Source organism: Phyllobates terribilis, unplaced genomic scaffold, assembly GCF_046119375.1.
Source record: "Phyllobates terribilis strain yellow unplaced genomic scaffold, ASM4611937v1 Scaffold_3__8_contigs__length_932513732, whole genome shotgun sequence".
In the NCBI taxonomy this organism is placed as follows: domain Eukaryota; kingdom Metazoa; phylum Chordata; class Amphibia; order Anura; family Dendrobatidae; genus Phyllobates; species Phyllobates terribilis.
This window is the reverse complement of record NW_027362763.1, coordinates 150017535-150089623: the sequence shown is the minus strand read 5'-3', so window position 1 is coordinate 150089623 and position 72089 is coordinate 150017535.

Here is a 72089-nt window from a genome sequence, read left to right as displayed (position 1 = left end):
TATACGTTTTCATAAAATACTGCCATTTCTGACCTCACATGGAGTACATATAAGTTTCCTTCAAATTCAGTCATTTGTTGTGAGCGTGGAAGATATTGTCCTCCATTTAAAATGGGCAAGGCACGTGGCAAGGGACGGGGAAGCGGACGTGATTGTGATTATGGTGCATGCCTAGGCCGAGGCCGTGGGCAAGTTGAAATTGTGCCACAACAAACACCCACATCTTTTTGCTCGACCTTCCTGTCCCAATTAATAGGGGACCGCAGAACACCACTACTGAACACAGAGCAGTGTCAACAGGTTATTGGTTGGATAGCAAATAATGCTTCCAGTCACTTAGTCACCACCACCACCACCTTGTCTTCCACACAGTCAAATCTCACTAGCCGTGAGTCTGGACCGCATATTCCTCACCCTGAATCTCTTTCCTCCCACCATGCCGAGTGCCCAGAGACAACTGATCGCACTCTTGGACATTCCGATGAGCTGTTCACTTTCCCATTTATTGATTCGGGCCTCTAGCCCAGTCCACTTGAAGCAGGGCAAGAGGAGATCGCATGTAGCGATGCCCAAATATTTGAGCAGCCACATTCATATTAAGGCGACGGTGGGAAAGTGTCCCAAGAGGTGGACGATGATGAGACACAATTGCCAGAAAGTCAGGAGGAGGATCAGAGTGCGGAAGTGGAAGACGAGGTGGTGGATGATATAGTAACTGACCAAACCTGGAAAAAGGACATGCAGAGCGAGGACAGCAGCACACAGGGGGAGGGAGGCAGAGCACCCTAACAGGCAGGAAGAAGCAGTGTGGTGGCCGCAGAAAGAAGGCAGCCAACCGTTCCCCGTAACACGAAGGAAGTTGCCAGTACAACTGTTAGGTCTTCCCGAGTCTGGTTGTTTTTGAAAGACTCTGTCAAGAACCCCAAAAAGGCCATTTGCACCACCTGCCAGGCCAGCAACAGCAGGGGTGGCAAAATGACCAGTCTGACTACCACCAGCATGATCAGGCACATGGCAGCAAACCACCTGACATTGTGGGCCAAACCCCAGGCTCCAGGAACAGTGTCTGTGGGTGGCACCATTGCTTCTTCCGCTGTTGTCCATGGTGCATGCAAAGATGCCTCCTGCCCTGCACCTGTCGTTGCACATTCTCAAGTAGCAGCATCAGGAAACACGCCCACGTCCTTGTGCCAGCACAGCGTTCAGTTGTCCATACCCCAGTCCTTGGAACGCAAGCACAAATCCGCAGCCAACGCCCTGCAGGCCACAGTATTAAATTCCCACATTTCAAGACTGCTTGCACTCGAAATGTTGCCTTTTAGGCTCATGGAGATGGAAGCATTCTGATAAGGGCGGCCGTCCCTCGGTACATGGTCCCCAGCTGCCACTATTTCTCCCAGTGTGCCGTCCCTGCATTATACAGCACGTGTCCCAAAACATTAGCCGTGCCCTCAACAACGCAGTTATCGGGAAAGTCCACCTAACCATGGACACGTGGACAAGTGCTTGTGGGCAGGGACGGTACATCTCGCTAAAGGCACACTGGATTAACATAGTGGAAGCCGGGACCCAGTCAGACCTTGGGACGGAACATGTCCTCCCGACGCCAAGGATTGCGGGCCCTAGGTCAATCAGGGTTGCCCACACAGTCTACAGCTCCTGCACCTAATCCTCCTCAGCCTCCTCCTCATCTTCAGCCTCCATCTCCGAAATGACCACATCAGTTACATGCTGGAAGCACTGCAGCACTGCCTTGGCCAAGCGGCAACAGGCTGTGCTGAAGCTAATATGCTTAGGTGAGAAACTGCACAATGCTGAACAGTTGTGGACAGCTCTGAAAGAGCAGGCAGGTCTGTGGCTCACATCGCTGAACCTACAGCCAGGCATGGTCGTGTGTGACAATGGCCGGAACCTGGTGGTGGCTCCGTGGCGAGGTGAGCTCACAGATGTACCATGCCTGGCCCATGTGTTTAACCTCGTGGTTCAGCTGTTTCTCAAATCCTACCCGGAGCTGCCGGATCTGCTTGTTAAAGTACGCCACCTGTGTGCCAATTTTAGAAAGTCACCTACAGCTTCCGCCGCCCTTGCCATGTTTCAGCAGCGTTTGCAGCTTCTAGCTCACAGACTGGTATAAGATCTCCCAACGCGTTGGAACTCTACACTGCAAATGTTGGGAAGGATTTGTGAGCACAAAAGGGCAGTTGTTGAGCACCAGCATCAACAGGGGCGTCGGTATTCAGTTCAGACTCCCCACATAAGACCTCAGGAGTGGACATGGATGTCAGACATATGTACCATCCTCCAAAACTTTGAGGACTCCACCAAGATGGTGAGCGGTGATGACGCCATAATTAGCGTCACCATCCCGCTTCTCTGTCTTCTGAAATACTCTCTGCTCACAATCAAAGAGGATGCATAGCACGATGAGATGGAGCAAGGAATCATACAGGGTGATTACACACAGCCCAGCCTCATCTCATCCCAATGTGGAGTGGATGACAATGAGGAAGAGGAGGAGGAAGAGGATGAACATGAGCTAGTTTCATGCGCTATAGATGATACTACTTGCACAACTGTCATACCGTCTGTTCAGCGTGGATGGCCAGAGGACAGAGAGGAGGAGGAGGAGAGCATGGACAGTCATCCTATTGGTGAGGACACGGAAGTCTTGCCTGTTAGCAGTCTGACACACATGGCTGAGTTTATGTTACTTTGCCTTTCCCATGACCCTCGCGTTCTCAAAATTTTGGGTGATAGTCATTGCTGGTTGGCGACACTTCTAGACCCACGCTACAAGGAGAACTTTAGATCTCTTATTCCTGAGGTGGACAGGTCTACAAAAATGGGGCAGTAAAAAGACGGCCCTTGTTGTGAAATTATTAAAAAAATTCCCATCTGAAAACACTGGCGGCATAGGTCACAGTTCGTTGGACAACCAAGGAGTACAGCCAAGACAAAATGCAATCCAGCAAAGGCAGGGGAACACTGTCAAAGTTCGGGGACAGTTTTCTCAGACTCTCCCATCGCACAGGCCCTGAGATGCGGGGTACTCTCACAAGGAGTGCAAAGTTTGGGAAGATGCTGAGAGAGTACCTTGCCGACCATACCAACATCCTCCGTGATTCCTCTGTGCCTTTTAATTATTGGGTATCCAAGCTCGATACGTGGAATGAACTGGATCTGTACACCTTGGAGGTCCTGGGCTGCCCTGCCGCTGGTGGAGCCGCTGGTGGAATTATAACTGAAAATGCTGACAGGCTGACTCTTATAAAAATGAACAAGGGCTGGATTGGGCCAGACTTCTCAACACCACTGAATGATAGCAGCGTAACATAAGCGTAACATAAACTCAAATCCAGTATCTTTTTTTGAGAGGTGTATTCCCATGCACCCCTTCACACCCACATATGGGTATACGCTTCCTGATTTTGGCTATTTGCTCTTCTCCTCCTCCTTCTCCTCATCCTCATCCTCCACCACCATATCACCAGTGTGACCGTGGTCCAGGATGCAACACCCACATAATTTTTTTAAAGGGCGTTTATGATGCCCATAAAATATAAATAAATTATACTGTATGTTTATGATGCGCCCCCTGGGCGGTGGGGATACCTGGTGCCGGGCCTTGTAGATGCTGGGGGTTGTAGTCACCGTGGCGGCGACCCGGTCCGTGACCCAGGGCGGTCAAACCAGGGTAGTCTATGAGTATCTGGTTTAAATAGTCCGACTACGCCACCTGTGGAATGCGGTTATTGGGAACCGCGGCTGCGGAGCAGTCCACTGAAGCTGGTGATATGCGCAGCAAGGTAGTGTAACTCCCCACAGGAAGAGTGTAGCTTCAGGGCAGCGTGAGTGGATGATGGTGGTGATAGTGCCTGGATCAGTAATAATGACACGGAGTCTTTGCAGAGCAGTCCTAGGGTCTTTACTGGTGGCAATTATATAGGCCCCAATGGGAGTACTTGCTAGGGATGAGGGCCTGGTCAGTCTGGGAGCAATCCTAGAATTCCCCTGGCCAGGTGGATTTGTAGGCCTGCCATTCTGACTGTACTCTTTTGGCTATCCCGCTTATAGTCGTGTTGTAGCCCACGTCCCTGAGTGTAACGTGCTGCTCACCCGTATGACTGGCGACTCGGATCCCGTGTATTCCTCGCTCCTCTGTGGCGGTACTGGTCCTTTCGTGTGGCTGAGCCTCCGGGCTTCTGTTGGCCAGGAGACCTACAATCTCCTGCCGTGCGGTTTCTGCTGCTGGGCTTGAAGGGTCCCACAGTCTCGGACTCCGGTGTCCGGTTCTCTGCATGTACTGCGGCTAGGACGAGCTCTGGCAGCTCCAGTCCTCAGCTCCATGCTCCTTAGTCCTGCTTGACTCCTGACACTGAACTTGACTGACTAACCCCACCTCCAGACCCAGTTATAAAGGGCAGGATCCTCCCCTTTTCTGGTCTGGAGCAGGAGGTGTTGCCTGTAGTGTGTCCCCTGACCAGGAAACTACTGTTTTGCTCCCAAACATGGTATTACTACCACTGTGGCAACCAGACCCCCTGGGGTGCCACATTCCCCCCTAGTGAATTTCAGTACTCCGGGACTGAACATATTTTGCAAAAATATAACAGATAACAATACATTAACATATTTACAATCATTAGAGTCTTTTTAGGTCACAGTATCATCCGCAACCAGGTGTCCATTTCACCGAAGATGTAGTTTGAGGGACTCGTCCCAAACCCTCCACGGAGGCCCTGGGGTGGCTACAGGGCATTGATGATCCGGTGTTGGACCACGTCTTCAGCCACCTCCACGGGTTTTAGTTCTGTGGTCTGGCTCAAAAGGAGCACTTCCCAGGTGCAACTATTTACAGGCAAAGTTTTTGGTTATCCATTGTCCATAACCTAAAAAGTCTCTGAAACCTGTCGGGTAACTGGAAAAACAGGTTAAATGCACACATAAAACAATTCAACATTACAGTTATTCATTACATTTTAAATTCTCCAACGAGCAGGAATTTGACCTCTGGTGCTTCTGGTAGACCTGCGTAACACACTGTCTGTCTGTGTTCCACTCTGGTCCCCTTTTCCTACCCCTGGTGTGGTGGGCACTGTGTGACCTGCACTACTGGTATTTTGAGGTGTCACTGGTAGGTTGGGCAGCTTCCTACGAATCCTTTGACTTACCGTGGGTATGACAGGCACGCTACTAGCAGAGGGTAGATTCTCCTGGGCTGCTGATAAGTAATCTTCTGTCTCCGAGGCCAATGGTTCTTCCAACTCTACTGGGACTTCTACAGCTTCCTGAGGGGCTGGTTGGAGAAAAGTAAGGACCGGCACAACTATTGCATTATTTACTTGTGTCCATGACCGGGGAAATTCTCCGAGTACTGTGCTGACCATTTCTTCCACTTCCTCTGCGGGTTGAGGGATATCTTGGCATTCTTCAGCATGCTGTAGCTGCTCGGGACATTTCTTCAGGTGGTCTCTGGAAACTGTTGCTGTTGTCTCACCTCCGTCCTTACTTATGAGGCACACCTTGGTATTATCATGACTTGATGGTAGAATGGTGTACGGCTCTTCCTCCCACTGGTTATCCAACTTGTGGAGTGGCCTTTTTCTCTTGAGGACTTGCTCTCCAGGTGACAAGGGGGCAGCAGGTGCATGTTGATTGTAAGTCCTCTCTCGCCTTTCTCTTGCTTGGGACAGACTTCTTTCAACACTTTCCTATACCTTACGGTATCGCTGTTGCCGCTCAGTGTCCCAATCCCCATCTGGTGAGGCGTCCTCTGGCGTCAGAATCCATGTTGATGGGCAGCTTACCAGGTCTCGCTCCCATCAGGTACGCTGGTGTGCAGTTGGTGGAATTCACTGGGATATGATTGTAGAGGTCCACCAGGTCTGGCAACTTTTCTGGCCACAGACTGCGTTCCTCCAGGGGCAATGTCTTCAGAAGGTCTGTCACCATCTGGTTCAACTTTTCACACATCCCATTGGTCTAGGGGTGATAAGGCGTTGTCCTGATCTTCTTGCAGCCGTACAGGTTGCAGAACTCCTGGAATACCTCCACTTCGAAGGCCCGACCTTGGTCAGTTAGCACGCGTTCTGGGTAACCGTGCGGGCGTCAGAAGTGCTGTTGGAAAGCTCTGGCCACTGTCTGAGCCGTTTGGTCCTTGACTGGCACTACTACCAGGAACCAGGAGTAGTGGTCTACGATGGTGAGAGCGTAGACATAGCCTGACCTGCTTGGGGACAGGTTCACATGGTCCAGGGCTACCAGTTCGAGTGGCTGCTTGGTGATGATGGGCTGCAGGGGAGCCCTCTGACTGGCACGGTCTTTCCTTCTCAGGTTGCAGTCTCGGCACCACCTCTCGATTGCTCCTCTCATGCCAACCCAATAGAACCGTTCCCGCAGCAGGACTTCCAACTTTTTCCATCCGAAGTGTCCTGCTCTGTCATGGTTCGCTTCCGAGACCATAGACGCATCCCGCCTTGGGACTACCACCTGCCAGACCAGCTTGTGCGTCCGGGAGTTGACAGTTCTTCGACACAGCTTCCCTTCATAGATGAACAGCTTACTCTTCTCTTTCCACAGCTGTTTGGTCTCCTCTGGAGCATCTGGGTCAGGGTATGAGTCGGCTCATGTCAGCAACTCTTTGACTAGGTGGATGGCCGGGTCACTGTCTTGTGTTTCTGCCCAGCCGTGGTGGGGCAATAGATTGAATGTGGCCTCTTTGGTGGCAGAGTACCTGCCTTTCACACAGTGGGAGCACTGAGTTATCCCATGATGTTGGAAAGCGGGGATTTCTATCTCTTCCAGTTCTTCTGGGTCTTCTCCCCCATCTGGCAAGTTAGGCATCCTGGATAATGCATCTGCATTGGCATTCTTGCGCCCAGCCCGGTGCTTGATGGTGAATTCATTATTGGAAAGTCGGGCCATCCATCTCTGTTCCAGGGCACCAAGTTTCGCAGTGTCCAGGTGTGTCAGCGGGTTGTTGTCTGTGAATACGGTGAACTTGGAAGAGGCGAGGTAATGCTTAAAGTGCTCTGTCACTGCCCATACCACTGTGAGGAACTCTAGCTTGAAGGAGCTGTAATTTTCAGGGTTCCTTTCTGTGGGCCGGAGCTTCCTGCTGGCATAAGCGATTACCCTCTCTCTGCCCTGCTGGATCTGGGACAGCACCGCTCCCAGTCCCACGTTGCTCGCGTCCATGTGGAGGATGAAGGGCTGGCCATAATCAGGGTAAGCCAGGATCTCGTCCCCCGTGATGGCCATTTTCAGCTGATGGAAAGACTCATCTTCTAGCTTGTCCCATTTGAACGGTGGCTTGTGGTTTTTGGCCTTCCTGGACTGGCCTATCGGTAGGTCCTGCATGGGTGCCGCCATCTTAGTGAAGCCTGGAATAAATCTTCGATAGTAGCCTACCAACCCGAGGAACTGTCGCATTTCCTTTACGGTGGAGGGTCTTAGCCAGTCTTGATTACTGTGATTTTATCGGGGTCTGGAGCTACACCATCAGCGCTCACCACGTGCCCCAGGTACTGTACCTTGGGCTTCAGCAGATGACATTTTGAGGGCTTCACCTTTAAACCAAAGCCAGCCAGGGCATCAAACACTTCCGCCAGGTGCTTCAGATGGTCCTCATATGTCTGGGAGTATACAATGACGTCATCCAGGTACAGCAGGACCGTCTCAAAATTCTTATGTCCCAGACAGCACTCCATCAACCGCTGGAAGGTTCCTGGTGCGTTGCAGAGCCCGAATGCATGCAGTTGAACTCGCTGAGGCCCATCGGGGTGGTGAATGCGGTCTTCTCCTTATCCGCCTCTGCTACAGGAACCTGCCAATACCCACTAGTAAGATCGAAAGTCGAGAAATAGTTAGCAGATTTTAATGCAGCTAGTGACTCCTCTATCCTGGGTAGCGGGTATGCATCTTTGTGTGTTATGCGGTTGATTTTCCTGTAGTCTACACACATTCTCATATTGCCATCCTTTTACTTTACAAGAACTAATGGAGCTGCCCAGGGGCTACAACTGTCTCTTATTACCCCAGCCTCCTTCATTTCTCGCAACATCCCTTTGGCATTTTGGTAGTGTGCAGGGGGTACAGGCCGATACCTTTATTTAATGGGTGGATGGTCTCCCGTGGGGATTTGGTGTTGAAGCCCTTTTACCTGCCCGAAGTCAAGTGGATGTTTACTGAAGACCCTTTTGTATTCCTGTACCACCCGGTACACTTCTTGTTTTTGGTGTGGAGGGGTGGAGTCAGTGCCCACATGCAGCTTGTAACACCAGTCCTCCATTTGTCCCTTGGAGCCGTTATCCTCCGCCTTTTGTGATGGAGGCAAGGGTTCCACTGTCTTTATAGAATTCTGGTTGACAGTGAACAGTTTGGCTAGGGTGGCATACTGGGGCAAATGGACTTCTCTCTCCCCAATGTTTAGGATGCGGAAGGGTATCCTCCCATGGCGGACATCAACCACCCCCGTGCTGTCAAAATGGTGGGCCTACTGTCAGTTATGCATGCCCCGCAGGGGTAAATGTTTGTCAGCCCATACACTTAGAGCATGGGCATTCCAGGTATAGGAGACCCGCTCCTTTCTAATGGGAACATTTTTTTATGAGGCCCTCTAAGTCTCTTCCAAGGGGCATTGGAGTGCCTCCCAATTTTTGACAGCCCTTGCATTCACTGCATAGGCCAACACTATGGGAGACCCTCTCCTTTCTAATGAGAATTTGTCGTTACTGTGGCCCTGCTCTATGTGTCTTTAAATTCTTAGTGGGGTTTTTCCTAAAATTGGTCAGCCGTTGAACTCACTGCATACCGTATAACTGTAATGCAGACTCTCTCCTCTTTAATTGGAACATGTCGTACTTGTTACTGTGGGCCTGCTCTATGTGTCTTTAAATTCTTAGTGGGTTTTTTCCTAAAATTGGTCAGCCGTCGGACTCACTGCATACCCTATCACTGTATAGCAGACCCTCTCCTTTCTAATGGGAATTAGTTATTATTGTGGCCCTGCTCTATGTGTTTTTAAATTCTTAGTGGGGTTTTTCTCAAATATTGTCAGCCCTTGCAGTCACAGCATGGGCATTACCACTATAGGAGACCCGCTCCTTTATAATGGGAACATTTTTTTTTACTGAGACCCTCCTCTATGTCTCTTCAAAGTGGTATTGGGTTGTGTCCAAATATTTGGCAGCCCTTGCAGTCACTGCACATGCAATAACAGTATAGGAGACCCACTTGTTAATAATGGGAACAACAAAGCATTGCCAGCTGATGGCTCTCTAGCAATAGCGAGGGCCGACTGCTGGCTTCTTAAGAATAGTAAGGTCCGTCTGATGGCCCTATAAAAATAGGCTGTATGACTTTCAGAGTCCCTCCTTCATAAATAAAACAGGATGTATCAGATGATGTGTCACACACCACATTGCCTGATAAGGTTGTAAAATTTTAAAATGACATTTCCGGTGAATGCATTTGTCTTAAAAAATAACGTAAAAAACCCCAAAACAGTAGGATCTTTCTTTAGTATAAAAAACAGCGTCACCAATTTAACCTCAATGTAATCACATTGTTAAGCTCCTGCACCTCCTCCTCCATCTCTGAAATGACCGCATCAGTCACAAGCTGACAGCACTGCAGCATTGCCTTGGACAAGCGGCAACAGACTGTGCTGAAGATAACATGCTTAATGTTAAGTGACAAACCGCCCAGCGCTGCAGAGTTGTTGAAAGCTGTAACACAGCAGCCTTATCTGTGGCTCTCACTGCTGAACATACAGCCAGGCATGGTCATGTGTGACAATGGGTGGAACCTGGTGATGGAGAAATGACAGCCGGAGTAGATACGGTTTGCCTCTATGCCAGTTCTTTCACCAAGCTAAGAATATGGCTGTGGTGAAATACAACTCCCACTGAGAAGCTGTTTCCGATTGAAAAACATTGTGCCCATCAGAGGATTTGATATTGAGGGCTCACCTTTCTCCCCCACTCAAGAGCCCCATAGCGGCTGCAAAGTTAGCGCTATCATGAACTCTCCTGAGGAAGAAGCCAAGGCACACCAGAGGATTCTCTGGTGGGACCGTCCAACCCTACCGAGAAGCAGTCCTGGCTAAGAAAAGTGTGGGGGAAGGTTCCTAGACACTCTATGGCTGCTTTTTTTAATGTGGATCTGACGTGCTTATGCATGTTATTGGCATTACAGATCAGGCCATTGCCCAACTCTATAGTCATGAAATTAAATGCGCAAAGAAATATGTGTGTGTGTCAAAGCACCACCGACAAGTGCGAGTTGATATTGGACAGGCTGCAATTGCTTCTGCAACAACCTGCATTAGAGGACTTCCTGGGAGAAATGACACCCAGAGTAGATAAGGTTTCCTTCTATGTCAGTCCTTTCACCGAGTTAAATACAAAAAAAGCTGTGGACTGGCTCCGTATCGTCACTGGCCACATTCACCTGTCCACGTGTTTGTCGTTAGGCGGTCCTTCCCAGTAAGTGCACTGGGGAGGGCACGGGTAATGTTGTGGGACCCATGCTTGTGGAAGGCGGAGACCAAAAATAGTGGCAGCTGGGGACCAAGTATGGATACTAGTCGCCGCCGCTATAAGATTGTGGACAGCTTCCATCTCCATGAGCCTAAAAGGCCACATTTCAAGTGCAAGCAGCTGTCAAAAATTTGGCAGTAGAGTATTGCAGCCTGTTGGAGGGTGGGTGGCTGGCTGCATACTTGTGCTTGCATTCCAAAGAATGGGGTAGGGACAACTGAACGCTGCACTGGGACAAGGATGTGGATGGTGATTGTTGAAAGTCTGCAACGACAGGTGCATGGCGAGAGGCATCTTCGCATGCGCCAAGGATCACTTATGATGGGCACACTTTTAGGCAGTGTCCTGGGAGTCAGAAATGCTACCAGAGGCCTTCCCCATGCTGTTCCCATGTCTTTTCAGCATTGCATGTGACTCGCCCCCTGGGCCGTGGGGTACCCGGAACCAGGCTTCTGTACGATGCTGGGGGTAGTAGTGGCAACCCGATTCCATGGCTCAGGGTGGTCAGACCAAATTGTGGCAGTCTATCAATCAGTGCTTTAAATGTCCGACTACGCCACCTGTGGATTGCGGTCAGGGATAACCGCCGCTGCGAGGCAGACCGCTGAGGCTGGTGTTGATGTGCAGCACAGGGGTAGGATAACTCCCCACGGGAGAAGTGTAGCCTCAGGGCAATGTAAGTGGATGCTGGGGGTGATGGTGCAGGCGCAGCAAAGATCACACTGAGTCCAATGGTGCAGTCCAGGGTTTTTACTCACAGTTGTTATCCAAGTCACTTCTGTCAGCAATGACTGCCCAAGCCGTGCTGCGTCCACCAGGTGAGGAGCTCGGTCAACCCCCAGGCAATTCAGGAGTATGGCACAGGACCCCCTTCTGTCCTTTCTCTGGCCTCTCTTGCCCCACCAGTGACCAAACTTCTGTCCAGCTACTGCGGACCGTGTCGGGTAAGCGTTGGCCTCCGCTTCCCGCTATCCTATATGGCGCCTTCCAAGCAGGTTTGGCGGGTGGTCGCACCAATAAATGATCTCGACCTCCGGTTCTTGGCTGAGGGATGATTTACCTCCACCAACTTGGGAATCCGGTACCCTTCCACAGCCTGGCCCTTCACCCGATATAACGCGGGTTTGCAACGGTTGCTGTCCGTTCTGCTCTCTTAGGGTCCCTTCTGCCTTCTTGCTTCTGGAGCCTTTCTACTCCTCTTTCCTTCCTTCTCTTCCTCCTTCTCTGGCCCCGGCCTTCTCTCTAGGCCTGCCTTGTGGAGCTGAGCTCAGGCTGAGCCGCGGCTCCCTGTCAGCTCTGACTGAACTTCTGCTCTCCTTTTCTCTCTACTCCTCTACTCAAGATGGCTCCCACCTTTTATCTGCTTCCCTGTGTCTGAGCTCAGGTGTTAAAGAACATCCTTTCCAGGGTATTGACTTGTATATAAGGCAAAATAAATAACCCAAAACAAAAAATGCTCCTCCACACCTTGGGCTATGTTCATACGTAGTGTTTTTGATGCGTTTTTGCAATTTTGAATTGCTTTCAACCAAGACAAATGCATTCACTGGGAAATGTTATTTTAACATTTTACAACCTTATTTGGCCATGTGGTGTGTGAAACATCATCAAACACATCCTGTTTCATTTATGAAAGAGGGATTGTGAAACTCCCAAACACTATTTTTACAGCCTTACTATTCTTAAAGGGCCAGCAGTCGTCCCTCGTTATTGTTAAAGAGCAATCAGCAGGCTATGCTTTGTTGTTCCCATTATTAACGAGTGGGTCTCCTATACAGTTATTGCGTATGCAATGACTGAAAGGGCTGACAAAAATTTGGAGGAACTCCAATGCCCCTTGCAAGAGATGTAGAGGTCAGAGAGCCTCCTAAAAACAATGTTCCCATTATTAGGAAGTGGGTCTCCCATAGTGTTTGCTTATGCAGTGAAGCAACGGCTGTCAAAAATTTGGAGGAACTCCAATGCCCCTTACAAGATACGTAGAGGTCAGAGAGCCTCCTCAAAACAATGTTCCCATTATTAGGAAGTTGGTCTCCCATTGTGTTTGCCTGTGTAGTGAAGCAACGACTGCCAAAAATTTGGAGGAACTCCAATGCCCCTTTCAAGAGACGTGGATATGTTGATATGGCACATATGGTGGTGATATGGTGGTGGAGGATGAGGATGCGGAGATGGAGCAAATAGACAAAATCAGGAAGCGTATACCCATGTCTGGGTGTGAAGACAGAGGTGCATGGGAATAGAGTTAGACCTCCCCCCAAAAAAACACTGTATTGGAGTTTATGTTACGCTGTTAACATTGGTGTTGAGAAGTCTGGCCCAATCCAGCGCTTATTCATTTTTATAAGAGTCAACCTGTCAGCATTTTCAGTTGACAGGCAAATGCGCCTATCAGTTATAATCCAACAGGCGGAACTAAAAACCCGCTCTGACAAAACTCTAGTTGCAGGGCAGAGCAGGACCTCCAAGGCATAGAGAGCCAGTTCATTCCACGTATCCAGCTTGGATACCCAATAATTATAAGGCATAGAGGAATCACAGAGGAATCACAGAGGATGTTGGTACGGTCGTTAAGGTACTCCCTCACCATCTTCCGAAACTTTGCACTCCTTGTGAGAGTACCCCCCCACCTCAGGGCCTGTGCAATAGGAGGGTCTGAGACAACTGTCACAGATCTTTGACAGTGTTCCCCTGCCTCTGCTGGATTGCATTTGTGTCTGTCTCAGCCGTACTCCTTGGTTATGCAACAATCTGTGACCTCTGCTGCCAGCGTTTTCAGAATTTTTTCACTAGTTCCACAATAAGGGCATTCTCGTACTGCCCCATTTTATTAGGCCTGCCCTGCAAAGGAATAAGAAACATAAAATTCTCCCTGTAGCGTGGGTCTAGAAGCATCACCAAACAGTAACGACTGTCACCCAAAAATTTGGACAACGCAAGGGTCACGGGAAAGGCAGAGTATCATAAACTTAGCCATGTGTGCCAGAGTGCAAAGAGGCAAGACTTCCGGGTCCTCACCAAGAGGACGACTGACCATGCTCTCCTCCTCCTCTTCCTCCTCCTCCCTGTCCTCAGGCCATCCACGCAGGACAGACAGTATGACAGTTGTGCAGGTAGTTCCGTCTATAGCACAGGAAACTAGCTCCTGTTCTTCCTCCTCCTCCTCCTCTTCCTCATAGTCACCCAATACACATTGAGATGACATGAGGCTGGGCTGTGTGTAATCACCCTGTATGGGTCCTTGCTCCATCTCATCGTGCTCCAGCTGCTATGCATCCTCTTTAACTGAGAACAGAGAGTGTTTCAGAAGACAGAGAAGCGGCATGGTGGCGCTAATTATCAACATCTTGGTAGAGTCTTAAAAGTTCTGGAGGATGGTACAGATGTCTGACTTCCATGTCCACGCCTGAATTTTTATGTGTGGAGTCTGACTTGATGTTACGGTGGCGTGTCCTTTAATAAAATAAAACTTAAAGGACACGTCGGGGTCCACCGGACTGCAGAGGAGCTGCAGCAGCTGAGTCCCAGTGGAATGTTCAGCTAAACACAGAGAAATAAATGAACTAGTGTGTTAAGTGCACACACAAGTAGTAACTAAACAAGGTACAATGCTGGGAGTTAACAACACTCCAGAAATGAAACTAATAAACTTCTGCACTGCAAGACTCCGCTGTGCAGAGCAGGAAGGATTTGGCAGCATGAAACGCCTGAGCACTAGATGGCGGCGTATGGAGCTGCAGATAGCTGTAGGCCAGGAAAGGCCTGAAACCTAAGTTCCTAAAGAGGAGGAGGATCTCTTCAGCACCCAACACATGGGTGTAAAAGCAGCAGTGTGACCACACATACAATGGCGGACCCTGGAATGCTGGATTGGTAGCAAGGATGCCTCCGTGGCGTGGAAACCAACTGGTGAACCGACACGGTAGATCGTGCTGCTCACAGCATTCCCCTAGCCCTAATTGATGGCTAGGATGACTTGTGAGCGTTCAGCAGGAACCCTTGACAACGACTCTCACACACTGCATTTACTGCCAGAGACCTCACCCCAGGTAAGAAAGAGATAGACTAGGCACCGGGACGGAGCCCATGGAGCCCTTAATACACTAGAGACAGCCCCAGCCCCCCAGGACATCCAACCACGCTGTACCATACAGCAGGGGGCTTGGATTAGCGGCACATGACTGTAAATGGGCGTGGCTTAGCAGCACATGACCGTAAGGGACGTGGCTTAGCTGCACATGAGCAGAAATGCAGAAATCACACTTAGAATCCCTAGAACGGAACGCAAATGCTGACAATTACTGACCAGCAGGAAAGGGCCTGACCGGACGCCGTGAGAAAGCACTTCTCCTGTTCTCCTGTGTACCGGCCTAACACTTGAATACCGACGTCCTTGCTGATGCAGGTAGTCAACAACTGCCCTCTTCTACTCACAAATCCTTCCCAACATCTGCAATGTAGAGTTCCAACGCATGGGGACATCACACACCAGTCGGTGAGCCAGAAGCTGCAAACGCTGCTGAAGCACGGCAAGATCGACGGAAGCTGTAGCTGACTTTCTAAAATGGGCACACAGGTGGTGTACTTTGACAAGCAGATCCGACAGACCCGAGTAGGATTTGAGAAACCGCTGAACCATGAGGTTAAGCACATGGGCCAGGCATAGTACATCTGTGATTTTGCCTCGCATCAAAGCCGCCACCAGGTTCCGGCCATTGTCACACACTACCATGCCTGGCTGTAGGTTCAGCGGTGTCAGTCACAGATCTGCCTGCTCTTTCAGATCTGTTCACAACTCTTCAGCATTGTGTGGTTTGTCACCTAAGCATATTATCTTCAGCACAGCCTGTTGCCGCTTGGCCAAGGCAGTGCTGCAGTGCTTCCAGCTTGCGACTGATGTGGTAAATTCGGAGATGGATGTTGAAGAGGAGGAAGAGGAGGAGTTGCAGGAGCTGTAGAATGTGGGGGCAACCCTGATTGACCTAGGGCTCGCAATCCTCGGCATTGGGAGGACGTGTTCCGTCCCAAGGTCCAACTGGGACCCCGGCTTCCACTATGTTAACCCAGTGTACCGTCAGTGAGATGTACCATCCCTGCCCACAAGCACTTGTCCACATGTCCATGGTTAGGTGGACTTTCCCAGTAACTGCGTTGTTGAGAGCATGGCTAATGTTGTGGGACACGTGCTCATGTAATGCGAGGATGGCACACCTTGAGAAATAGTGTTGGCTGGGGACCGAGTACCAAGGGAGGGCCACCGCCATCAGGTTGCGGAAAGCTTCCGTCTCCATGAACCTTAAAGGCAACATTTAGAGCGCAAGCATTCGCGAAATGTATGAATTTAGTAGTGTGGCCTGTGGGGCGTTAGCTGCATATTTGAGCTTGTGTTCCAAGGACTGGGGTAGGGGCAACTGAATGCTGCACTGGGACAAGGATGTGGATGTGCTTGCTGATGGTGCTAGTTGAGAGTGTGCAATGAGACGTGCATGGCGGGAGGCATCTTGGCATGCACCGTGGACCGTGGATTGGCATGCACGCAGGACAGTGGAACAAGCAGTGGTGTCACCCGCAGACATTGTTCCTGTACCCTGGGGTTTGGCCCAGTTAGTCGGGTGCTTTGCTGCCATGTGCCTGATCACGCTGGTGGTGGCCAAGCTGCTAGTTTTTCTACCCCTGCTGATGCTGGCCTGGCAGGTGGTGCAAATGGCCTTCTTGGGGTTATCGGCAGAATCTTTAAAAAGCAACTGGACTCGGAAAGACCTAACAGTTGTACTGGCAACTTACGCTGTGTTGGTGTTACGGGGAACGGTTGCCCGCCTTCTGTCTGTGACCACCACACAGCTTCTTCCTGCCTGTTGTTGTGCTACACCTCCCTCCCCTTGTGTGCTGCTGTCCTCACTCTGTATGTCCCCCTACTAGGTTTGGTCATTTACTATATCATCCACCACCTCTTCTTCCACTTCCGTACCATGGTCCTCCTCAAGACTTTCTGGCATTTGTGTCACATCATTGTCCACTTCTTCTGACAGGTTCCCACCGTCGCCTCTATGTGACCATGGCTGCTCAAATATTTGGGCATCACGACATGTGATCTCCTCTTGCCCCGCTTGAAGTGGACCAGGCAAGAGGCCTGAATCTATAAATGGAAAAGTGAACAGCTCTTTGGAGTGTCCAAGTGTGGGATCAGTTGTCTCCGGGCACTCGGCATGATGGGAGGAAGGAGGATCAGGATGAGGAATATGCAGTCCAGACTCATGGCTACTGAGACTTGACCGTATGGAAGACAGGGTGGTGGTGGTAGCTAAGTGACTGGAAGCATTATCTGCTATCTAACCAATAACCTTTTCACACTGTTCTGTGTTCAATTGTGGTGTTCTATGGTCCCCTATTAATTGGGACAGTAAGGTTGAGCGAGAAGATGTGGGTGTTTGTTGTGGCACAATTTCAGTTAGCCCACGGCCTTAGCCTCGTCCTCTGCATGCACCATCATCACCATAACGTCCTCTTCCCAGTCCCTTGCCATGAGTCTTGCCCATTTTAAATGGAGGACAATATTTTCCACGTTCACTACAAATGGCTGGATTTGAACCGCAGTGATATGTGATACGTGTGACGGAAAACCACAGTTTTAAATAGCTGGCCTGTAGGTAACTATTTTTAACAGTGAACTGCTGACAATAACTTCGCTAACACACTGAAACAAAATTTAAATGAAAGCCAGAAATAGCAGAATCTTGAGCGTACTTATATATGATCCGTGTGACGGACAAACCACAGTTTTAATTATCTGGCCTGTAGGTAACTATTTTTAACAGCAAACTGGTGTCAATAACTTCACTAATACACTGCAACAAAATTGAAATGGAGGCCAGAAATGGCAGAATTTTGAGCGCACTTATATGTGATCCGTGTGACGGACAAACCACAGTTTTAAATCGCTGGAATGTAGGTAAATATTTTTAACAGCGAACTGGTGTCAATAAATTTGCTTACACACTGCAACAAAATTGAAATGGAGGCCAGAAATGGCAGAATTTTGAAGGCACTTATATGTGATCCATGTGACGGACAAAGTACAGTTTTATATGGAAAGGATCTGGCTATATTCTGCAGTACCAACAAACAGAAAAACAGTGTTCTCAGGATTGCTTCTTAAGCAAATAATCAGTATTAAGAGCCCCAAAAAATGATTCCTGGCCCCTGATACCTGGGGCTATTTTTAAAAATATCTGTAAAAGCACCAACAGCAGATAGAACTGGAATAGACCCTCTTGCTATATGAACTGCAGTCTGCCATATACACTGCCTGCCTGCCTAGCACTGATATCTATGCAGCTGGATTAGTCCTCAGAAGGACTGTTAGTTGAGATGGATATGTGCATAAATATATTGTGGTATACCTACACTAACTAAGAAACAAGCAAATCTCTCCCTAGCTCAGCAGCACCTCTTTCTACACTGCCTGATTCCAGAGTAGACTGACGAGCATGGCAGCGCCAGGTCTGATATAGACCTGATGATGCTGTGCGGCCAGCCAATCACTGTATTGCCACAACCAACATGGCTGCGGCATTACAGTGTGTGGCAGACAATCCCTGCATGTTCATTGGCTCTCTAAAGAGCGCCAAAGATGCAGGGAGGGGACCCGAGCTCTCGCTGAGCAACCCCGGAAATACTCGGCGAGCTGCAAGCATCTCGAGCAGTGAGATGCTTGGGCGAGTACCGAGCAGCAGCGAGCATGCTCGCTCACCACTAATTGTAGCTTTTATTGTTCGGTAGGACACAGAAATTGTACTGCTGCATACACAGTCATGGCCAAAAGTGTTTGCACCCTTGAAATTGTTCCAGGAAATAAAGTATTTCTCCCAGTATATCTCCCAGTATTTCTACCAGAAAATTATTGCAATTACACATTTGTTATACATATGTTCATTTCCTTTGTGTATATTGGAACAATGCAAAAACCAGACAAAATTTTTAGCACCCTCAACTTAATATTTGATTGCACCCTCTTTGGAATAAATAACTGCAATCAATCCCTTCCTATAATCATTAACAAGCTTCTAACATCTTTCAACTGGAATTTTGAACCACTCTTCTTTTGCAAACTGCTCCAGGTCTCTTATATTTGAAGATGCCTTTTCCCAACAGCAATTTTAAAATCTCTCTACAGGTATTCAATGGGATTAAGATCCGAATGCATTGCTGATCACTTCAGAACTCTCCAGCACTAGGTTTCCATCCAATTCTGGGTGCTTTTTGAAGTATGTTTGGCGTCATTGTTTTGCTGAAAGACTCATAAAAATATTCATAAATACCTCTATATAGTCCTAAATATACCTAATATTTCATAAAACAAATCACTCTCATTTTGTATGGAGCGGTAATAATTGAGATACCAGTGGTGCTGAGTTAAGAAGAGGCTGCTCACACTGCTGGCCACTATGTATATCTAATCTATTACTGGAGATATCAGCAGTACTGAAATAATAAAATGCTGCATACACTGCTGTCCACTATAACTATCTGATCTAGTACTGAAGATACCAGGAGTGCTGAGGTAAGAAGAGGCTGCTTACATTGCTGTTTACCCCATCTTCTTGATCTAATACTGAAGATACCAAGAGTATTGTGGTAAGAAGAGACTGATTACATTGCTGGCCACACTGTCTATCTGATCTAATACTAGAGATACCAGGAGTGGTGAGGTAAGAGGCTGCTTACGCTGCTGTTTACCTGTCTGTATGATGTAATACTGGAGATACTAGGAGTGCTGACGTAAGAAGAAGCTGCTCACAATGTTGTCCATCATGTCTATCTGATGTGATACTGGAGATACCAAGGAAGCTGAAGTAAGAAGAGGCTGCTCACACTGTTGTCTACCCTCTCATTCTGAATGTTGAGTGACAGATTTGACCTACAGGAGCTTGACAAAACATAGTATAGATTATCTCCAGGTCACAGCAGAAAAGATTCCTACTACACAAGCTCAGGCATTTATACTATAAACAGTCAAGAACAGATTTTGGTCAGTGTAGCAATGCAGCTGGCATTTTTATGTAAAATAGTGATTACCTTCCCAGTCATAATTGTGATATTTATAAAGATATTTCCTTTAGTTATTTTTTTAATCCCTTTAAGGAATTATTCAGCGTGATAGTTTTTAGCCTTGATATCACATGGAAAATTACTAATTTTAGATATATTTTCTAAAGAACTGAAATAATCATGATATTTACAGTGGGGAAAATAAGTATTTGATACACTGCCGATTTTGCAAGTTTTCCCTCCTACAAAGAAAGTACAGGTCTCATATTTTTATCATAGGTAAACTTCAACTGTGAGAGACAGAATCTAAATAAAAATCCAGAAAATCACATTCTATTATTTTTACATAATAAAGTTGCATTTTATTGCATGAAATAAGTATTTGATACAATAGAAAAACAGAAGTTAATATTTGGCACAGATACCTTTGTTTGCAATTACAGAGGTCAGACGTTTCCTGTAGTTCTTGACCAAGTTTGCACACACTGCAGCAGGGATTTTGGCCCACACCTCTGTACAGATCTTCTCCAGAACTCTCAGGTTTTGGGGCTGTCACTGGGCAACATTGAGTTTGAGCTCCCTTCAAAGATTTTCTATTGGGTTCATGCCTGAAGACTAGCTAGGCCACTTCAGGATCTTGAAATGCTTCTTAAAGAGCCAATCCTTAGTTGCCCTGGCTGTGTGTTTTTGGTCATTGTCATGCTGGAAGACCCAGCCATGACCCTTCTTCAATGCTCTTTCTGAGAGAAGGAGGTTGTTGGCCAAAATCTTGCGATATATGACCTCACCCATCCTCCCTTCAATACGGTGCAGTTGTCCTCTTCCCTTTTCCGAAAGTCACCCCCAAAGTATGATGTTTTCCCCAACATGCTTCATGGTTTGGATGGTGTTCTCTGGGTTCTTCTCCTTTTTCTTCCTCCAAACACTGTGAGTGGAGTTGATACCAAAAAGTTCTATTTTAGTTTCATCTGACCACATGACCTTCTTCCATGCCTCCTCTGGATCATCCAGATTGTCATTGGGGAATATAAAATGCACCTGAACATGTGCTGGCGTGAGAAGGGGGACCTTATGTGCCATGCAGGATTTTAATCCTTCACAGTGTAGTGTATTGCTAATGGTAATGTTTAAGAATATGGTCCCAGCTTTCTTCAGGTCATTGACTAGGTCTTCCCATGTAGGTCTGGGCTGATTCCTGACCTTTCTCAGAATCAACCTTACCCCATGAGGTGAGAACTTGCATGGGGCCACAGACCAAGTCAGATTGACAGTCATCTTGTGTTTGTTCCATTTTATAATAATTGTGCCAACAGTTGTTGCCTTCTTACCAAGCTGCTTGCCTATCTTCCTGTAGCCCATTCCTGCCTTGTGCAGGTCTACAATTTTGTCCCTGGTGTCCTTAGACAGCTCTTTGGTGTTGGCCATGGTGGAGAGGTTAGAGTGTAATTGATTTAGTGTGTAGACAGGTGTTGTTTATACAGGTAACGAGTTCAAGCAGGTGCAATTAATACAGGTAATGAGTAGAGTAGAGTAGAGTAGAGTAGGAGGGCTTCTTAGAGAAAAACTAACAGGTCGGGGAGAGCTAGAATCCTTGCTATTTGGTAGGTGATCAAATACTTATTTCATGCAATAAAATACAATTTAATTATTTAAAAATAATACAATGTGATTTTCTGGTTTTTAGTTTTAAATTCTCTCTCACAGTTGAAGTGTACCTACGATAATAATTACAGACCTCTCCATTCTTTTTAGGTGGGAAAATTTTAAAAATCGGCAGCGTATCAAATACTTATTTTTCCCACTCTATTTTCTTGAAGTTTTTTTAAAGCTGTTTCTTCCTTCAACTAAAGTAAAAAGCATATAGACCCAACAAATATATTATAAATCCAATAGCAACTACTCATTGTGAACTAAGTAGCTGCACCCATATAACATACCAGATTACAGGAAAATGCAATTAAATAATTGCTAACTCAAGTTATTACTATTGGCGTTATGAATCGCTTGACTTCAATTCCAAAGTACGGTCATGAAAAGTCAACAGTATAATTAAATGAACTCAAACTTGTTTTCCTTAATTCTATAGATTTATACTGGCTAACGAACAGAGAATTATGTTAATTTGAATCCAGATATGCATTGATTCTTTAATAATAGGGCATATTTCAAGAATTACACTTTCAAAACCACTTAATTAAAATCACATATCATCTACAAATCCAAGAGTAGTTTGTAGCTTTGAAGAGGTGACAGAGAAGACATAATAATGCTGTACATGCCTTTATTAAGTTGTAACATAATTGACCTTCCTATACATGGCTCCTGCATGCAACTTAATAGAACTGTTATTTGAACACTAACGTTTTTTAAAGAAATACCCAATTAAAACTAAAAGCCTACATGAAATATAAGTCATTCTATTCAAGGATTCATAAATGATACAATTTACTGCAGTAGCCTGATGTCTATTTTACAAGATAGTAGCTAACAAAGACAACCCAACTTCACACCATATTTCTTTGTACTGTGATAATATGATATGAAAGATGAGTGAATCTTTTAAAATTCAAATTCACCAGCTTCATCAAATTTTCCCCCAAAATGTAATTTACAGTGAATCCATGAGTTGTAATACCACAAAGTCTCCAATTTTACAGAAAAAATGTGTATAACACTCTGAGGTCTCCTATGACTGTATTGAACCCCATAGTAATGTCCAAGTAATCTCAAAATATATGGCTATAAGTAAACAGATGGTAACCATCAGTAGACTATTAAATCTTTTAAAAATTTAAAAACAGTCCAAAAATTATCCCTTTGGAGTGAATATGCTTGTCTTGCCGATGTTTATACACATGGAGTGTGCACTGAAGAAGTTTTGGCTTTTTGACAAGTGATTATCCAAAACTAATCTGTTTGGGAAATTGCAAGTAGTTTGTTGCTTCTTATGTGAAGAAGCTATTGCTTTTTAACAACCTTTCCAAAAATCATCCTTGTTTGGGTTCAGCAACAAGTTTACTGTTTAAAAGAAGGAAAAAGCATTGCATTTTTAACCAGCCATGCACAAGTATCTCTTTTGTCGGAGCAATTTGATTTTTGTTTACCCTGAACAGGGTAGAGCTCTAAGCAGCAGTACAGTTTAGCTATAGAACACAATGAACCCACACAACATTTTTGTTGTTGCCTATTGGCAGTGTCAGTAGATGTAGCAGGGTCAGTAACCACACAATATAAAATATGATGGGCAGCAGAACAGTGTAGAACACAATGGACAGGGATGAAGATGCTAGGGTCAATCTAATAATTTACATCACCCAGTGGTGAAAGAAAATCAGCAGTGATCCATGCCTGAATCATTTTGACAAATTTAAGGTTTTTCATACCTGCAGAGGACAATCAGGTCACTTGGGATTGACAAACCCACATGACACGCTAAATATTCTCTCTGACAGTAAAATAGAGGCTGGACATGACAGTACACCCATGGAAAACTGGGCCAGTTCTTGATATTGGTTCAATCTCCTGACCCAGTAGTTCATGAAGTCAGGGCCAGAGAAAGGACTCAGTCCAGGTATGCCTGAAGCTATCTGTTCAGGCGGTGTGACTCTATTTACTGAAATGCATCACATTGATACAATGGCAGATAAAACATTTGGTTCATCATGGCATTTATACTGTAGTTGTTTCAGCCAACTCAGCTACAACATGTAACCGTAGTGCTAGTATAAACAGGAGAGCATTGGCTCAACGGAAAGCAGAGTGGATTCTCCTTGTCAGATTGGCAGGCATCTTTGGAAGTGTCATCTTGGTGAAAGCTCCGCCACTATGGGAACATAGTGTTACGGGTCAGGGTGGTGGAACCTCTGTGCCGCGGTGCAAGGAGGGACCCAGAGGGGCGTAACTAGGTATCAACTCAGACCGACCCTGGTCGTACGGCGGCTAACGACTCCGTGACCAGGGAGGGATCGAGCAGAGGGACCAGGTGCTACTCTGGGGACGACCTTGTAAGAGAGCAGGTGGCTCCCACGGGTCAGAAGACTGGGACTGACCGGTATAGCGGATGGGCACAGCAAGCAGGCAGAAGTCTATAGGGTTAGCTGACGGGTGGTCACGGCACATGATGGCAGAGCGGGCTGAAGTCTCTAGGTTAGCAGACAGGTGGTCACGGCAAGTGACGGCAGGAGCCTCCAGGTAGGCTATAAGGTGGTCACGGCAAGTGACGGCAGGAACCTCCAGGTAGGCTAACAGGTGGTCACGGCAAGTGACGGCCAAGCAGGCTGAAGTCTCTTGGTTAGCAGGCAGGTGGTCACGGCAAGTGACGGCAGAGCCTCCAGGTAGGCTAACAGGTGGTCACGGCAAGTGACGGCCAAGCAGGCTGAAGTCTCTTGGTTAGCAGATGGGTGGTCACGGCATGTGACAGCAGGAGCCTCCAGGTAGGCTAGCTGGTAACAGGCAGGTAACAGGCGAGTGCTCCCAGGTGAGCAGGCTAGCAGGCACGGCAGGTGGCAGGCAGGTAACTGGCAGGTGCTTCCTGGTAAGCAGGCGGGCTTGCCCATAGACAGACTGGCGGGTAGAGCAGAAGGCAGACTGTCGGGCTGGAGAGTAGTCAGGCTGGTGGACTGGAACAGTAGTCAGGCTGGCAATGGGACCTGAGGGCCGAAGCAGAGGTAATATACTGTGCAACAACTTTTGCTCGGGCACCTCCATTTTGGAGGAGGTGCCTTATATATGGGAGGTTCTCCGGCTACTGGTCGGGGACTTCTTAGGACGGCGCGTGAGGCCCCTTTAAGAGAGAGGGAGCGCGCGGTCGCCATAAGCACAGTGCCCGGGAAGCTGCGCGCGCCGGCAGGAAGAGGAGCGCAGGAGGACGCCACGTGGGGAGCGAGGAGGTGAGAGGGACGGCGTCTCTGCCTGGCAGGGGGCAGAGACACCGATGCTACAGTACCCCCCCCTTTACGCCCCCTCTTTTTTAGGCCAGAAAGAAATTTTTCAAGGAGAAGAGGGGCATGGATTTTCTCCCTGGGTTCCCAAGTTCTCTCTTCAGGGCCAAACCCCTTCCAATCCACCAAAAAAAAGGTTTTTCCTCTTACCCTTTTGGTGGCCAGAATATTCTCTACCTCAAAAACGTCCTCAGCGGAAACTGGAGCAGGGGAAGAACCTAGATTATTGGAAAAAGAATTAAAGACAACTGGTTTGAGGAGAGATACGTGGAAGGAGTTGGGAATCCGTAAGGTGGCTTTGAGTTTCAGCTTGTAGGCCACTGGATTTATTTGTTTAAGGACTTTGAAAGGACCGATGAACCGAGGACCCAACTTGTAGGAGGGTATTTTGAGCCAAATGTGTTTGGAGGAGAGCAAAACCTTGTCTCCAGGACGGAATTGAGGCGGATCCAGATGTCTCTTGTCAGCATGTCTCTTCATCCGCTCGGAGGACTGAAGGAGTGCGGACCTAGTATTCTCCCAAATGGTGGAAAACTCGCTGACCAGAGACTCCGCGGCAGGGTTGTCTACAGAAGCGGAGACGGGAGACGGAATCCGGGGATGTTGACCATAGACTATAAAGAACGGAGACTTGGAAGACGATTTGCTCTCATGGTTGTTGTAAGAGAATTCAGCCCATGGCAGGAGATCCACCCAATCAGAATGGTGAGCATTAACAAAGTGCCGGAGGTAGCTGGTAAGGATCTGGTTGATCCGCTCCACTTGACCATTGGACTGTGGATGGTAAGCGGAGGAGAAATCCAGGGTGACATCCAGCAGCTCTCCAGAAACGAGAAGTGAACTGAACCCTCTATGTGGAGGGGTAGGCCATGGAGACGGAAGATGTGTAGGAAGAAGTCCTTAGCTAGCTCTGATGCAGACAGGAGACCAGGCTGAGGGATGAAGTAGGCCATTTTGGAGAAGCGGTCAGCGACCACCCAAATGACTGTACAACCGGCAGAGACAGGGAGGTCTGTGATAAAGTCCATAGCAATGTGTTGCCACGGGGCATCAGGTACGGGAAGAGGCAGGAGATGACCAGCTGGTAGATGTCTGGGAACTTTGTTGCGGGCACAGGACGAACAGGCTGAGACGAAGTCTACCACATCCTTGCGCAGGGTAGGCCACCAGTAATGCTGGGTGATGAGCAGGAAGGTCTTCTTTTGGCCAGCATGGCCGGCTAGTTTAGAAGAATGACCCCAGCGAAGAACCTTCTCACGATCAGGTAATGCTACAAATGTCTTACCGGGTGGAAGATGAGTCAGGTCCAAGGGGGCCACTTTCATCACCTTGGAGTGATCGATGATGTGCATAGGCTCCTCCTCTTGATCGGAGGACAGGAAGGATCGGGACAAGGCGTTGGCTTTGACATGCTTGTCCGCCGGGCGGAAATGTAGAACGAAGTCGAAGTGGGCGAAGAACAAAGAACACCGGGCCTGACGCGGATTGAGTCTTTGGGCATTTCGGAGATATGCCAGATTTTTGTGATCCGTATAGATGATCACCGGGTATAGAGCCCCTTCAAGCAGGTAGCGCCACTCCTCCAGCGCCAATTTAACGGCTAACAATTCTCGGTCTCCAATGGAGTAGTTGCGCTCAGACGAGGAGAAGAGTTTGGAGAAGAAACCGCAGGTTACCATTCTCCCGGAAGAAGACTTTTGGGTGAGCACCGCTCCAACTCCGGAGGAGAAAGCATCAACCTCCAGGAAGAATTGTTTGTTGCAGTCCGAACGGTGCAGTACCAGGGCAGAGGAGAAGGCTTGCTTTAAGGAGAGGAATGCCTCCTCAGCTTCGGGCGGCCATACTTTAGGATTTGCTCCCTTACGGGTGAGCGCAGATATGGGAGCAGTCCGGGAAGAGAAGTGTGGAATGAAGAGACGATAGTAGTTTGGCAAAGCCCAGGAATCGCTGAATCGCCTTCAACCCCTCCGGACGGGGCCACTTTAGGACAGCAGAGAGCTTCTCGGGATCCATTCGTAAGCCTGTCTGGGAGATAACATAGCCCAGGAATGGAAGAGAGGTCTGCTCGAAGAGGCACTTCTCGTATTTTGCATAGAGGTGGTTCTGCCTGAGCCTAAGCAGGACCTGACGAACATCCCTCGGGTGTGTAGGAAGATCCGGAGGGAAGACCAAGATATCGTCCAAGTATACCACCACGCAGGAGTAAAGAAGATCATGGAAGATGTCGTTGACCAATTCTTGGAAGACAGCTGGAGCATTGCAGAGACCGAAGGGCATCATACGGTATTCATAGTGACCGTCCCGGGTATTGAATGCCGTCTTCCACTCGTCTCCTGGACGGATACGGACCAGGTTATACGCTCCACGTAGATCCAGCTTGGAGAAGATCCTGGGGCCCTTAAGGCGATCAAACAACTCGGAGATGAGCGGCAGGGGATATTTGTTTTTTACCGTGATCTGATTGAGTCCTCTATAATCAATAAAGGGGCGTAGCGAGCCATCCTTCTTCTTGACAAAGAAGTATCCGGCTCCAGCCGGGGAGGTAGATTTCCAGATGAATCTTATAGCCAGATTCTCCTCTATGTACTCAGACATGGCCCAGGTTTCGGCCGCCGACAATGGGTAAATACGCCCACAGGGAGGAGTGGCGCCAGGTACCAGGTCGATCGGTCAATCATATGGCCTATGAGGTGGCAGTGTCTCTGCTTCCTTTTTACCGAAGACATCCGCGTAGGACCAGTAAGGAGCCGGTAAACCGGGTAAATTAGCTGGAGTAGGTGGTGGAAGAGTCGGGCGAACCGGAACCAGGCAGGTCCTATAGAAGTCCTGCCCCCACCGGAGTACTTCACCGGATTGCCAGTTCAGCATGGGCTCATGTATCTGGAGCCAGGGTAGACCTAGCAATAGGGAGTGAGAGAGTCCGGATAGCACATGGAAGGAGATTTTCTCCGAGTGCAGCATTCCCACCTGCATGGTAAGGGGCTCAGTAACGAGCAGGATGGTCACCAGAAGGAGTCTTCCATCCACCGAGGCGACGGACAATGGTTCAGCCAGAGGTTTGGTGGGAATTCGCTATCTCTCTACCGGGGACAGGGAAATGAGGTTTCCAGCAGCTCCAGAATCCAGATGAGCAATTTCAAAGAGACGGTTCTCTCCCCAGGAGATAGAGACAGACAAAGTCAGGGATGGAGAGGGCTTACTTTTGACTAGGACGACCTCTTCGAGTGGTCCTAGACACTTGAAGTCTCCCGGCCTCTCCGGGCAGGAATGGATCAGGTGCTCTTTACTGCCACAATAGAAACAGCTCCCCTCGGCTCGACGTGACTCTTGGCGAGATTTGACCATCTTGGTCTGGTTGATCTGCATGGGTTCAGGCGAGTGCGCCCGGGGAGTGACTGTTTGAGAGGCAGGTCTCTGGAAAGTGGAAGCAAGGCGGAGGAGCTCTCTCTCCCGGGTGGTCTCTTTGGTGCGTTCTTGGAACCGGATGTCAATCCGGGTAGCGAGTGACACCAGGTCATCCAGAGTGGTAGGAATGTCCCGACCGGCTAGCTCATCCTTAATCCGACCGGAGAGACACTCCCAGAAGACGGACACTAGAGCCTCATTATCCCAGGCAAGCTCAGAAGCGAGGATACGGAACCGTATGGCATATTGGCCCACGGTGAGACTCCCTTGGTGGAGACGTAGCAGAGAGGAGGCTAAAGAGGTTTTTCTCCCTGGTTCATCGAAGACTCTCTGGAAAGCAGCGAGGAAAGATGACAGGTCGGACACCAGGGGATCCCCTCTCTCCCACAGGGGATTTAGCCATGCCAGTGCTTCCCCAGTGAGATAGGACATGATGAATGCCACTTTGGCCCGGTCGGAGAAGAACTGATGTGCCAAAAGTTCAAAGTGCAGAGTGCACTGGTTTATGAAACCTCATGCTAAGGCGGGGTTGCCGGCAAAACGTGGAGGTGCCGAGAGCCGGGGTCCATAGCCGGATGCCTTAATAGGACTAGGTTGTGGTGCCGCGGAAGCAGGTGCTCCCTGACCAGAGCTGGACACAGACGGATCGGACAATGCCCCTAGGTGAGAGTTTAACAGACCACAGGAAGGACAGGACCGACTCCTGTTGAGTCCTCTGACGTAAGACCTCCTGGTGCAGGTCGAAGATTGTGGGCGTCTGGGGGCCACCGGGTTCCATGGCCCGAGCAAACTGTTACGGGTCAGGGTGGTGGAACCTCTGTGCCACGGTGCAAGGAGGGACCCAGAGGGGCGTAACTAGGTACCAACTCAGACCGACCCTGGTCGTACAGTGGCTAACGACTCCATGACAAGGGAGGGACCAAGCAGAGGGACCAGGTGCTACTCTGGTGACGACCTTGTAAGAGAGCAGATGGCTCCCACGGGTCAGAAGACTGGGACTGACCGGTATAGCGGATGGGCACAGCAAGCAGGCAGAAGTCTCTGGGTTAGATGACGGTGGTCATGGCACGTGATGGCAGAGCGGGCTGAAGTCTCTAGGTTAGCAGACAGGTGGTCACGGCAAGTGACGGCAGGAACCTCCAGGTAGGCTAACAGGTGGTCACGGCAAGTGACGGCCAAGCAGGCTGAAGTCTCTTGGTTAGCAGGCAGGTGGTCACGGCAAGTGCCGGCAGAGCCTCCAGGTAGGCTAACAGGTGGTCACGGTAAGTGACGGCCAAGCAAGCTGAAGTCTCTTGGTTAGCAGATGGGTGGTCACATCAAGTGACAGCAGGAGCCTCCAGGTAGGCTAGCTGGTAACAGGCAGGTAACAGGCGAGTGCTCCCAGGTGAGCAGGCTAGCAGGCACGGCAGGTAGCAGGCAGGTAACTGGCAGGTGCTTCCTGGTAAGCAGGCGGGCTTGCCCATAGACAGACTGGCGGGTAGAGCGGAAGGCAGAGAGTAGTCAGGCTGGCGGACTGGAACAGTAGTCAGGCTGGCAATGGGACCTGAGGGCCGAAGCAGAGGTAATATACTGTGCAACAACTTTTGCTCGGGCACCTCCATTTTGGAGGAGGTGCCTTATATATAGGAGGTCCTCCAGCTATTGGTCGGGGACTCCTTAGGAGGGCGCGTGCGGCCCCTTTAAGAGAGGTGGAGAGCGCGCGCCCTAAGCACAGTGCCCGGGAAGCTGCTCACGCCGGGAGCAGCAGGGAGAGGAGCGCAGGAGGACGCCGCGCGGGGGAGCGGGGAGGTGAGAGGAACAGCGGCTCTGCCAGGCAGGGGGCAGAGACGCCGATGCTACACATAGCTTATGCTGGTAATGCACAAATTTTGACTCCCTTTTGGAAAGTGAAAACATTTCCCCATTTTGCGTCTAAACCAATGGTATAAAATCATAGTTATCCAATGGTCATCCTGTTGTTGATGCTAACGAAGCACCTGTCATCCCACAAGCAATTGTGTATATAGCTTTCCATGCTGACCAGCATGACTGAAGGGCCCATTGGTTTACTTTATGCAGCTTTCTGCAATGGTAGGTCATCATGGTCATTACCATTTTTACACTGATTGTCAGCCTTGTCCCCTGCCTGTGCCTGGGATGACTTAATTTCCACCTCTACAACCACTTGTAGCTGCCCTTAGTTTTTTTCTTAATCCTTCCCCTTCTTCACATTCTGTTTCATATAACATTGACCTTGAGGGTCCTAAACAGTGACATGGTGGTGATGAGTACAAAGCAAGCACCCCTTTCTGCAATAAAAAATGGTGGCTGAGTATCTTCCAGTGAGGCTTAATGCTCTCCATCATTTCTCAAAAGACAGCGGAGTCCTCAAAAAGGTACAACAGTGACTGCACTACCAGCAGTTTGAGCAGGTGGGAGTTAAATGTGCACATAAGCAGATGCCTGGGAACGGACACCTCTTTCCTAGATACAAATTTACGGATGGGTTTCTAGTGATGCGATGCAGAAGGAGGAGAATGGAGCAGTTGGGATATGACAATCAGTAAATATGGGTGATGATCATGATGACATTAACCAGATCAGAAAGACAAGCCCAAGGGGAAGAGTTGGGAGGACAGCTTGAACCTTGCTCATAATGTTGTCAATCTAATGTTACCAAAATGAGCAGTTGATGTTGTTTCATGTGATGATGGAGAGCCCTAGTTCCTAATCTATTCGAGTCTGGATGTTCATGGCTTATATTTCTACTGCAGAGCTTGCACACTGCAAAATTGTCATCATTCGGCAATGTGAAAAAAACCTTCCACACCCAAGAAGACTGCATGTAGAACTCACCGTCTCCATACCAGAGTTTTAGGGTGATGTCAAGCCTCCACAAATAACAGTACTTGTGGCATCACCTACTCTTGAATTGACAACAAACAAAGCATTTCTTTCTCGGGAAGATCTTTTGGCTGTAAATATGCTCAATTGTTTTTTACCAAGAACAACACCTTCCTCCTCTCATGACATCACTTCTCAGATTAGGTTACCAAGTTTTGTCCAGGCCTATTATGCTGTAGAGTTCAGGCTAGGAGACCGACAGCCAGTTAATACATTGCAGACAGAATTAACAGTGTCATACATGGATGTCTGAAGCCAGTCTAAGAAAAATAGCAATAAATAATACCTTTATTTCTCTTGCCAGGTAGTTTTTGACTAATTTCAGATGCTAGAATCTAATTTGGATATATTCATTATTTTGTCATGGCTGATCAAATATCTTGAAAGCTTTAACTGAACAAATTTGATGATGTGTAAGACCATGACATCTTTAAAGTAGACCTTTCATTGGATTTTTTTTCATTTAAACTGACTACCTTCTCCGTTTGGTGCTGCTTTACTGATTCTGGAACAGATTTTCTTTTTTCTTCTGTGCTTCTCCATTCCAAAGTCATAACCCCCCAGTAATAATGGTTCAAATTTTCCTTTCAACCAACTTGGCATACAACACAGAACTTCACTGTGGTCATTTGCTTTTTTTCCTTTGATTCTGGCCAATCCAAACACAGCTGCGCCCACAGAGAGGTTTTTTGCCCAATTGGTTTAAGGGAAAATTTGCATGTTGATTACAGGAGGGCGTAACTTTTGAACTGAGGGACAAGGAAGAGCATTAAAATTTGTTCAAGAATCAAAGGATTAGCACTAATCAGAGGCATTCTCAGTTTAAATTAAAAAAAAAATACAATGAAAGGTCCTCTTTAAACCATGCACATTTTGTCTGCCTTATATATGAGAGTACAAAAAATTAGAGCAAGATTTTAGGTTATTGCTCAGGGGGAATGGGATAATATAATGAAAAGGCTTCATAGTGTCTCATTTAATAATTCTCACTGCATGACACTTTGTTTTCTGTACATAGATTATATATAGATCTTCAGAATTTTTAAATTGTTTGGCAATGAGATGTGGCACCCCTGAGGGTTCAGTCGCCACAGGGGTACTGCACCTCAGAATGAGGTGTGGTATCTCCTCTCCCAGGTAAGGATGGAGTACCTCACAGGACCTCAACCACACACTCAACACTACACCACTCCAGTTTTGAAGGGTGCCTAAAGCACCATAGTGCTGCCCCAGGCCTGAAAGGAGAAGATGGAGAGAACCAAAGTTAGGGGGAACCACGTAGCGAGTGAGGGTGGAGGAAGCACTTTACTTTAGCACTTAATAGAATCATATATAACTGGAGGCCAATTTAATAACCGGGTCTTTGGTCGTGTGTCTTTGGGACGGCAGGTCAGCACAAGGCTGCAGCCACCTCAGGGTCCACCGTTCCCGGTCTCAGGCCTCGAGACGGGAGATTGGGGCAGAGTTATAACCGGCTCTGTCCCCGGTCGGAGTCCAACCAAGAAGGCCCAGGAGGGGAGCAGAGGAGATAGGCTCCACAGGCGAAAGGATCTTAGGGGTTGCGGACAGAGCGGAGTCGCCACCTGCACACCTTATTCTGGCCCAGCCAGAGAGACCCTGCCGCAAGAGGGGGTACCGGTCCCCGATTATCTGACTTTGTACTTCACGTCTCTGTCGGAAAAGTCCGGAGGCTTATGTGGATCCCAGGGGGATACGGAATGGAGCGGAGTCGCCACCTGTATGCCCTAATCTGAGTTTATCCAGAGGGACCTGGCCTTACGCCACGTTCTCACCACAAGTCACCAAAAAGGGCACCCAGTCGGTCCGGGAACTATACGTTACCCACAAGGGACATCGCAGTACCCGTACGGGACTCAGTGGGAGATACAAGGTCGGAGAAGTTCAACAAGAGAGGAACACTTTAGAGCGGGGGTCCTGTCAAGCACTCCTGAACTACCTGGAGTGTGCTGAACCGCACCCTGGCGGCCGCAGCTCGCTGTGTGACAGCAGAGAGAAGCTCTGAGCTGTGAAAGCACCACCGTGAGTAAAGACTTGGATGACTTCAATTACTGCCTCTGTCTGTTCTTTCCTACGCGGCTCTGCACCCGCCAACGCTCTATTCTGCAAACTCCCCTCTCTACGCTGCCTTGAGGCCCCGCTCTACCTGTGGGGAGCTGCACCAACTAAGGTGCCTGAACACCGGCCTCGGAGGACTGTTGCAGCACTGGTGATCCTCACCAGACACCACGGGTGGCATCACAAACTTTCCCCTTTCCCATACACCTTTTCCCCCTTCCTTTTGCTTTTAAGAGTGACCCCAGGGTACGGGTGCGGGAGCCGGCCACCGTGACATCCCCAAAATCAAAAGCAAGGCCCGGGCGCCGAGTAGTTTCCCCATCCCCTGGGCACGTCAGAGACATGTGACAAAATGATGTATGCGGAAAGTGTGGCGGTCCCGGAGCAGTCATGATACATCATCTCTGGATATGTCCAAAGGTACATAAATATTGGATATGTGGCACCCCAGGAGTCCGGTTGCCACATTGGCATTTCCTCCCTCACAGGGAGTGATAACATTCCTGGAAGCAAGGAGGGGTCCCCTTATCAGGTAACACCAGCATCCAACACATTTCCTGGCTCCAGACCAGAAAGAGGAGCTTCCCCTTTAAAGTGGAGCCCGGAGGCGGGGGTTAGAAAAGTTAGTTGGAGTGAGAAAAGTCAGTTGGAGACGGGAGAGAGAGACGATGGAGAACCTGGGGAGGGGAGCTGTGACCAAGCTCGCCCCAGAGAAAAGGGCCAGAAACCGGACACCGTGGTCTCCTGGCCCCACCAAACACCCGGCGGCTCAGCAGCATACTAGAGCCCGGAGCCGCCACGAAGGAGCGACACCTGTAAAAAGCTCAAGCTGCCTGCCATACGGGCTAGGATTTAACGATAACTCAGGAAAGAGGGTCGCAGAATAGCTTTAGGCAGCAAGGCCAAAGAGGACAGTGCAGAAGGAAGGCTTACAACCCCACCTGGTGAGGTGGATCACAAATTGCTTCTAGGCTGCACGGATCTCCATTTTCTTCTGTTACCAGTGCCCTGGTCTGCACCATCAAACATCATCAAACATCAAGTAAAGATAGAGGAAACCGCCATTCTTGTGTCGTCTGGTCATTATCTGCACCCTCAGTCCTGCACCCCAACATCCATAATCCCCTACATAAATCGCACTGGTAGCCCTAGGGCACCGCTCTACCAGTGGGGAGCAAATCAATCCCAGCTGCATCACCAACTGCCCCTTTGGTCTCTTTCAGCAGCGTCGGCCACCTATAGCCGCATACCACTGGTGGCATCACAAAACTTTTCCCCTAAATAAACTGTCCTTTTAATTGACCGCCTAAGGCCCCGGACCAGGTCACCCCCCCCCGTGACAATCCCAAGGAGCCGACCGTCCCGGTGTCGAGTACCCCACGGTCCAAGGGAGCGCGTCAGATGCATGTATGCAAAATAGTAGAAAAAAATTGTGAAGTTAAAGTGCCTTGTGATCCATGGATATGTATTTTAAAGAATGTGCAGAAAACTGAAGGAAATCCTAAAATCTGACATCTAACTCGCTATTTTTGGCAAAAAAACTTATTAGGAATTAATGGATTAAGATTGAAACAAAAAAAATGGATCAGACTAGTTGATAGCATTGCTAATAGTTTAAAGAATAAATAGAATCACTGTAGAAATGATAGACTATAAAAGGACTTGGAGTGACATTTATAATTTTTTTTTTTACAGATATTGCATTTGATGCATTTACAGGGCAGCACTTATGTTACTTCTGCTTCATAATTGTGTTTTCTAAAAATAAATTAAATAAAAATAATTTAATAATAAGGTACTGTGCAAGTCATATTTGAGGAACATGCTCATCATCTATGAAAAAAAATCTCCCAAGAAATTTACGATAAAAACTTATAGCCCAACTTATAACACTGTATGCAATAAAGTTGCATATATCTCCCATTCCCTTCCATTGTAAAAAAAAACATATACCAAGCTGATTATATTATTGTCAGGATCGACCTGTATAGAATAGTAGTTAGTGCCTAAAGCTGGTCAGAGATCTAATGGGTAACGTTTCTCCTTGTGGAGAGTGGCATACCGGCTCTGGCATGCCAAGGTAAGGAGGCTTATTCGCCGTGCAATATTCCTCTAGGAAATTTAATATGCAAATTGCCTCTTCAGAGAGAACGAGGACTAGAACTCTATAGCGCCACCTATTGGAAGCAGCAATCCTACAACTCACAATCGACCAGAAATGTAGAAATCTTTGCAAACTTATTAAAAAAGAAAAACTGAAATATCACATGGTCATAAGTATTCTATTTCAAGTGTTCATTTCAGTTAATGTTGATGATTATAGCTTACAGCCAATGAAAACACAAAAGTCATTATCTCAGTAAATTAGAATACTTTATAACAACAGCTTGAAAAATGTTTTTAAAATCTGAAATGTTGCATGCACTCAATACTTGGTCGGGGCTCCTTTTGCATCAATTTCGGCATCAATGCGGTGCGGCATGGTAGCGATCAGCACTGCTGAGGTGTTATGGAAGTCCAGGCTGCTTTCAAAGCAGCCTTCAGCTCATCTGCATTGTTGGGTCTGGTGTCTCTCATCTTCCTCTTGACAATACCCCATAGATTCTCTATGGGGTTAAGGTCATGCGAGTTTGCTGGCCAATCAAGCACAGTGATACTGTTGTTTTTAAACCACATCTTGGTACTTTTGGCAGTGTGGACAGGTGCCAAGTCCTGCTAGAGAATGAAATTTCCATCTCCAAAAAGCTTGTCAGTATCGGGAAACATGAAGTGCTCTAAAATTTCCTGGTAGATGGCTGTGCTGACTTTGGTCTTGATAAAACACAGTGGACCTACACCAGCAGAGGTCATGGCTGACCAAACCATCACTGATTGTGGAAACTTCACACTAGACCTCAAGCAGCTTGGATTGTGTGCCTCTCCACTCTTCCTCCATACTCTGGGACCTTGATTTCCAAAAGAAATGCAAAATTTACTTTCATCTGAAAACAACACCTTGGACCACTGAGCAACAGTCCAGGTCTTTTTCTCCTTGACCCAGGTACGACTCTTCTGGCATTGTCTATTGGTCATGAGTGGCTTGACACAAGAATGCGACACTTGTAGCCCATGTCCTGGATACGTCTGTGTGTGGTGGCTCTTGAAGCAATCACTCCAGCAGCAGTCCACTCCATGTGAATCTCCCCAAAATTTTTGAATGGCCTTTTCATAAAAATCCTTTCAAGGCTGTGGTTATCCCGGTTGCTTGTGCACCTTTTTCTTCTGCACTTTTTACTTCCACTAAACTTTCCATTAATATGCTTGGATACAGCACTCTGAGCAGCCAGCTTCTTTAGCAATGACCTTTTGTGGCTTACACTCCTTGTGGAGTGTGTCAATGACTGCCTTCTGGACATCTGTCAAGTCAGCAGTCTTCCCCATGATTGTGGAGCCTACTGAAACAAACAAAGAGACCTTTTTAAACGCTTATGAATAGTGTTGAGCAAGCATGCTCGACACTGCTCGGTACTCACCTGAGCATCTCACTACTAGGGATGTTCGGCGAGCACCGAGCATTTCCAGGTTACTCGGGCGGGAGCTCGGGTCTCCGCCCTGCACGTTTGGCGCTCTTTACAGAGCCAATGAACATGCAGGGATTGCCAGCCAGTCACTGTAATGCCGCAGCCATGTTGTTTGTGGGCATTACAGTGATTGGCTGGCCGCCATCTTGGACACAGTCAATCCGGATCACACAGTGTAGGGAGAGTGCTGCTGAGTTAGGGAGAGATATATAGTGCGAAATAGGTAGTGTAGGGTCTCTAAAGCCTGCCAAATCAAACAAACAGTCCTTCTCAGGACTAATATCCATCCCAGATATCAGGCAGGCAGGCTGTATAGGAGACGCAGCGGTTATACCAGCAAATGCTGCATTACAGTCCTGTGTGCTCCTGTTGGTCAAATTGCTAGACTTATCCCCCAGTCTCAGGGGCCAGGAAAATTCCTTTTTTTTCATATAAATCCTGTATTTTTTTTTCCTCAGTCAGACTGTACAAATACGCGTCTTATTAACCTTTTGATATCCCCCCCCCCAAAAAAAAAATTGAGTGTGTCTGTGACTGTTTAAAAGAGTCTGGTGTAGGCCAGAGAAATAGAACTGTGGTTTTGCAGTTCCACGGGTCAAATCTCTGTATTATCCTGCTTTTGGCATTTTTGCCGTAAAAAAAACCTGTAATAGTGTCTCCCTGACTGTTCAGACACCAATGTATCTGTTTAAAAGAGTCTGGTGTAGGCCAGAGAAATAGAACTGTGGTTTTGCAGTTCCACAGTTCAAATCTGTGTATTATCCTGCTTTTGGCATTTTTTGCCGTAAAAAAAAACTGTAATAGTGTCTCCCTGACTGTTCAGACACCAATATATCTGTTTAAAAGAGTCTGGGGTAGGCCAGAGAAATAGAACTGTGGTTTTGCAGTTCCACGGATCAAATCTCTGTATTATCATGCTTTTGGCATTTTTTGCCGTAAAAAAAAACTGTAATAGTGTCTCCCTGACTGTTCAGACACCAATATATCTGTTTAAAAGAGTCGGGTGTAGGCCAGAGAAATAGAACTGTGGTTTTGCAGTTCCACGGGTCAAATCTCTGTATTATCCTGCTTTTGGCATTTTTGCCGTAAAAAAAACCTGTAATAGTGTCTCCCTGACTGTTCAGACACCAATGTATCTGTTTAAAAGAGTCTGGTGTAGGCCAGAGAAATAGAACTGTGGTTTTGCAGTTCCACAGTTCAAATCTGTGTATTATCCTGCTTTTGGCATTTTTTGCCGTAAAAAAAAACTGTAATAGTGTCTCCCTGACTGTTCAGACACCAATATATCTGTTTAAAAGAGTCTGGGGTAGGCCAGAGAAATAGAACTGTGGTTTTGCAGTTCCACGGATCAAATCTCTGTATTATCATGCTTTTGGCATTTTTTGCCGTAAAAAAAAACTGTAATAGTGTCTCCCTGACTGTTCAGACACCAATATATCTGTTTAAAAGAGTCGGGTGTAGGCCAGAGAAATAGAACTGTGGTTTTGCAGTTCCTCGGGTCAAATCTCTGTATTATCCTGCTTTTGCCATTTTTTGCCATAAAAAAAAACAGTAATAGTGTCTCCCTGACTTTTCAGACACAAATATATCTGTTTAAAAGAGCCTGGTGTAGGCCAGAGAAATAGAACTGTGGTTTTCCTCTTCCACGGTTCTAATCTCCTTTTTATTACTCTTTTTCCATTGATAGTGCGAGTGTAAGCTATTTTACTTCATTTACAATGGGGAAGGCGCATGGCAAGGGACGTGGAACTGGACGTTCTGGTGATGGTGTGTGTAGAGGACGGGGCCGTGGCCAAGGTGAAAATGTTCCACAACCAACAGCCACATCTTCTCGCTCCCACTTCTTGACCGAATTACTAGGGAATCACACTACAACACCAGTAATGCGAACTGATCAGTGTGAACAGGTTATTAATTGGATAGCAGATAATTCTTCCAGTTACCTGGGCACCACCACCTCCGGTCAGTCTTCCACATGGTCAAGTTTTAGTAGCCGTGAGTCTCGACCGCATACTCCTTCTCACCCTGATGCTCCTTCCTCCCACCACACCGAGTGTCGTCAGACAGCAACTGATCCCACACTTGGACACTCTGAAGAAATGTTCACTGGTCCATTTCCATATTTGTGCCCCTCGCCTGCTCCACTTGAAGTGGTGGAAGAGGAGATCCCATGTAGCGATGCCCAAATATTTGAACAGCCACGGCCACAGGAAGTCGATGCTGGCAATTTGTCACAAGAGGTGGACGATGACAAGACACAATTGCCACGAAGTGAGGAGGAGGATCGTGGTGCGCAAGTGGAAGAGGAGGAGGTGGTGAATGATCTAGTAACTGACCCAAAGTGGCAGGAGGACACGCAGAACGAGGCCAGCAGCACACAGGGGGAGGGAGGCAGAGTATTCCAACAGGCAGGAAGAAGCAGTGTGGTGGCCGCACACAGAAGGCGGGCAACAGTTACTTGGAACACCAACACGAGGGACGTTGCCAGTACAACCGGTAGGTCTTCCAGAGTCTGGAATTTTTTTGAAGACTCTGCTGATAACCCCAAAAAGGCCATTTGTATCACCTGCCATGCCAGCATCAGCAGGGGTGACAAAACTACCAGCCTGACCACCACCAGCATGATCAGGCACATGGCAGCAAAGCACTCGACTTTGTGGAGCGAACCCCAGGGTCCACGACCAGTGTCAGCAGGTGTCACCACTGCTTCTTCCACTGTTGTGCGTGTAATAGAACCCCCTGTTGTGCGTGCAAGGCAATCCCCTGTCCATACTGCATGCAAAGATGTCCACTCCTCTCAGTCTTCACTTGTTATGGCAGTTTCTCAAGAAACAGCATCAACATCCACATCCCACCGCAGCGTTCAATTGTCCATATCCCAGAGCTTTGAAAGAAAGCGCAAATTTGCAGGCAACACCCCACAGGCCACAGTCCTAAATTCGCACATTTCACGTCTGTTTGAGTTGGAAATGCTGCCTTTTAGGCTGGTGGAGATGGAATCCTTCCGCAACCTTATGACGGTGGCCGTGGTTCAAGAAGAAGAACCGTGTATTCCACAGCAAGAAAATTTTCATGCATGATAATGCACCGTCTCATGCTGCACATAACACATCTGCATCTCTGGCTGATATGGGCATAAAAGGGGACAAACTTATGGTGTGACCCCCATGCTCCCCTGACCTCTACCCCATTCAGAACCTCTGGAGCATCATCAAAAGGATTGTCTATGATGGCGGGAGGCAGTTCACATCTAAGCAACAGCTCTGGGAGTGTATTCTGTCCTCATGCAAAACAATTGAAGCAGAAACCATCCAAAACCTGACAAATTCAATGGACGAGAGAGTTCAGAAGCTCCTTTCGAACAAGGGGTCCTATGTACAAATGTAACATCACCTAGAATAAAGTTTTGAGTTGAAAACTGTTTGATTTCAGTTTCTAATAACCTGCTAATGCTTATAATTTCAAAATTACCATTTTTTTGGTCTTTATTAAAATGAAAAGGTTGATCGAAGAGTGTGTGGGATCTAAGATTGTGGCAACCCAGTAGTCAAGATTACTTCGAATTCTGACAATCTGAGGGTCATGTTGCAGGTAGTGCAGCAAGAAGGCACTTATGTGTCTTGCGCATTTCGGTGCCCCAAAATTATTTTCCAGGCTAGTTGCAGCTAAAAATTATTATTAAGTTTAAATCTGGTGGAGCTTAGTATAGATGGCCTAATAGAATCAGTACTGCACACTGCTACAAAGCCCAAATTATTTTCCAGCCAAGATACAGATAAACATGATTAGTAATTTTAAATCTGGTGGAGCTTAGTATAGACGGCCTAATAGAATCAGTGCTGCACACTGCTACAAAGCCCAAATTATTTTCCAGCCAAGATACAGATAAACATGATTAGCAATTTTAAATCTGGTGGAGCTTAGTATAGATGGCCTAATAGAATCAGTACTACACACTGCTGCAAAGCCCAAATTATTTTCCAGCCAAGATACAGATAAACATGATTAGTAATTTTAAATCTGGTGGAGCTTAGTATAGATGGCCTAATAGAATCAGTACTGCACACTGCTACAAAGCCCAAATTATTTTCCAGCCAAGATACAGATAAACATGATTAGTAATTTGAAAGCTTAAAATGGTTGGTGAGGTGATTTTAACTAATCATCAAGCTTTTACTCTCCCCAGGATGACACAGGGGTAGAAAAGTCGTTTCAGATCCATGATTTGTTCATCTTTATGAACGTGAGTCTGTCCACATTATCAGAGGAGAGCCGCGTGCGCTTATCTGTCAGCACACCACCAGCAGCGCTAAGCACACGTTCAGACAGAACGCTGGCTGCGGGGCATGACAAGATCTCCAAGGCGTAAGTGGCTAGCTTCGGCCATTTATCCAGATTGGAAGCCCAAAAAGAGCAAGGGTCCAGTGACATAGTCATGGCTTCAATGTTTACTTGGAGATACTCCTGTACCATCGTCTCTAGGCGTTGACTATGTGTCAGACTTCTTGTCTCCTGTGGCCTTGCAAAGGATGGGCTAAAAAAGTGGTGAAATGATTCCGCAAAATTGATGTTACCAGCAGATACTGTGTTTCGGTTACGGTTTGAGTGCTGAACACTCGACGGTCCGACGGTTGGCAAGTTGGAACTGTGAGATTCACTACATGCACCACTGGTGTTTTGTGGAAAAGCACATGTAAGATTCTGCAACAGTCTCTGCTGATACTCCTGCATGCGTGCATCCCTTTCTATGGCAGGAATAATTTCTGCAAATTTACTTTTGTACCGGGGATCTAACAGTGTGGCAACCCAGTAGTCAGGATTATTTCTAATTCTCACAATTCGAGGGTCATGTTGCAGGTAGTGCAGCAAGAAGGTACTCATGTGTGTTGCGCATCCAGGAGCACCAAGTCCCTGTTGTGTTGGTGGCGAGGTAACAATCATGCTTCCTTCCTCTGTCCTCTCCCCCCAACCTCGCACAACAGAAATGTGATCTAGGTCTCCCTCATCTGATGAGTCTTCCATCAGTTCGTCCTCCACTTCTTCCTGGGCTCCGGCACCTTCCTCACTAGTTTGGCTGCTACCATGCGCCCTGGTAAAACCATCTCCCCCACCCTCACATGCCTGCCGCCTTGGTGCTCCCGACCGTCTGGACCTTGCAGATGTTAGCACTTCCGCATACAACTCCTCCTCCTCTACTTCCTCCACCTCCTCTTGTGCCACGACCTGACTCCGAATTCTGTTTAACATGTGCTCCAGCATGTAAATCACCGGAATAGTCATGCTGATAATGGCATCGTCAGCACTAAACATCTTCATCGCCATTTCAAAACTGTGCAGAAGGGTGCATAGGTCCCTGATCTGAGACCACTCCTCCAGCGTGATTTGCCCCACCTCTGGATCTCGGTGGCCCAGGCTATACGTCAGAACGTATTGCACCAGGGCTTGTCGGTGCTGCCACAGTCGCTGCAACATGTGAAGAGTTGAATTCCACCGGGTAGGCACATTGCAATTTAGCCAGTGAAGTGGCAGGCCCAACGACTTCTGTAGAGATGTAAGTAGCTGAGCTGCGGGATGCGAACGGCGGAAATGAGCACACAGCGACCGTGCCCTCTGCAGAAGGCCATCTAGTCCGGGATAGTGGGCTAAAAATTGCTGGACAACCAGGTTCAACACGTGGGCCATACAAGGCACGTGTGTGACATTGCCCCGGCGAAGGGCCGTGCCCAGGTTTGCAGCATTGTCGCACACGGCCTTCCCTGGTTTCAGGTCCAGTGGAGAAAACCATTCATGAAATTGGTTCTCCAGAGCTGACCACAACTCCTCAGCTGTGTGACTCACATTTCCCAGACATTTCAAAGTAAAAACCGCCTGATGACGTTGAGCCCTACTGCCAGCATAGTAAGGAGGTGTGCAGGATCCCTTCTGCGCAGTTAGAAAGCTTGTGGCATGACCAGACAGGCTTTGGGTGCAGGTGGAGGACCGAGAGGAGGTTGAGGAGGCAGAAGCAGTGGAGGAACATTGAGATAAAGAGGATTAACGCACAACTCGTGGGGACGGCAAGACTTGGACAGCAGCCCCTTGTCCTGCTGTCACCATAGTTACCCAGTGCCCAGTCAGCGACATGTAACGCCCCTGTCCATGCCTACTCGTCCAAGTATCTGTGGTGAAATGCACCCTGTCACACACAGAGTTTCTCAAAGAAGCGGTGATGTTGTGTGCGACATGCTGGTGGAGCGCAGGCTCACCTTTCTTTGAGAAGTAGTGCCGACTGGGCATCTGGTACTGGGGCACTGCGACGGACATAAGGTCTCTAAAATCCTCTGTGTCCACGAGGCGGAAAGGCAGCATTTCTGCAGCCAAGAGCTTGCAGATGGTGAAATTCAACCTCTTTGCTTTCTCATGGCTAGGAGGAAATGGTCTTTTACTTGTCCACATCTGAGGGACCGAGTGCTGGCTATTGTGCTTAGACGGGGTTGATAAGGGTGTCCCCGGCAAACTGCCGGTCTGTGAGGAAGATGCAGGCGGACATGTTAGGTTGCCTTGATCCAAAGGTGGTGCTATCGTTGTCAGACAGCACTCAACACCAGCTGGTGTTACCACCTCCAAAGAAAATGATGACCTGCCAATCACGCTGGCTGTTGCGGGTAAAGAGGTGGCAGGTCTGCGTCCCAAAACAGGTGTGACTGCTGTCCCCCCAGTCACAGAGGATGAAGAGGCCGCGGATGCACAAGATGTGGCAGACGGTGGTTGGCCCGGCCGGCTAGGCCGCATTGTAGCACAGTGAGCTTCCCACTGCAACTTATGCTTCATGTCCATGTGCCGGTTCATGCATGAAGTACTCAAACTATGTATTTTTTGGCCTCTACTTAGCTTTTGCTGACAAATGTTACAGATAACACGAGTTGGGTCATCTTTTTTCGATCTGAAAAAATGCCCAGGCTATGCAAGGCTTAGCACCCATGCGACCTGAAGAGCCACCATGACTTGTGGTGAGAGGCAGAGTTGTGTTTGAGGATACAGTTGTTGACCTGCTTCCAGGACTACGTCTCTGTCCAGGAAGGCGCAACCTGACCTCGTCGTCACTAGCATTCTCCTCCACCTCCTCTGCTGACCTCATCTCTTGGCTGACTGTGGGTTGACAGTAAGTGGGATCTCCAACCTCATCATCATCACCCTGTGTGTTATCACACCCGTCGTCCTCAGAGCCAACCTGTTCCTGCCCTGACAAAAAACTAAAGTTGTCGCTCCAATCAGGTATTTGAGTCTCATCATCGTCTTCCTCATTGTCTCCACCAACAGGAGTTACTGTTTGGGAATGAGGGTCTACATTATGGTCAGAACCTTCTGCGTCTGGTCCTGGATCCGACTCATAAAGATTCTGGGCATCAGTGCAGATCATTTCCTCGTCTGGATTCACAGAAGCACTGGAGCCGACCTCTGATTCACAGGCTATAGTATGAGTAAACAGCTCTGCAGACTCAACCATCTGTTCTACCTCATACTCAGACGGGCAGCTGGAGATTTGGGAGCAGTGAGGAAGCAAGTGCGATTGGGGTGACACCTCTGAGGACTGGAGTATTTGTGATGTTGAAGTTGATGTGGAGGAGAGCCCTCTTAAAGGAGCACTTGATATCCATTGAAGCACCTGCTGTTTTTGTGCCTCATCTGGAATTTGTAGTGATTGGCGTGGCCGTAAGAAAGGGATCTTATCACATTGTCCGCTAAAAGAAGTAGACATTTTAGTTTGGCTGGAAGATGGTCTTTCTTCTGCAGATGTTACTGTTGCTTTAACACCTACCCCACGGACACAACCTTTTTTCCCCTTCCCAACATGCCTTTTCCCCTTTCCACCAGCAGCAGGCCTTTTTCCACTCATTTTGGTGGTTAACTAATTCACAACTCTGGAGTTGTTTGCACAAAAAAACAATGGATGGGAACCGAGCAGAGCTGAGTGGCCAAACTGTGGTATTAGGCCAAAACTATTGGCTGGGTTAGATGCAGAAAAAAATTACATTCAAATTGCAGCCTGATGGAGGTCAGTATAGATGGACTAATAGACCAAGTCCCACACACTGCTAGAAGCCCAAATATTTTTTCAGAGGTAGATGCAGAAAAAATTATTTTCAATTTGCAACCTGATCGAGGTCAGTATAGATGGACTAATAAAACAAGTCCCACACACTGCTAGAAGCCCAAATATTTTTTCAGAGCAAGATGCAGATAAAAATTATTTTTAATTTGCAACCTGATGGAGGTCAGTATAGATGGACTAATAGACCAAGTCCCACACACTGCTAGAAGCCCAAATATTTTTTCAGAGCTAGATGCAGAAAAAAATTATATTCAATTTGCAACCTGATGGAGGTCAGTATAGATGGACTAATAGACCAAGTCCCACACACTGCTAGAAGCCCAAATATTTTTTCAGAGCTAGATGCAGAAAAAAATTATATTGAATTTGCAACCTGATGGAGGTCAGTATAGATGGACTAATAGACCAAGTTCCACACACTGCTAGAAGCCCAAATATTTTTTCAGAGCTAGATGCAGATAAAAATTATTTTTAATTTGCTACCTGATGGAGGTCAGTATAGATGGACTAATAGAGCAAGTCCCACACACAGCTAGAAACCCAAATATTTTTTCAGAGCTAGATACAGAAAAAAATTATATTCAATTTGCAACCTGGTGGAGGTCAGTATAGATGGACTAATAGACCAAGTCCCACACACTGCTAGAAGCCCAAATATTTTTTCAGAGCTAGATGCAGAAAAAAATTATATTCAATTTGCAACCTGATGGAGGTCAGTATAGATGGACTAATAGACCAAGTCCCACACACTGCTAGAAGCCCAAATATTTTTTCAGAGCTAGATGCAGAAAAAAATTATATTGAATTTGCAACCTGATGGAGGTCAGTATAGATGGACTAATAGACCAAGTTCCACACACTGCTAGAAGCCCAAATATTTTTTCAGAGCTAGATGCAGATAAAAATTATTTTTAATTTGCAACCTGATGGAGGTCAGTATAGATGGACTAATAGAGCAAGTCCCACACACAGCTAGAAACCCAAATATTTTTTCAGAGCTAGATACAGAAAAAAATTATATTCAATTTGCAACCTGGTGGAGGTCAGTATAGATGGACTAATAGACCAAGTCCCACACACTGCTAGAAGCCCAAATATTTTTTCAGAGCTAGATGCAGAAAAAAATTAAATTCAATTTGCAACCTGGTGGAGGTCAGTATAGATGGACTAATAGATCAAGTCCCACACACTGCTAGAAGCCCAAATATTTTTTCAGAGCTAGATGCAGAAAAAAATTATATTCAATTTGCAACCTGATGGAGGTCAGCATAGATGGACTAATAGAATGATGCTATGCCCAAAAGGTTTTACTTCACTAGGTGCAGTAAAAAAAAATGGTATTCTATACACAGTTGGTGTAGCTTGCAACACAGATAGGCTACTCCACTGACTAACACACTCTGCAATAGGCCAAAAAGGATTAGCTTTGCTAGATTTAGCCAAATGCTGTGAAAAAAACTTGCACAGCACTGGCACAGACCTGCCTGACAAAAACTGATAGGAACTGATGTAACTTAGTCCTGAAAAGGACTGCAATTACAATTAGTCTTTACTCCCAACCTATCTATTTAAGAGCACAGACTTGCTTGATAAATGTCGTAGGAAATGCTGTAATCTAGTCCTTAAAAGTACTGCAAACACAACTATTCCCTACTCCCAAGCTATCTGTATATTTGTGCGAAAATTGGCTTGAAATTAACAAGGTATAGCGCACACAGCAACAGCGGTGCCATCTAACACGCAGCTGCAGCAGTGAGAGTATGGTGGCGACGGGGAAAATGGCTGGGTCTTATAGGGCAAGGACATGTGACATACACTGCCAATGACACATGCCCTTGCTTGTGTGAAAAAAAGCACTTCGCTCCGTGTGTGCGCTGCTGATAGGCTGACAGATTGCACCTCCCCACTGTAAATGCGGGAAAGAGAAAAAAAATGGAGATCTTCATTATTCCTGCAGAGATCCATCCCCTGCCCCTCCCCCCGCCCCGCTGTACACTCAAACTGCGTATTAACATTAATTTTCATCATTACTGAAAAAAAATCCAGTTATGATTTTGGTGCACGAACAGTTATCGAACATAACCTCGAACAGCAGAATTTTTTTCAAATCGTTCGTGTTCGCCGAACGGTTCGAACACCGCCCAAAACAGCTCGAATTTGAGATTGGCAACAGTTCGAGTTGAACAACGCTCATCTCTAGTTACAAGCTGGAAGCACTGCAGTACTGCCTCAGCCAAGCGACAACAGGCTGTGCTGAAACTCATAAGCTTAGGTGAGAAACCTCACACTGCTTGTGAGTTGTGGACAGCTGTGAAAGAGCAGGTAGATCTGTGGCTGAGACCGCTGAACCTACATCCAGGCCTGGTTGTGTGTGACAATGGCCGTAACCTGGTGGCGGCTCTGAGGCAAGGCGATATAACACACGTACCATGCCTGGCTCATGTGCTTAACCTCGTGGTTCAGCGGTTTCTTAAATAGTTCCCCGAGTTGCCAGATCTGCTCGTCAAAGTACGCCACCTGTCAGCTAATTTTCGGAAGTCGGCTACAGCTTCCGCCACCCTTGCTGTGATGCAGCAACGTTTGCAGCTTCCGGCACACCGACTGGTGTGTGATGTCCACACACATTGGACCTCTACCCTCCACATGTTGCAAAGGATTTGTGAGCAGAAGAGAGCAGTTGTGGACTACCAGCTGCAACAAGGTCGTCGATATTCAGGTCAGACGCCACACATAAGACCTCAGTAGTGGACCTTGATGTCTGACATATGTACCATCCTGACAGACTTTGAGGAGTCCACCAAGATGGTGAGTGGCGATGACGCCATCATCAGCGTCAGCATCCCACTTGTCTGTCTTTTGCAACCCTCTCTGCAGAGAATTAAAGAGGAGGCATTGCAGCCAGAGTATGATGATATGGATCAAGAAACCAAAATGGGCGATTACACACAGCCCAGCCTCATTTCATCCCAATGTGCATTGGGGGACAAGTAGGGAGAGGAGGAGAAGGAATAACAGGAGATTGTATCATGTGCTGTAGACTGTAGTACCTGTACAACTGTCATACAGTCGGTTCAGCGTGGGTGGCCTGAGGACAGGAGGGAGGAGGAGGAGGAGGAGAGCATGATCAGTCGTCATCTTGGTGACAACACGGAAGTCTTTACCAGTCTGGCATGCATGGCTGACTTTATGTTACGCTGCCTTAACCGTGATCCTCGCGTTGTCAAAATGTTGTGTGACAGTCATTACTGGTTGGTGACACTTTTAGATCCCCGCTACAAGGAGAACTTTCAATCTCTTATTCCTGAGGTGGAGAGGTCTACAAAAAAGGGGCAGTACCAGAAGGCCCTTGCTGCAGAACTGTTAAAAAAATTCCCATCTGAACACGCTAGCGGCAGAGGTCACAGTTCGTTGACCAACCAAGGCGTACGGGTGAGAGAGACGCACCTCGAATCCAGCAGAGGCAGGGGAACACTGTCAACATTCTGGGACAGTTTTCTGAGACCCGCCCAGCTTACAGGCCCTGAGGCGTGGGTTACTCTCTCATGGAGTGGAAAGTTTCAAAAGATGGTGAGGGAGTACCTTGCCGACCGTACCAGCGTCCTCCATGATTCCTCTGTGCCTTTTAATTATTGGGTATCCAAGCTGGACACTTGGAATGAACTCGCTCTGTACGCGTTGGAGGTCCTGGCCTGCCCTGCCACTAGCGTGTTATCGGAACATGTTTTTAGTGCCGCTGGGGGAATTATAACTGATAAGCGCACTTGCCTGTCAACTGACAATTCTGACAAGCTGACCCTTCTCAAAATGAACAAGGGCTGGATTGGGCCAGACTTCTCATCAACACCAAATGACAGCAGAGTAACATAAAGTCAAATTCACTGTGTTTTTTCGGGAGGTGTATTCCCATGCACCGCTTCACACCCACACATGGGTATACGTTTCCTCATTTCGGCAGTATTTTGCTCTTCTCCTTATCCTCAGACTCCACCACCACTATACCACCAGGGTGACCGTGGTCCGTGTTGCCAGCATTGCAAGTTCCTCCATCCTAAATTTTGGCAGCTTTTGCTTGGAAGGCATAGGCAAAGACTATGGGAGACCCACTCCCCAATAATGGGAATATTGTTTTTAATGTGCTATACTGCATGGCTCTTGTAAGGGACATTAAAATAGTCTTGTTAAGCTACTGCGACCTCCAACTCTCTTCCAAGGGGCATTGATATTGTCTTTTTATTCCACTGTGACCTCCACGTCTCTTCCAAGGGGCATTTAAACCGTCTTGTTAAGCTACTGCGACCTCCACCAATTTTCCAAGGGGCATTGATATTGTCTTTTTATTCCACTGTGACCTCCACCATTCTTCCAACGGCCATTGCATTTCCTCCTAATATTAGTCAGCTTTTGTTTTCAATGCATAGGCAAAAACTAAGGGAGACTCACTCCCCAATAATGGGTAGAAGGTTTTTAGCATGCTGTAATCCACGTCTGTTTCACGGGGCATTGCATTTCCTCATAATTTTTGGAAAGCCTTCCATTCACTGCTTAGGCCAACAGTGCACAGGAGACCCAGTTGCTATAAATTGAAAAAACGGTTTAGTTAAGGCCCTCTGACCTCCATGTCACTTCCAAGGGGCATTGGAGTGCCTCAAAATTTTTGGTAGGCATTCCACTCATTGCATGCCCTATAACTGTGTAGCCGAACCGCTCCTTTTGGTACAGAAACATATCCTTCAAGACATGTGTGGTTGACTGGCCTGATATTGATGTGAATGGTCCCTGTTCCTCCTGCTCTTTCTCCTTTGCCACCACATCATCCATCATTCATCACCTGAAGCTTTGTTTTAGCGGGAGTCATAGAACTGGGATAGTAGCAGGAAAACATCCAGCAATCCTCAGAGGAGGTAGGATATGTGCCAAAACGCTGACCACCTCAGGCCTAGCCACTACTACATACATGAGGCTGGGGACCGTGTGTGGGCACCAGGCCGCGGGGCGGCTGGGGACCTGAATATGGACACCCGGCCGCCCAATGGCGGCTGGGGACCGAGTGTGGACTCCCGGCCGCTGGGCGGCTGGGGACTGAGTATGGATACCTCGCTGCCGAAGCAGCCATACGGTAGTGGCCAGCTTCGGCCTCCTTCAAACTAAAAGGCCCCATTTCAAGTGCAAGATAGCAGTATGGTATGGCAGCCTGGGGGTGGGTGGGTGGCAGGTTGCACACTTATGCTTGCATTCCAAGAAAAAAAGCAGATGCTAACTTCTATCATCATCATCATGCTCCTCACCTTGGCACTCTCAACTCCCCTGATGGAGAAGCCAGGGCCCGCCGGAGGAGTCTGGTTCTCTGGTGGGCTCTTTCAATGCTGCCCTAAAGCAGGCCAGGCTAAGAAAAGTGTGGGGGAAGTTCCCAGGCGAAATAGGGGCAGCTGTGGACCGTTTATGGACTCCCGGCCGCCCCCTGGCGGCTGGGGCCCGAGCGTGGACACCCGGCCGCCGGGCGGCTGGTGACTGAGTATGGATACCTCGCTGCTGAAGCAGTCATGAGGTAGTGGCCAGCTTCGGCCTCCTCCAAACTCATCCTCAAGTGCAAGCTAGCAGTATGGTATTGCAGCCTGGGGGTGGGTGGGTGGCAGGTTGCACACTTACGCTTGCAATCCAAGAAAACAAAGCAGATGCTAGCTTCTATCATCATCATCATACTCCTCACCTTGGCACTCTCAACTCCCCTGATGGAGAAGCCAGGGCCCACCGGAGGAGTCTGGTTCTCTGGTGGGCTCGTCCAATGCTGCCCTAAAGCAGGCTAGGCTAAGAAAAGTGTGGGGGAAGTTCCCAGGAGAAAGAGGGGTGGCCGGGGACTGTTTATGGACACCCGGCCGCCCCCAGGCGGCCTGGGACCATGTGTGGATACCCGGCCACAGGGCGGCTGGGGACCGAGTATGGACACCCGGCCGCCCCCTGACGGCTGGGGGCCGAGCGTGGACACCTGGCTGCCGGGCGGCTGGGGACTGAGTATGGATACCTCTCTGCCGAAGCAGCCATGAGGTAGTGGCCAGCTTCGGCCTCCTCTAATCTAAAGGCCCCATTTCAAGTGCAATCTAGCAGTATGGTATTGCAGCCTGGGAGTGGGTGGGTGGAAGGTTGCACAATTCCGCTTGCATTCCAAGAAAACAAAGCTGATGCTAACTTCTTTCATCATCATCATCATCATGCTCCTCACCTTGGCACTCTCAACTCCCCTGATGGAGAAGCCAGGGTCCACCGGAGGAGTCTGGTTCTCTGGTGGGCTCGTCCAATGCTGCCCTAAAGCAGGCCAGGCTAAGAAAAGTGTGGGGGAAGTTCCCTGGACAACCGGCTGCCCCCAGGCGGCTGGGGACCGTGTGTGGACACCTGGCCACGGGGTGGCTGGGGACCAAGTATGGGCACCCGGCCGCCCCCTGGCGGCTGGGGGCCGAGCGTGGACACCCGGCCGCCGGGCTGCTGGGGACTGAGTATGGATACCTCGCTGCCGAAGCAGCCATGAGGTAGTGGCCAGCCTTGGCCTCCTCGAAATTAAAAGGCCCCATTTCAAGGGCAAGCTAGCAGTATGGTACTGCAGCCTGGGGGTGGGTGGGTGGCTGGCTGCATACTTGCGCTTGCATTGCAAGGATTGGGGGAGGTACAATTGAACATTGCCCTGGGACAAGGACTTGCACGGGGATAGTTGCAAGTCAGCATCTTCTGTTGCGGCAAGGATCACTTCTGATGAGCACACTTTTAGGCAGTGACCTGGGTGTCAGAGATGCTTCCAGGGGACTTCCCCATGCTGTTCCCATGTCTTTTCAGCACTGTATGCATGTGTCATACCCGGTGAATGCATTTGTCAGGGATGAAAGCAATACAAAAGTGCAAAAACGCATAAAAAATGCTACTTGTGAACATAGCCCAAGGTGTGGAGGAGTATTTTTGTTTTTGGTTATTTATTTTACCTTATACACAAGTCTTTACCCTGGAAAGGAAGTTTCTTAACATATTTCACAGGAAAACCATTTCAGTTTCGTTTTATTGTGAGCCCGTAAAAGTGGCTTAATACCTCTGACCACGTAGTTGACAGCAGTGACCTGGGGGTTCCAAATGCTTCCTGGGGCGATGCCCATGCTGTCCCCATGTCTTTTGAGCACTGTCACTATCGTTTTGGGCACTTTTTAGGCTTTATACAGACTGCCGGGGGTGCCGCCGCAAAAATGCTCGGGTCTCCCATAGACTAACATTGGGCTCGTTGCTCGGGTCGAGCACCCAAGTATCACGGTGAGCTCGGCCCAAGCTTCGAGCACCCGAGCATTTTAGTGTTTGCTCAACACTACTTCTGAAGCCTTTGCAGGTGCTTTTGTTAATTATTTGTTAATTATTCTAATTTACTGAGATAATGACTTTTGTGTTTTCATTGGCTGTAATCCATAATCATCAACATTAACAGAAATACACTTGAAATAGATCACTCTGTTTGTAATGATTCTATATAATATATGAGTTTCACTTTTTGCATTGAAGAATTGAATTAAATTAACTTTTTGATGATATTCTAATTTTGTGAGAAGCACCTGTGTGTGAGTGATTGTGTAGTATTAGAAATGCAGTTGTGTGCATTTCTAATACTACACAGTCACTCACAAATCTGCCAATTCATGGAGGGGGTGGCTGTCGCATCAGTATTTCGCACCTCTGCTGCCCCCGTCTTTATCATGGGGGTCTGCCACATCCTGCTTGTGCTTTGGTAATCTAACCTGCTGTTGGTAAGATTGTTTTTTTTTGTGAAGTTTTTTGGAATTCTTGTCCTTTTCTATGAGACCTGGGATCGGAAGCTATGTTTTCATTATACATACCCCCAGCCATTCAGCTCTGCCTCGCTCCATACACTTGTATGGAGCAAGGCCACACCCCGTCTAGTGATGCAGACGGCCAGTGGGCACGTACAACTAGAAGGCACGGCCTCACTCAATACAAGTGTATGGAGAGTGAGGCCACACCCACTCGCCAGGAGTATGTATAACACATACAAACCCACCTTTACTGGGTCTCATACCAGCAAACCCCCGCAGCGCACAGTGTCTGTCTTGGGGGGATTCATAAGTCTGCAGCCACACAGAGTGTTTTAATTCCTAAAGCCTGTTTTTCCAGCATTCCTCACATGCATTAAAGCTGTCAAACAGTCGCAAATCATGTTCATGGAGCGACGAAAACATAACTTCCGAGCACGCTGAGGATAATAGGTGCTCGCCCGAGCATGCTCGTAAATCTCGAGCAACGAGCATGCTCACTCATCGCTAATCACCATCAATCCATGTATCAATAGAATGCTCACACGTGCCATTCGATCACATTCTATACATTCTTTATAAGTGATGCATCAGATCCATAGAGCAATTAGTGTACATTTCACAATTAACTACTATAATGAAAAAAGAACTTCTTTAGTAGTGATGTCAAATATCTCATTTTTCTCGTCAAATGAGACTTTTATTTCAGATGCAGCAATTTCTAGTCTATCTGAATAACCTATATTACGGAGCTATCCAGAATTGGATGTTATTTTCCCTTCTCCACAAATTGCACAACTCTTGTCTTTGTGCTGGGTCTGGTATTGCAGCTCATCCTAAGCCAGCTGACTTATTGGTTTTGGAGGGCTGGGCACTCTTGCTTGATTGACATTTTTAACCACTGCACACGTTTGACCACCACTTCTAGACTACAGTAGTGGCCTATTCTCTACTCATTAAGCTATAAACAATAGAATGCTAGACAGAAGATTTCTTGGGAGATGTCTCCTATTTTATTAAGAAGTAAATTGGAAGCACGTTTGTTTCTACAAGCAATTTTCAATTATCCCCCTCTTTGACAATTGGAATATCCCTTTAAGTCAAGAGAATCCCTTACAGTTGGAATATTAAAATTTGTAATCAAGAGTGATGAACGAGCACTAAAATGCTCTAGTACTCATTGTTTGAGTCGAGCAAATGGGAATGCTCGAATGCTCAGACCGAGTAATGAGCCCAATGTAAGTCTATAGGAAACGACAGTATTTTTCAGGCGGCTACCCCTGGCGGTCTGCAGAGGGCCTAAAAATTGCCCAAATTGATGCGAACAGTGCTCAAATGACAAAGGAACAGCATGGGGAAAACCCCTGCAAGCATTTCTGCCTCCCAGGTCACTGCTGTCAACAACGTTGTCAAAGGTATTACACCACTTTTACGGACTCACAATAAAACATACAAAAACGAATCCAAAATGGATTTTCCTGGGACATATGTTAAGGAACATCCTTTCCAGGGTAATGAATTGTATATAAGGCAAAATAAATATACAAAAACAAAATTGCTCCTCCACACCTTGGGCTATGTTCACACGTAACGTTTTTGATGCATTTTTGCACTTTTGCATTGCTTTCAACCAAGACAAAAGCATTCGCCAAGAAATGTCATTTTAACATTTTACAAACTTATCTGGCCATGTGGTGTGTGACACATCATCAGAAACATCTGGTTTCATTTATGATAGAGGGACTCTGAAAGTAATAAAGCCTATTTTTATAGGGCGATCAGGTAGGCCTTACTATTCTTAAAGGGTCAGCAGTCGGCCCTCGCTATTGTTAGAGAGCCAGCAGTTGGCTATGCTTTGCTGTTCTCATGATTAACGAGTGGGTCTCCTATACTGTTATTGCGTATGCAGTGACAGCAAGAGCTGCCAAAAATTTGGAGGCACTCCAATGCCCCTTGCAAGAGATGTAGAGGTCGGAGGGCCTCCTGAAAATAATGTTCCCATTATTAGGAAGTGTGTCTCCCATACTGTTTGCCTATGCAGTGAAGCAACGGCTGCCAAAAATTTGGAGGAACTCCAGCGCCCCTTGCAAGAGATGTAGAGGTCGGAAGGCTTCCTGCAAAAAATGCTCCCATTATTAGGAAATGTGTCTCCCATATTGTTTGCCTATGCAGTGAAGCAACAGCTGCCAAAAATTTGGAGGAACTCGAATGTCCCTTGCAAGAGACGTAGATATATTGTTATGCTACATATGGTGGTGATATGGTGGTGGAGGATGAGGATGCGGAGAAGGAGGAAGACAAGAGCAAATAGAAAAAATCAGGAAGTGTATACCCTTATCTGGGTGTGAAGACAGAGGTGCATGGGAATAGAGTTAGACCTCCCAAAAAAAGACAATGTATATGAGTTTATGTTACGCTGCTATCATTTGGTGGCGTTGAGAAGTCTGGCCCAATCCAGCCCTTGTTCATTTTTATAAGAGTCAGCATTTTCAGTTGACAGGCGGATGCGCCTATCGGTTATAATTCCACTGGCGGCACTAAAAACCCACTCTGACAAAACGCTAGCGGCGGGGCAGGCCAGGACCTCCAAGGCTTAGAGAGCCAGTTCATGCCACGTGTCTAGCTTGGATACCCAATAATTATAAGGCACAGAGGAATCACAGAGGATGTTGGTACGGTCGGCAAGGTACTTCCTCACGCTCTTCCGAAACTTTTCATTCCTTGAAAGAGTACCCCATGCATCAGGGCTTGTGCGATGGGTGGGTCTGAGAAAACTGTCCCAGAACTTTGACAGTGTTCCTCTGCCTCTACTGGATTGGATTTGTGTCTCTCTCGCCTGTACTCCTTAGTTGTCAAACGAACTGTGACCTCTGTCGCCAGTGTTTTCAGATGGGAATTTTTTTAAAAATTCCGCAACAAGGCCTTCTCGTGCAGCATCATTTTATTAGGCATGTCCTGCGCAGGAATAAGAGACAGAAAATTCTCCTTGTTAAGTGGGTCTAGAAGTGTCACTAACCAATAATGACTGTCACACAAAATTTGGACAACGAGAGGGTCACAGGAAAGGCAGCGTACCATAAACTGAGCCATGTGTGCCAGACTGCAAAGAAGCAAGACTTCCGTGTGCTCACCTAGAGGACGACTGACCATGCTCTCCTCCTCATCCTCTTCCTCTTCCTCCTCCTCCGTGTAATCAGACCATCCACGCTGAACAGACGGTATAACAGTTGTGCAGGTAGTACTGTCTATAGCGTAGGAAACTAGCTCCTGTTCTTCCTCCTCCTCCTCATTGTCACCCAATCCACGTTGGGATGAGATGAAGCTGGGCTGTGCGTAATCACCCTGTATGGTTTGTTGCTTCATCTCATCATGTTCCGCCTTCAATGTATCCTCTTTAATTGTGAGCAGAGAGTGTTTCAGAAGACGGGATGGTGACGCTAATTATCGTGTCATCGCCACTCACCATCTTGGTGGAGTCCACAATGTTTTGGAGGATGGTACACATGTCTGACATCCATGTCCACTCCTGAGGTCCTATGTGTGGAGTCTGACCTGAATACCGATGCCCATGTTGATGCTGGCAGTCTACAACTGCCCTCTTCTGCTCTCAAATCCTTCCCAACATCTGCAATGTAGAGTTCCAAAGCGTGAGGACATCGCAGATCAGTCAGTGAGCTGGAAGCTGCAAACGCCGCTGAAGCACGGCAAGGGCGGCGGAAGCTGTTGCTGACTTTCTAAAATGGGCACACAGGCGGCACACTATGACAAGCAGATACGAAAGATCCGGGTAGGTTTTGATAAACAGCTGATCCATGAGGTTAAGCACATGGGCTAGGCATGGTACGTGTGTGAGCTCGCCTCAGAGTCGCTACCAGGTTCCCGGCATTGTCACACACAACCATGCTGTAGGTTGGCTGTAGGTTCAGCAGTTTCAGCCTGCTCTTTCAGAGCTGTCCACAACTCTTCAGCATTGTGCGGTTTGTCACCTAAGCATATAAGCTTCAGTACAGCCTGTTGCCTCTTGTCCAAGGCAGTGCAGCAGTGCTTCCATCTTGATGTGGCCATTTTGGAGATGGAGGCTGAAGAGGAGGAGGAGTTGCAGGAGTTGTAGAATGTGGGGGCAACCGTGATTGACCCAGGTCCCGCAATCCTCGGAGTCAGGAGAACGTGTTCCGTCCCAAGGTCCGACTGGGTCCTGGTTTCCACAATATAAACCCAGTGTGCTGTCAGCGAGATGTACCGTCCCTGCCCACAAGCACTTATCCACATGTCCATGGTTAGGTGGACTTTCCCAGTAACTGAGTTGTTGAGGACATGGATAACACGTGCTCGTGTAATGCGGGGATGGCACGCCGGAAGAAATAGTGGCAGCTGTGGACCGAGTTCCGAAGGATGGCTGCCACCATCAGCCTGTGGAAATCTTCCATCTCCACGAGCCTGAAAGGCAACATTTTGAGCGCAAGCATTTGTGAAATGTGTGAATTTAGTAGTGTGACCTGTGGGGCTTTGGCTGCGTATTTGCGCTTGCGTTCCAAGGACTGGGGTAGGGACATGGACCTGCTTGCTTATGGTGCTAGTTGAGAGTGTGCAACGACAGGTGCAGAGCAGGAGGCACCTTGGCATGCGCCATGGACAGGGGATTGCAGTGGTGTCACCCGCAGACATTGTTGCTGGACCCTGGGGTTTGGCCCACTTAGTCAGGTGCTTTGCTGCCATGCGCCTGACCATGCTGGTAGTTGTCAAGCTGCTAGTTTTGCTACCCCTGCTGATGCTGGCCAGGTAGGTGGTGCAAATTGCCTTTTTGGGGTTATCAGCAGAGTCTTTAAAAACTAACCTGACTCAGGAAGACCTAACAGTTGTACTGGCAACTTCCGTCGTGTTGGCGTTGCGAGAAACGCTTTCCCGCCTTGTGTCTGCGTCAACCACACTCCTTCTTCCTGCCTATTGTAGTGCTATGCCTCCATCCCCGTTTACTGCTGTCCTCGCACTGTATGTCCCCCTGACAGGTTGGATCAGTTACCATCTCAGCCACCACCTCGTCTTCCACTTCCGCACCTTGTTCCTCCTCCTGACTTTCTGGCAATTGTGACTCATCATCATCATCATCCACCTCTTGCGACTGTAATTGCACTTTCCCACCGTCGTCTTCATGTGACCGTGGATGCTCCAATATTTGGTCATCGCTACACATGTTCTCCTCTTGACTCGCTTGAAGCTGGCTGCGCGAGAGGCCAGAATCTACAAATGGAAAAGTGAACATCTCTTCTGAATGTCCAAGTGTGGGATCAGTTGTCTCCGGGCATTCGGCATGGTTCGGAGGAAGGAGGATCAGAGTGAGGAATATGCGGTCCAGACTCACTGCTACTGAGACTTGACTGCATGGAAAACAGGTTGGTGGTGGTGGCTAAGTGACTGGAAGTATTATCTGCTATCCAACCAATAACTTTTTCACACTGCTCTATGTTTAATAGCGATGTTTTGAGGTTCCCTATTAATTGGGACAGGAAGGTCGAGCGACAAGATGTGGGTGTTTGTTGTGGCACAATTTCAGCTCGCCCACGGCCATGTCCTCGGTCTCAGCCTCTGCATGCACCATCACCGTTCACTTCCCCGTCCCTTGCCACACACCTTGCCCATTTTTAATGGAGGACGATATTTTCCACATTGACGAGAAATGACTGATTTTGGAACCCAGTTATATGTGATACATCTGACAGAGAACCACAATTTTAAATAGCAGACCTGTAATTTGCTAATACTATTCTTCACAGACTCCTAGTGTGAATAGCTTGACCGACACACTGCAAAGAAATGGAAATGGAAGAAATGTCTGATTTTGGAACACTCTTAAAGGTTTTATGTCTGACAGAGAACCACGGTTTTAAATAGATGGCCTGTAAGTTGCTAATACTATCCTTCACAGACTCTTAGTGTGAATAGCTTGACCGACACACTGCAACAGAATGAAAATGGAAGAAATGTCTGTTTTTTGAACAGTCTTATAGGTGATATGTCTGACAGAGAACCACGGTTTTAAATAGCAGGCTTGTAATTTACTAATATTATTCTACACAGAGACCTAGTGTGAATAGCTTGACCGACACACTGCAACGGAATGAAAATGGAAGAAATGTATGATTTTTGAACCATCTTATAGGTTATATGTCAAACAGAGAACTACGGTTTTAAATAGCAGGCCTGTAATTTACTAATATTATTCTACTCAGAGACCTAGTATGAATAGCTTGACCGACACACTGCAACAGAATGGAAAAGGAGGCCATAATTTTCCACATTTAGTTCAAACTTCTGGATTTTTATCGCTAAAAAATGGAACAGATCTGGCTTTATTCTGCAGTGAGAACAAGCAAATGGAGCAGAAAAATTGTGTACTCTGGATTGCTTTTTAAACAAATAACCAGGATTAAGATAAAAAAAATTGCCTTTCTATGTCTAGAAATATCTGTAATTATTACAGCAGCGGCAGACAGGACGTTCAATGGACCCTCTTGTGCTGTATCATACATTAAAGTCTGCCACATACGCTGCCTGCATAGCACTGATTATATGCAGCTGGATTAGTCCTCAGAAGGACTGTTAGTTCAGATGGATATAGATATATGTTGTGGAATACCTATATTAACTATAAACATGCAAATCTCTCCCTGACGCAGCAGCAGCTCTCCCTACTCTGCCTGATTCCAGAGTGACTGTGACGAGCATGGTAAAGCCCGGTCTTATATACGCCTGATGATGCTGTGCGGCCAGCTAATCACTGTAATGCCCACAACCAACATGGCTACGGCATTACAGTGCATGGCAAGCAATCCCTGCATGTTCATTGGCTCTCTAAAGAGTGCCAAACATGCAGGGAGGGGACCCGAGTTCCCGCCCAATCAACCCGGAAATTCACGCCGAGCGCCGTGCTTGTCGAGCACAGTGATGCTCGGGCGAGTACCGAGCAGTGGCGAGCGTGTTCGCTCATCACTAGTAATCAAGTAATTTTTTAAGTTGAGTCAGAACATAGTTATATTTTATTTATATTTTTTTATATTGTACCTATTAAAAAATCTATATATTTTTTCCTTTTAATGCTATTTTACTACATAAAGAGCTTAATGTTAAGGTGTGTCTGAGAAATACATCAGCTGACGTTGGAGCGATGACTCTGTTGTTGTAGATGACGACGATGAAAGGGAACATTTTCCTATTAAATTTTTAAATAGCTTAACCCCATCAGGCATGCCAAGTCATTGCCTTAGACTTAAGATGGGCAGCATTATTATGTTGTTGAGAAATTTGAATACAAAACGAGGACTTTGCAATTATACACGATTAGTTGTAACATCATTGAATAGAAATGTTCTTGAGGCAGAGATTTTATGAGGATCAGCTGAAGGTGATATGGGATACAGAGCGATTTCCACGGGATCTGCCCTGGGCAATTCACTTTTTGAATTGATGAACAATGAACATCTCTGTAATCTTCTAAATTTTATTTTTGTTTTCTGTAATGCCATTTACTAATTCATTAATTATGACTTTGTTGTTAATCATGTAAAAGGCTGAAAGTAAATAAACACGGGTAATTGGAGTTAGTTTTTATTATGTAGAGCACACTTTTCTAGCTTCTGAAACGTATTTCTTTCGCAACTCAGGCTGCTAGTGATTACATATTTGTCGAAATGTAAATTAAGATCTGCCATTGCAGCACTCCTTTTCCTCTGAAAATGAAATACACCTCAATATTTCAACAAAGACCCTATTGAAAGTCACTTGAGTTCATCAGGCAACAGTAGGATTTGTAATGTAATAGAGCCTTCAATGTATTTTTGAAAGGAAAGTTTCATGATACTTTTAATTTATATATACACTGCTCAAAAGAATAAAGGGAACACTTAAACAACACAATGTAACTCCAAGTCAATAACACTTCTGTGAAATCTACCTGTCCAGTTATGAAGCAACACTGGTTGTGAATCAATTTCTCCTGCTGTTGTGCAAATGGAACAGACAACTGGTAGAAATGATAGGCAATTAGAGATACCCCCTATAAAGGAGCGGTTCTGCAGGTGGTGACCACAGACCATTTCTCTGTTCTCATCCTTTTTGGCTGTTGTTTTGGTCACTTTTTCATTTTGCCATTGCGCTCACCCCAAGAGGTACAGTAGCATGAGGTGGTGTCTACAGTACAACCCACAGAAGTTGCTCAGTTAGTGCAGTTCATCTAGGATGGCACATCAGTGTGAGCTGTGGCAAGAAGGGTAGCTGTGTCTGTCAGCACAGTCTCCAGAGCATGGAGCAGATACCAGGAGATGTGGAGGGAGCGATAGGAGGGCAACAACCCAGCATCAGGACCGTTACCTCCTCCTTTGTGCAAGGAGGAACAGGAGGAGCACTGCCAGAGCCCTGCAAAATGACCTCCAACAGGCCACAAATGTGCATGTGTCTGCACAAACGGTTAGAAACTGACTCCATGAGAGTGGTATCAGGGCCCGACGTCCACAGATGGGGGTTATGCTCACTGTCCAACACTGTGCAGGACGCTTGGTATTTGCCACAGAACACCAGGATTGGCCAAGTCGCCACTGGCGCCCTATGCTCTTCACAGATGAAAGCAGGTTCACCCTGAGCACATGTGACAGATGTGACAGAGTCTGGAGATGCCATGGAGAGTGATCTGCTGCCTTCAACATCCTTCAGCATGACCGGTTTGGCAGTAGGTCAGTAATGGTGTAGGGTGGCATTTCTTTGGAGGGCCGCACAGCCCTCCATGTGCTCGCCATTGGTAGCCTGACTGCCATTAGATACCGAGATGAGATCCTCAGACCCCTTGTGAGACCATATGCTGGTGCGGTTGGCCCTGGATTCCTCCTAATGTAGGACAATTCCAGACCTCATGTGGCTTGAGTGTGTCAGCAGTTCCTGCAAGATGAAGGCATTGAAGCTATGGACTGGCCCGCCCGTTCCCCAGACCTGAATCCGATTGAGCACATCTGGGACATCATGTCTCGCTCCATCTGCCAACGTCACGTTGCACCACAGACTGTCCAGGAGTTGGCGGACGCTTTAGTCCAGGTCTGGGAGGAGATCCCACAGGAGACCATCCGCAACCTCATCAGGAGCATGCCCAGGCATTGTAGGGAGGTCATACAGGCACGTGGAGGCCACACACAATACTGAGCCTCATTTTGACTTGTTTTAAGGACATTACATCAAAGTTGGATCAGCCTTTAGTTTGTTTTTCCACTTTAATTTTAGGGGTGACTCCAAATCCAGGCCTCCATTGGGTAATAAATTTGATTTCCATTGATGATTTTTGTGTGATTTTGTTGTCAGCACATTCAACTTTGTACAGCACAAAGTATTCAATGAGAATATTTCATTCATTCAGATCTAGGATGTGTTAATTGTGTGTTCTCTTTATTTATTTGAGCAGTGTATATACATATATATATATGTATATATATATATATAAATATATATATATACTGTACATATATATATATATATATATATATATATATACACAGAATATGTCTATATATAGCTATTTATATATAGATATATACTGTATGTGTGTGTATGTATGTACATATGTCTATTTGTACGTATCCAATATATAAGTTCACAAAATATGTTTTCAAAAATAAAACATACATTAATATAGAATCTATAAAATATGCTATTATTCTTAAATAAAAGCTCCTACTCTCTAAACATCAATGTACATACATCTACACATGTCATATTGATACAATTCCTGGAAGTAGATGCATTGTATAGTAACAAACTGTATGGCTAGGCCTCCTGAGATGTAGATGTAAAGTTTCCACTGACATTATTTTTCCTCACTATAAAAACATGTATTCCATCACTGTCCGCTCAAAATGACAACCTGACATACACTATTTCTTTAAAAATATATGTGGTAAAATATTTGACCTAAAGAGTTTTAAACTGGTTGCATTTCTTCAACAATGACAGTAAAAGCTATTGACTGTCTGTATAGTGAAATGTGAAATGGAAAAAAGTCAGAATTAAACCACAATACTGTTATGGCAGCTAAAAGTGGAAAAATATATTTGAATTTTAATTCCTGTTTTTAATATTTTTGTAAATAAAATTTTAACTAAATAAGGTTATTCCTTTTTGGATACTTTCTTTTTAAACAGTACCTGTCACAATGGTCAATGTGGCCAGTTTTTGCGCATTTTATTCCCATTGCTCCTTGATTTATCTGCTGATTTTCTTTTTTTAAATCCACAATATGGCTCCAGGGACATGGGCCTTTTTATTTAGTGCTAATTCTTATTTTCTTTCCAAGGAGGCATGGCTTCAGGATCTTTGAGGGCGTGTATTTAAGCTGCTTTTCCTTATTACCCAGTAAGCACCGCCCTCTCCTAAAGACAATAAAAATTAGCAATAAATAAAAATGCCCATGTAACATCTGTCATAGGAATATTATGTAAAGAGACTACTGCAACTGGGAACAAGCAGACATTCATAGCAGCAATCATTGATGGTTCTTTTGCTGCACTGCCCTGGACTACAACTCTCAGCAGCCTTTTCTCCTCATTACATTCTAGAATAGGAGAAGTAGCAGAGGAAGAGACTGATTGACTGAGCAAACCAGAGGAGAATGGAGGAAATAGCTGGAGAGAGAAATATGTGGGTTGCTATCCATTGCTAAGACAATTGCAATGTCATCCATTGCTTTGAGGAATGTTCTGCCACTCTGAATGCATGTGCATTTCATCAAGATCCGCTGCTGACAGCACCCTGTGCAATTCTCAACCAATGATGCTCCAGATGTGGTCAATGGGAGACAAGTCCGGAGATACTGAAAGTCATGGTAACACATCTAGACCGTGCAGACTGCTCATAGTAACATGAGCAACATGCGGTTTAGCATTGCCATGTTGAAAAATGACTACTAGGCCACTTTATAGGAATGGTTTCACCACTAGCTCAATCAACAAATCAATGTAACGCTGAGCTGTTTGTGTACCTGGGATAAAGACTAGAGGGGTCCGGCTACTGTACAGTATGCCACCCCAGACCATAATCCTGAGACAAGTGTGGATTTCTGCACATATGGCAATCATACATGATAATGAATAAATCAAGATGTTTTGAAAATTTTGTTTCCTTTTTTCTATTTTTTTCATCATTTGCATATCATTAACATGTCTATCCATCCCATGATTTCCATAATTCCACAACTTTTCCTTCTTGGAGCTGTAATTTCTATATATTATGTGCATTATTACTTTCCCACAAACACATACAGCAGCCATTGTCGGACTGGAGTGCCAGAACCAACCAGTAAAATTATTTGTCAGCAACCAATTTATTGCTAATGCAAATATTAATTGCACCATGATTGCAAAATTCACAACCAACATATTCTCTATACATTTGAATGGAAAGGTGTCTATATATAGTATATAAAAAAGAAGAGGGCTGGAATTGATGGATCCCCATTTACCCAAATAGGTGAGGATTAGAGGGGGCATTTATGAAATGTCCATGAAAAGATAACTGCACAAGTAATGGCCACAGTGTAGCCAGCTATTTGTGAACTCACTCTTAAAGAGGCTCTTTAAATGGATTTTTTTTAAATTAAACAGAGTCCCTCCTCCAATCGCTGCAATTTTCACTGATTCTAGAACAGTTTTTCTTTTTTTTCTGTGTCCCTCAATTCGAAGGTTATGCCGTCTGGTAATATTAGTGCAAATTTTCCCTTGAACCATCTGGGCGTGTACTTCTATGTGGGTATTTGCTTTTTCTCCTCTGATACTGGCCAATCAAAACAAAGCTGCACCCAAAAATAAGTTCTGCGGTTCACGGCCATTGGTTGAAGGCAACATTTGCATTTTTATTACGAAATAAAATATCTTTGGAGTGGAGGGATACAGAAGAAAAAGGAAAACTGTTCCACAATCAGTGGACCAGTGGCAATTTAACAAGTTATTCTGTTTAAATTAAAAAAAAAATCCAGAGAAAGGTCCTCATTAGGAAGATAATATTGTGGAATGCAATTTATAGTGAAAACTACAACTACAAGCAGGTCCAGAAGGTCTACAGCTGTTCCCTGCAAATGAAAAAGTTCTGACAAGAGTTTGAAAATTAATATATTTAAATCACCTAAAATGAAAGGGAGCACATACTTATTCAGTGTTAGCCTGGTGCATTTGACGCGCCCCCAGGGCCGTGGGGTACTCGGCAGCCGGGCCTCTGGTTGCCGGGGGATATCACGGTGGCTGGCCCGGTCCGTGACCCAAGGTGGTCAGTGAAATGGGGGAATGCTTTTATATGGGGATTTTTGGTATTTTTCATGACGCCACCTGTGGTGTCTGGTGAGGATCACCAGCGCTGCAACAGTTCTCTGAGGCCGATGGTAGGGCAGCTTGGGATGGAATGGCTCCCCACAGGTGGAGTGGGCCTCAGGGCAGCGTGGGGTATGCACTGGATGGTGGTGCAGGGGAGAGACGGCAGGACGGTCTCGGAGGAAGGATGGACACTCACACAGGGGTAATCTTCAGTACCTTTACTGTTGATGCTGCAGGCACGATCCAAGCTACTCGACGTGAAGGGAGCACTTCTGGACTCTCCCCAGTGAGCGGGTATAGGGCCTCCTGATCCATTGCTTTACCCCCTAAGCTTCTGGCCTGCCTGGAACTAGGCCTAGCTTGGTTACTGTCTCTCTTAGCACCTGCTGACCTAATGGTAGGGGCTTCTCTTTGGAGATCACTCTCCCTGGACGCTGGCTCTGGCTCTGGTACTACAATCAGCATTAGGTGGACCTGGGAACTGTAGTTCTCCAGGAGTTCCGGTGATTCCTACTGGGTATAAGGAGTCCCTGTAGGAGGGGACCCGGTGTCCGGTATATAAGTTCCACTCTCTTTTTCTCCTCGCTGTCGACCACACTCGGGGCCCTTACTACTTGGCAGCTAGCGTGCTGCATTATCACTGCTCTCTGAGCGTCGGCACGCTCTCAGCTCACTCAGAGCTGTGTTTCTGTCTGGACACTCACAGACTGAACTGAACTAAGACCAAGACTTTACTGCTGAATCACTCTAGACTGAGCTGCCTGTCTCCACCCTCCCTTTATATATCCCTAACGGGCTCGCTCTGCTGGTCTGAGGTGGAAGGTGGAGGTGTATGGATGTAGTGAGGGGCTCTTGTGGAGAAGTCCGTCCATGCACCCTTCTTGGTTCTGTGGCACCAATGCGCAGCAGGGGCGCCACATTCCCCCCTAGTAAAACTCAGTACTCCTGGACTGAAGCATTTTTCAAATACAGGTTAAACAATAACAATTCTTCCCTTTTTGGGAGGCACTTCTTGAACGTTACAGGTAAAACAAAAATTACAATTATAAATAACATTAAAGTTACAGCAAGTCCCGTAACCTGGTGTCCTTTTCACCGAAAGTGGATGAGTAGCATGAGGGACCCGTTCGAAAACCTTTTACGTAGGCCCTGGGCGTGGCTGCAGGGCATAGGTGATCCAGGTGCTGGACCACGTCTTCCGCCACGCCAAACGGGTTTTTGTTCAGTGGTCACTTGAAAGGGCACTCCAGGGAGTGCAACTACATACATAAGAGTTTTTTGGCTGCTCACAGTCCTCAGCCACAGAGTCCTTTATATATACACCCTTACGGGTAACTAATGTTCACATAGATTGTCCATTGTAAGGAAAAACACATCAATAATTAAATACATGAAAATCACACAAGAATAACATACCCCAGGGGCAACTATTTACGCTATCAGAGTTTCTCTTTCTACTCTCTGTATCTGACAGGCGTCTGACCTTGCGTGCTACGTGTCGACCTACGTAGTACTGGGATGTGTGTGGTACTGGTGTTTGTACTACCTCCCATTCTGTCAGTTCTAGGTGTGGAATGACTGCAAGACTGACTTGACCTCCCTACGGGACTGGCAAGTGCACCATTGGCTGGGCCTTCTTGCTATGCTCCAACCGGGGATCCTTCTTCCGGGGATTCTTCCTGAGCAGGCTCTTCTGAGGCACTTACAGGTTCTACTTGCTGTGGAGGGTCTTCTGGCTGTTGGTAGAAGTGGATCACAGGTATTATAACTGCTCCTCCTAGTTGGGGCCAATCTGCCGGGAAATCTCCTAGTTCAGTATGTATTACTGCTTCTTTAGGTTCCTCCGCTACGATGAGAGGCACTTCTTCCTGGGGTTTTAGCAGACCTGGACACAACTTCAGGTGGCCTCTAGAAACCGTTGCAGTCGTTCTTCCTCCGTCCTTGGTAATTAAACAGGTCTTCCTGTTATCAAATCTTGAATTTAACACAGTGTAGGGTTCCCTCTGCCACTGGTCACCAAGTTTGTGGTTTCTTCTTTTTCTTTTTAGCACAACTTCTCCAGGTGTAAAGGGTTCTGCTTGTGCACTTTTGTTGTACTGTGCTTCCTGCTTGTCTCTTACCCTATTCAGACTGTCTTCGACACAGGCTTGTACTCTCCTGTACTGTTCCTGTCGAGTCGTATCCCAGTCCTCAGTGGACATATCTGCTTCGGGTTCTACTACACAAAGCTCCAGGTCCATGGGCAACTTTCTGGGTCTTGTTCGCATGAGATATGCTGGAGTACAATTGGTGGAACTCACAGGTATGTGGTTGTAAAAATCTACCAGGTCAGGTAGCTTGTCTGGCCACTGGTTTCTTTCTTCTAGCGGTAAGGTCTTCAATAGGTCGATGACGATGTTATTCATCTTTTCGCATAACCCATTGGTTTGGGGGTGGTACGGTGTAGTCCGGATCTTCTTACACCCATACAGATGGCAGAACTCCTTGAACAATCCTGCTTCAATGGCAGGGCCTTGATCTGTCAGCACCTGCTCCGGGAATCCATGGGGCCTGCAGAAGTACACCTGAAACGTCTTCGCCGCAGTTTCTGCCGTCAGATCCTTGACGGGGGCGACCACCAGGAACTGGGAGTAGTGATCCACCATGGTCAGGGCATAGGAATATCCTGACCTGCTGGGTGACAGCTTGACATGATCCAGGGCCTTCTGGCTGCTGTAGTCTTTTCTACTGAGGCTACAGGGTCCACAATCCCGGCACCATCTCTCTATGGAACTGTGCATTCCAACCCAATAAAACCTACCTTTCAGCAGGGTTTCTAGCTTCTTCCAGCCAAAGTTCCCCGCTTGATTGTGGTAGGCCTCCAACACGATCTGGATGTCCATCCTGGGCACTACGATCTGCCATACCATCTCATGGGTCCTAGGGTTGACGTACATTCGGCACAACTTCTCTCTATAGTTGAACAGCCGGCTTCTCTCATTCCACAGTTGCTTGGCTTGTGGAGACGCGTCCTTCTCCAGGGAGGAACCTTCCTGGGTTATCAGTTCTTTGATATGGCTGACAACCGGGTCGCTGTCCTGGGTCTCCTTCCAGCTGTGGTGAGGCAAAGGGTTTAACGTCTTACCGCGATGCCTCCTGGAGGCTCTTTGCTCGTGGACCATCCCACCTGTGGAAGGCAGGTAGCTCAATCTCCTCCAGGTCATCCACTTCTTCTTCAGTGTCAGACTGGTAGGGCATCCTGGACAGGGCATCGGCGTTGGCATTCTTGCGGCCTGCCCGATACTTAATGGTGAACTGGTAGTTTGACAGCCGAGCCATCCATTGTTGTTCCATGGCTCCTAACTTGGCTGTTTCCAGATGAGTCAAGGGGTTATTATCAGTGTAGGCAGTGAACTTACTGGAGGCTAGGTAGTGCTTGAACCTCTCGGTGATGGCCCAGACCAGAGCCAGGAACTCCAACTTGAAGCTGCTATAGTTCTCTGGGTTTCTCTCGGTCAGGCGGAGCTTCCTGCTTGCATAGGTGATCACCTTCTCTTTGCCATTCTGCTTCTGACTCAACACAGCTCCTAATCCTTCATTGCTGGCATCAGTGTACAGCAGGAACGGTTGGCTGTAGTCAGGGTAGGCTAGGATCTCTTCGCCGGTCAGGATCCCCTTCATCACCTCAAAGGATTCAGCTTGCTCCTTACCCCACTGGAACGCGGGGCTTTTGCCTCTCCCGGACTGTCCTACCAGATCTTGCACAAACCCTCGGTAATACCCGACTAGTCCCAGGAACTGACGTACCTCCTTGAGGCTCTTCAGCTCCGGCCATTTCTGGATGGCAGTGACCTTCTCCAGGTCCGGTGCTACTCCTTCTGGACTGACGATGTGCCCCAGGTACTGTACCTTTCGCTTGAGCAGGTGGCACTTGGAGGGCTTCAGCTTCATCCCATACCAGGACAGCGACTCAAATACCTCTGCCTGGTGCTTCAAATGGTCCTCGTACGTTTTGGAGTACACTATCACATCATCCAGGTATAGCAGCACAGTCTCGAAGTTGCGGTGTCCCAGGCAGCACTCCATCAATCTCTGTACCCCTTTAATCCTCCCAAAGTCAAGTGGGTGTTTATTGAATACCTGCTCGTATTCCTGAACCACCCGGTGTACACCCTGCTTCTGATGGGCAGGAGTGGTGTCTGTCCCAACATGGAGCTGTTGACACCAATCCTCCACCTGGGTTCCCGGGTCATTATCCTCCACTTCGTCTGGTGAAGTTAAGGACTCCGCCGTGTGTATGGAGTTGTTATCTACTGTGTACAGTTTGGCAACAGTGGCATAGCGTGGTAATCTAATCTCGTCCTCCCCATAGTTTAGGAGGCGTACGGGCACCCTCCCATTGTGTACATCCACTACCCCTCTGGCAGTCAAGAGTGTAGGTCTAAGCTCCAAGCTAAGGGGCTCTACTACCGCCTGGTAGCTCCATCCTCTGAGACCTATTGCTGCTCTACATCAAATCAGCATCTCACTCATTGGGGGAATCACAATGGGTATTGGGTCTGTCACCCGTACATTACCGATTTCACCACCTGATAGCTTTACCTGTTGCTGGTACATAAGGGCTCGGATCTCTTTCTGGAGCACCCTCCTCTGCCCTAGTTTGGCGGTGTCAGCCATCTGTTGGAGTAAGAACAACTCTTCTCCCAAACAGTTACTAACAATATTTGTGCCAAGTACCATATACAAGTCTGTATCATCAGGATTAGTCTCTACTACAATTAGTCCCTGGTCCTTCAGTTCCACTCTTCCCACCTTTACTGCCACATCCTTAACCCCGACTAGGTTAAGGGGGAGGCCATTAGAGGCATACACGGAAAGGTTTGGATCTGGCGGGTGAAGTTCGTCTATGGACCAGAACCTTTTGTAGAGGACATCAGGCATGATGGTTACCTGAGATCCTGTGTCCAGCAGGGCAGGTGTCGTGATGCCGTCCAGCACAATGGACAGGAAAGGTCTTCCTCCCACGAACCGGTGGTACCAGTTTGATGGGCCTGGTTGGTTTTCTCCTGGGTGTCGGCCCTCGGCCCCAGGGTTTCCTCATTTAAAGGGCAGGTCCGCGTGGTGTGGCCTGCTTTATTGCAGCGGTAGCAGATGAAGTCTTCTGGAGGGCGCCGTTGGTCATTGGACCTCCCATGGGGTGGCGTTGTCCTCCTCCGGGGTGGCGTTGTCCTCCTATGGGGTGGCGTTGTCCTCCTTCTTCTTCTCATCCAGGGGACATCCTCAGAGCTGTCGGCTAGCAGGATCCTTCCTTCTGGCTCAGGCTCCGTCTGTAACTGCAGGGTGCTCATGACAGTGGCCAGGGTTTTACTTAGCTGGCGCACTTCAGAGCGTAGGCTATCCAGCTCGCTAGAGGGCAATGTTTGCTTTCTTGTTTCGGCCGTTAGTGAAAGAGCGGTGGGTGCTGCAGGTACTGGGGTGGCCCCACCCTAGTAACGCTGGATAGCAGTGTCTGTGGTTTCCAGGGGCTGTAGGCCCTTTATAGCCATGTCCTTAAGGGTGTCAAAAGGTGGCATCTGGATAGTCTAAGGCCCACCACCGTACAGTTCTGCTCTTCTCCTGGGACTTCAACCCCCGGATGAACTGTTCTGTCAGCATTTTATTTTCCTCATGGATGCTGTTACTGGGCCCGCAGGGCCTTCTGTAAGCGCCAGGTATTGTCCCGGATACTGTTCTCGGGTTTCTGGACACACTGATAAAACCTCATCCGGAGATCTGTCTCAGTGTGGCGGTTTTCAAACGCTGTTTGCAATCTTTTAAAGATGATGGGCACAGATTCTTGGTCTGCGGCTGGCCAGGTTTCAACTTCTCGCTCAGCGGCAAGAGTCAATTGTCCTAACACTACAGCGGCTCTCTGCTTGCCAGTCATAGAATACATATCCAGTATGCCGCATATTTTCCTCTTGAATCCGGACAGTGTGTCTGGCTTACCATTATACTGGAAGAACCACTTCGCTCCAGGAATATACGGCAGGGCCATAGGTATCAACGGAGTTATGACCCCTGCTGTTGGAGCGGCCGACCCGGCCTGTGCAGCGCCAGGCGAAGGTTGGGCATCAGGAACGTTAACCGGTGCTCCGGGGGCTTGCTGGTAGTCGGCCATTGTTGCGCCACCCTAGTGAACCGGAGCCTACTTTCTTCAACAGGTAGGCCGCAGCTCCGCGGGCGACGGTCTTCTTCCAGGACCTTGCGTCGCTCGCGTGTGACATCAGAGCATCCTCTGGCTCCTTCCAGGACCTGACGCTTCCAGGTACAACGTCAGGGTCAGGGCGGGTCTTAGGCTCCGCGCGCTTCCAGCGGTTACGCCCCTCTTCTTCCCGTGCGGTTAGAGGAAAAACGGCAGAAAAATGGCGGGAAAACTTCAGGAATGGCAGGAAAACTTCACCACAGTCAGTAACACAGTCTTTAAGGTGCACAGTACCCGGCAACGGGCACGGAATCCTGTTCGTGATGCCAAACACTGATGCGCCCCCAGGGCCTTGGGGTACTCGGCAGCCGGGCCTCTGGTTGCCGGGGGATATCATGGTGGCTGGCCCGGTCCGTGACACATAGCGGTCAGTGAAATGGGGGAATGCTTTTATATGGGGATTTTTGGTATTTTTCATGACGCCACCTGTGGTGTCTGGTGAGGATCACCAGCGCTGCAACAGTCCTCTGAGGCCGATGGTAGGGCAGCTTGGGATGGAATGGCTCCCCACAGGTGGAGCGGGCCTCAGGGCAGCGTGGGGTATGCACTGGATGGTGGTGCAGGGGAGAGACGGCAGGACGGTCTCGGAGGAAGGATGGACACTCACACAGGGGTAAGCTTCAGTACCTTTACTGGTGATGCTGCAGGCACGGTCCAAGCTACTCCAGGTGAAGGGAGCACTTCTGGACTCTCCCCAGGAGGTGGGTATAGGGCCTCTTGATCCGTTTCTTTACTCTCTAAGCTTCTGGCCTGACTGGAACTAGGCCTAGCTTGGTTATTGTCTCTCTTAGCACCTGCTGACCTGGTGGTAGGGCCTTCTCTTTGGAGATCACTCTCCCTGAATGCTGGGACCTCTGTGACTCCTGGTTCTGGTACTACAATCAGCATTAGGTGGACCTGGGACCTGTAGTTCTCCAGGGGTTCCAGTGGTTCCTACTGGGTATAAGGAGTTCCTCTAAGCGTGGACCCAGTGTCAGGTATATAAATTGGGGTGAGCTTACTATGCTCCTCAGCCCCCTAAGTTCCACTCTCTTTTTCTCCTCGCCGTCGACCACACTCGGGGCCCTTACTACTTGGCAGCTAGCGTGCTGTGTCTTCACCGCTCTCTGAGCGTCGGCACGCTCTCAGCTCACTCAGAGCTGTGTTCCTGTCTTGACACTCACAGACTGAACTGAACTAAGACCAAGACTTCA